At 48.4% G+C, this 71,279-nt stretch overlaps 1 protein-coding gene across 4 annotated transcripts; it reads right to left on the bottom strand.

The window, feature by feature from the left end:
- Nucleotides 1-31,245: 31,245 nt before the first annotated feature.
- Nucleotides 31,246-71,001, bottom strand: RPS6KA1 (ribosomal protein S6 kinase A1). 4 transcript variants are annotated; one of them, XM_008148038.3, is made up of 22 exons: nucleotides 70,770-71,001; nucleotides 62,811-62,855; nucleotides 54,498-54,614; nucleotides 54,160-54,241; nucleotides 52,049-52,129; nucleotides 51,789-51,868; nucleotides 49,831-49,937; nucleotides 49,067-49,104; nucleotides 48,457-48,599; nucleotides 47,982-48,052; nucleotides 47,581-47,669; nucleotides 46,568-46,632; nucleotides 46,224-46,326; nucleotides 44,665-44,795; nucleotides 43,443-43,568; nucleotides 43,169-43,258; nucleotides 42,646-42,804; nucleotides 34,212-34,373; nucleotides 33,954-34,030; nucleotides 33,577-33,694; nucleotides 32,539-32,676; nucleotides 31,246-32,197 (listed from the first exon to the last, which is right to left on the bottom strand). In XM_008148038.3, the coding sequence occupies exons 1-22, from the start codon at nucleotides 70,830-70,832 to the stop codon at nucleotides 32,075-32,077; spliced, it is 2,208 nt and encodes a 735-aa protein (XP_008146260.1). In that variant the 5' UTR covers nucleotides 70,833-71,001; the 3' UTR covers nucleotides 31,246-32,074. The 4 variants fall into 4 exon arrangements, with proteins under 4 accessions (XP_008146260.1, XP_054576690.1, XP_008146261.1 ...); XM_054720715.1 differs by lacking the exon at nucleotides 70,770-71,001 and adding an exon at nucleotides 65,801-65,868; XM_008148039.3 differs by lacking the exons at nucleotides 62,811-62,855; nucleotides 70,770-71,001 and adding an exon at nucleotides 57,338-57,412.
- Between the last annotated feature and the right edge of the window lie 278 nt (nucleotides 71,002-71,279).

The following is a 71,279-nucleotide window of genomic DNA, read 5'->3' as shown; positions in this document are numbered from 1 at the left end:
GAGGAAAATGAGGCATAGGAGTTAAGTAACTAGCACAAGATCACCCAGACTGGAACCCATAGAACTAGGATTTTGAACCTAGGCTGCTTCCATTTTGCTTCTTATCCAGGCTGGTTATCAGTGAAGAGTCACCATTAATTCACCACCTTTTACATTTAAGATGTCCCCTATATGAACAAGTCCTGGGCCATGTTTTTCCCTCTGGAACTTCAGTAAAGTGAAATTTGTTGAGATTTGCTTAGGAAAAGCATTCTCAAATTAGATTATTGGAAGCCAGCCTCAAACTGTCAGCATATGCATTGTAAATGCTAACCAGGACAGACAACATCCAACCTCACCAGATTCAGAATATGCCTACCTCAAATTATAAAGAAGATGATTAGAAAGAGATTTGGATTCTCTGACATTGAACTAGGTAGAAACCAGGAGTTGAAGTGGGAAGAAATAAGGTGGCGGAAGCCAAGAGAAAAATAAATGTAATATATGTGCCCATAGATCAGTACTACTCCACAAAAAATGGTGATCAAGGTCATGCAGAAGAGCATGTGGGTGTGTTATGACAGAACTAGAAAAGGAACTTAAACATGAAAACCATGGCAAGGGAAGGTGCTGGGGTACCAGGTTGGAACCCCACCACCACCACCTTAGTTTAATTAAATACAATTTTAGGCTGGATTAATAGAAATACAGCATCTGAAACAAGGAAAGAAAGAGTTCTACTTCATTCTGCTAGACCGCATCTAAGTAACATGTTCACTTTCATTTTATTTATTTTTAAGTATATTTTTATTGATTTCAGAGAGGAAGGAAGAGAGAGAAACATCAATGCACGGCCCACACTGGGGATTGAGCCCACAACCCGGGCATGTGCCCTGACCGGAAATCAAACCGGGACCTCCTGGTTCATAGGTCAACACTCAAGCACTGAGCCACACTGGCCAGGCCCATGTTCACTTTTAGAGGGATGTAATTAAGAGCAACCAACCAAGATAGTGAGGAGACTTGAAACCCTGGCTTATAAGAAAGAATTAAAGAAGTCATGAGTGATCTAAGGGCCATCTTGAAATACCTGAAAGGCTATTGTGTAAAAAATAATAATAATAATTAGATTTGTCCTGAGAGGCTCCCCAAAACTGAAGGTTAGGAGCTTCAGAGATACACATTTTAGCTTAGAACATGGAAGACATATAAATATGAAATACTGTCTTAAATGTAACATTCAAAATGAAGCATTCAAAATGCATATGGTGGACTATATAATGTTTAAGGTATTCATCCTTGTTCTGCCATTCATTCACTTGAACACTGTGAAAAGGGGGAAAACAATATAACCTTCTTCATTAGGTTGTTGAAAAGCAAGCACTCACTAAAAGTTAGCTGATAATAACATCCTGAAGTTCTAAGATTTGGTATTTCTACATCTAAGCCTTGTATTTATAGATAACGTTTTTTGTCATTGTCAATATTATCCTGAAATAGTGGCTTGGGTATCACTTGGCACCCTTAGGATATCCTAGTGTAACTAAAACTTTAGTGGCGTCCAGAGAGCAATATTGTGAATTATATACTACTAGGATCTTAAAAATTGAATTGTAGCACCATATTGCAATTCCAGCGGCAAACAACATGGTAAGATACTAGTAATGTGGGGTGATTATAGAAAGGGTAGAGAAAATAATAAAATCTGGCAGACTGAGAGAACTCAAGTAGCACAGCTTTGTGTTGAAATTTGAAAAGCAATAGCAGAGGGGGTCAGCCTTATATTTCACATGAAATATTCAGATGAGATGGCTCATCTTAATCAAAAGTTGTCATGAAGTCCATGGAACCAACTGGTTAAAGTTGGGTACAGAGACAAAGACAAACCAACCAGTGATCTAGCTAACTGCTCACCTGGGAAACTAGTTCTGCAAAGATGATGCTATTTTCTTGGAAATAAGGCTGACTGCAGCAGCATCTTTAAACAAAACAAAACAAAAAAGCATGCATGACTGTTAAAAGGGACAATGAAGTTGTCTTAACAATCTTGCTTGGTTCTTCCAACCCAAAAGGGAAAATAGAGAGGAGGCAGTCTGACTGTAGAATAGAACAAACCTGGGACTAGAATCACAACTCTGCCTCTACTAGCCAAAGTTTTCCCATCTGTGGGACGGAAATAACATCCACCTCGTTGCATTGTTGTGATGATTATATTATACTAGAGACCAGATGCACGGAATTCATGCAAGAGTAGGCCTTTCTTCCCCTGGTTGCTGGCACCGGCTTCCTTCTGACATCCGGGACCCTGGCTTCCCTCACAGCCCCAGCTTGGTTCGGAAGGTCGTCCAGAAGGACGTCTGGAAGGACATCTGGTCTAATTAGCATATTGTGCTTTTATTATTATAGATGTTATATGTAAAATATACTTAGGACAGTGCCTAATATCAGAATTACGTTTAATTGGGGAAGGGGGAAGAAAGTGTGGCCATATTAGTGTTTATGATATAGATTCTGCCATATAGACATAGTGACATTTATACAAAGAGAATGGAGAGCCCTGACCATCACACAACCCTCCCATCTTTGGTCACTAAAGGGCCTAAAGCTTAGAACTTCAGAAACTTATAGGAGAAAGCCAGCTGAAATGGAATTGCAAGTGTCCTTGCTCCAAATGCAAGGTAAATTATTTCCCTTCTCTCTCCTTTGGTCCTGTTTTTCTCTTCATGCTTTAATCATTTTGACACCAAGCTGTACAAAAGTAATTTAAAATTAACATGTCTGACACTTGGTAGCTAGCAGAACCTGATTCTGAACCCTGCCCCCTCTCCAGGGAAGCCAAAAGCCTTCTTTGATTGGCTACTGGTCCTGCAGCAGCTGATGAAGGGCCCAGGAAAATATATCCAACAATTAATTTGCTAATTTAGTTTTCTGTTTAATTCAAAACCAGAAAATCCTCAATCACCCAGGAACTTGGCTTTCTGGCTGGAGCATTGGCTTCTAAAACTTCCTGTTCAGTAGTAAGCAAAGAAACAGAAGAGAGGGAGAAAACTTACCTGCCTAGGTAAATACCATTCCTCTGTGCCCCTTTGTCCTCAGTATGGTTTTCTATAGGATCACAATTCACAAGTCTTTTTACCAGGAGAATTCAGAGCAACAAATTCATACCCAATGTAGGTAAACTGCTTCCTGAGTTATGGGGAATTTCCAATATATGTTTAGAATTTAGAAAACTACCTTGGGGTTATAGATCAAGCCAGATGGGTTTCTAGCATTAGAAGTAAGCATTGGCCTGGCTAAGTGGTTGAGCATCGACCTATGAACAAGGAGGTCAAAGTTCGATTCCTGGTCAGGGCACATGCCCAGGTTGTGGGCTTGATCCCCAGTCAGGGGGTGCAGGGGCAGCTGATCAATCATTCTCTCATCATTGATGTTTCTATCTCTCTCTTCCTCTCCCTTTCCCTTCCTCTCTGAAATCAATAAAAAAAATATATATTTTAAAAATATAAAGAAGTAAGCATTGCTCTAAATCAGTGATGGGCAACCTTTTGAGCTTGGTGTGTCAAACTTCGCAAAAAAACTGAGCATAACTCGGGTAGTGTGTCACTTTGAGGAAAAAACTAACTCCAAGACTCTAGTCGATCACCATTATTGCTTGTCTCATTTTCGGTTCTTATAAGTGTATTTCTAATAGCACATGATCTCACTCATCTAGGGGAAATAATGAACAATATAGACTGATGAACAAGAACAGACCCAGAAACAAGGAGGCATGGATCAGACTGTCGGGCCTCGGGGGGAGGGTAGGGGAAGGTGGGGGTAAAGGGGGAGATCAACCAAAGGACTTGTGTGCAAGCATATGAGCCTAACCAGCGGTTAAGGACAACAGGGGGGTGGGGGCATGTGTGGGGAGGGGTGTGGGATGGGAATGGGGGGATGAGGACAAATATGTGATACCTTAATCAATAAAGAAATTAAAAAAAAAAGACTCTAGTCGAGTCAGCAAATGTTTCATCCTCGGCATGCAGCCGCGTGTCATCAGAAATGGCTACGCGTGTCAGTGCTGACACGCGTGTCATAGGTTCGCCATCACTGCTCTAAATTGTAAAGCAAGTTTCAGGTTCCCTGGGAACTTTTCTGCTGATTTCAAAAGGAAGAGGCAAAGGGAATTTGTATCAGAGATGGAAAAGATTTGTATTAGAGAGCTGGGTGAGAAGAAAAACACAGGTATCTTTCCACAGGTCCATCAGCTAGCTTTCCCTTGCTGGAGAGTCTCAGAATTAAGAGGAAGGAGTAGGCTTAACATTCATGTGTGCACCAGAACCCTGGGCCCTGGCTCCCATTTTAGATCTAACAAAACAGAATCTTGGGTAGGGTACAACCTAATAATCCGTGTTTTTAAAAAGGGACCTGATGAAAAGGGCCCAATCATACACTTGTTGCCACTCACAGAGGATTTTACTCAGTTGATAGTTTAATTTTACTCCCTATTTTCCCACATCAGGCAAGTTAAACTCTTCTGCCTAACTTCTGAGATAGTCTATAATCTGGCCCAACCCTACCTATCAACCCTATTTCTTAATCTTCATCAAAGTGTACATTCTAGTTTGACCAGATTCAATATTCTGAGAACATGCTTCTATGTTCCTGCCTCTAAACTTTTGTTCATTTCCCTACTGATTCCTGCCCACCTCCCCCCCCCCCCCCGCCATGTGCTCCTCTCTTTAAATATTTTAAATATTTTTATTTAAGAGAGGAAGGGAGAGGGAGAGAGAGAGAGAAACATCAATGAATGAAGAGAATCACTGATTGGCTGCATCCTGCACACCCCACACTAGGGATCGAGTCCACAACCCGGACATGTGCCCTGACCGAAAATCAAACCGTGACCTCCTGGTTCATAGGTTGACACTCAACCACTGAGCACACCTGCAGGGGTCCTCTCTCCTTTATTCAAATCCTATTTGAACCTCAAGGCCCACCAAGATCTTATTTACTCCACTCAATCTTCTCCTCTTCTATCTTTGCATTGGTAACATTTGTATAGTGTACCACATGTTGACCACTGTGATGAAACTAACTATAAGGTTTCTAAAGTCAAGGTCTATATCATATACAATACTATGATGGTATCTCTCCCAGGCTTTCCCAACCTGGCCATTCATGATAATCATCAGGTCCCTTTTTAAAAACACGGATTATTAGGTTGTACCCTACCCGAGATTCTGTTTTGTTAGATCTAAAATGGGAGCCAGGGCCCAGTCGGGGTAGCTCAGTGGTTGAGCATGGACCTATAAACCAGGAAGTCAGAGTTCAATTCCCATCAGGGCACACACCCAGGTTGCAGGCTTGATCCCCAGTAGGGGGCAGGCAGGAAACAGCGGATCAATGATTCTCTCTCATCATTTATGTTTCTATCTCTCCCTCTCCCTTCCTCTCTGAAATAAGTAAAAAATATTAAAATAATAATAATAATAATAATAATAAGAAGAAGAAGAAGAAGGGAGCCAGGAATCTGTATTTTTTGCTCCAGGTGTAGCCAGTCCCTGATAGAAGTTGGAGAATCACTGCTCACAGCTCCTGGCATAAGAATCACTCAACTTGAGTAAAAATGTTTGGGTGTAAACTACAATATATATATGTACTTATTTATATCACATGATGACCTAGTCAATGGACACACACACACCCTGCCAAATCTATACCTCAGGGTACAAATTGGGAGGCTTACATTCTGTGATACCAGTTTGGTATGTTAGGAATCCAAATCTCTTCCTCCTCAAGAATTCTTTGAAATTACAATTGCAGAGAGATCAGTTTGGTAGAATTGATGGAATTGTAGCTGATTAGAAACACAGATCCTCCTTGATCAGTAGCAATCCATAGTATTTATATAGTGATATTTAAGGGCAGGGGGAATTTGGTGTGTGAAAAAAAAGGTCATATTCTGCCCCAGGCACAACTGTAAAATTAGTAAAATGAATCTTTCTGACCAGTCCTTAACCCTTATCCTAAATCCAACTCAAGTGTTAAATGTTGAAGGATTAAGCTGTGATCCCCTTATGGGGTATTTGTGTTTCAGAGGGAATCCTCTGTAAGTCAGAGGAGAGGATTATTTTAATGACTCCCAAACTTACTTGACAGAACCCAAGATTTGGGAGAGCATTCTCTTAAGAAGGTGACCCCCTTGATGTCATTCTGCTCTACCATCCTCAATAGAGTAAACAGTGACCATAACAGTTTCCAATCATTGCCCTAGCCGGTTTGGATTGGTGGTTACAGCATCAGCCCTTGAACTGAAGGGTCATGGGTTTGATTCCAGTCAAGGGCACATAACCTTGGTTGCAGGATCTATCCCTGCCACCCCTCACCCGCTTGGGGCACATGCAGGAGGCAACCAATCAATATGTCTCTTCACATCAATGTTTCTCTCTCTCTGTCTCTCCCCATCCCTTTCACTCTCAATAAAAAATTAATGGCAAAAATATCCTCAGGTGAGGATTAACAACAACAACAAAAAATTTCCAATCATTAATCTCAGAGTTGAGAGAACAGGACCTTTTCAATTTAAATGTGAACATATGGTATTGGTCTGCTGTGGCTGGTGTTAAAAGGCACATCTGTGTACCCAGAGTCCCATCACTGCTAGATTTTTCATATTCTTATACTATGAAGTTCAAAGAGAAAACTCTATGATGTGTTCTTTTATTCATTTCACACATATTTACTGAGTGCCTATTATGTCCCAAGTACTATCCTATTTCTAGAGATACAACAATCTATATGTATAAAAGCCTAAGTGACAGTTAGCTATGACATGCACTGACCACCAGGGGGCAGACGCTCAATGCACAGGCATAGAAACATGGAACAGACTGATGAATCTCAGAGAGAAAGGGGGAGGGGGAGGGTGGGAAGAGATTAACCAAAGATCTTATATGCATACTAGAGACCTGGTGCATGTATTTGTGCACTGGTGGGGTCCCTTGGCCTGGCCTGAGGGGATTGGGCCGAAACTGTCTCTCTGACATCCCCTAAGGGGTCCTGGATTGCGAGAGGGTGCAGGCCATGCCGAGGGACCCCACTGGTGCACGAATCTGTGCACTGGGCCTCTAGTGAACAGATAAAATTCATGGAAGTTACATTATAGTGGAGGACAGCAGTGGTGAAGGGGCAATATACAAACAAATAATTATATAATATATTAAATGATAAATGCTGTGGAGAAAAAATAAGCAGAGAATAGAAATGAATGGGAAGGTTTAAGTTTTATTTTATTATTTTTTTAAATACATATTTTTTAATTGATTTTAGAGAGGAAGGGAGAGCGAGAGAGATAGAAACATCAGCAATGAGAGAGAATCATTGATCAACTGTCTCCTGCACATCCCACACTGGGGATTGAGCCTGCAACCTGGGCATGTGCCCTGACCAGGAATCAAACCATGACCTCCTGGTTCATAGGTCACCACTCAACCACTGAGCCATGCTGGCTGGACATGGAAAGGTTTAAATTTGAGAATGTGTCATTAAAAACCTGAAGGAGTGAAGAAGCAAGCCATGTGGATAACTGGGAAAAGAGAATTCCTGATAATCTCTCAGATTAAGAGTAAAACAGTAGGGCGTTTCCTCAAAAATTTAAAAATGGAACTGCCATTTGACCCAGTAATACCACTTCTAGAAATATATCCCAAGAAAACAGAAACATCAATCAGAAAGGATATATGCACCCCTATGTTCATAGCAGCACAATTTACAATAGCTAAGATTTGGAAACAACCCAAGTGCCCATCAGCAAATGAGTGGATTAGAAAACTATGGTACATCTACACAATGGAATACTATCCTGCTACAAAAAAGAAGGAATTCTTACCATTTGCAACAGCATGGATGGAACTGGAGAGCATTACGCTAAGTGAAATAAGCCAGTCAATGAAAGAAAAATACCACATGATCTTACTCATTTATGGATAATAAAGAACATTATAACCTGATGAACAAAAAGATAGATACAGAGACAGAGAAGCATCGAACAGACTGTCAAATTACAGCGGGAAGGCTGGGGAGGGTTGCCGGCAGGGGAGGTAAGAGATCAACCGAAGGACTTGTATGCATGCAAATAAGCATAACCAATGGGCGCAAGACACTGGGGCGAGGGGGGGGGGGAGGGGGACGGGTGAGGGCAAGTGCGGGGGGGGGGGTTAAGGGGGTAGGGGTAGGGGAAACCGGGGGAAGGTCAATGGGGGAAAAAAGGAGACATATGTACTACTATTTGTAATACTTTAAACAATAAAATAAAATAAAAAAGAGTAAGGACTTGCAAATTCTAACCTAACTTGAATGCTTTTGCTAACTAATTTCCCCTTTACAAGTTACTCAATCCTCAAAACAATAAAGTCTTCTAAAGCTTAGTTGAAAATTTTATATTGAAAAGTATATTTTATTTTTTCCCCCCTAAAAGTCAAATAGTACTCATGGAAGTCTACCACAAAAACAAACAAAATTTCTTTCAATTTTCAGCTAAAAGATTCTCATTTATGTTAATTAATTACTTTAACTAGACATTGGATTTTATTTTATTTGGTTTTATTTTTTATTATTATTAACTATTTTCAATATGATAGTAATAATCATGATTCCTACTTTTTGAGCACTTACCAGGCTAGTCTCTACTAGAGAATTTATTTATTTATTTATTAAACAAGAGATATTTAGCCCAGCTGGCATGGCTCAGTGGTTAAGCATTGACCCATGAACCAGGAGGTTATGGTTCAATTCCCAGTCAGGGCAAATACCGGAATTGCAGGCTAAATCCCCAGTAGGGGGCCTGCAGGAGGCAGCCAGTTGATGATTCATTCTGTCTCATTATTGATGTTTCTACCTCTCTCCCTCTCCCTTTCCCTCTGTGAAATGAATAAAAATATATATTTTAAAAAATAAACAACAGATATTTATTTTCTCATAGTTCTAGAGGCTGTATTTTGTTTTTTAATTAAATTTATTAGCCCTGACGAGGTGGCTCTATTGGTTAGAGCATCATCCCGATATACCAAGGTGGTGTGTTCAATACCCAGTCAGGGCACATGTAAGAATCAACCAATGAATGCATAAATAAGTGATACAACAAATCTCTCTCTCTCACCCTTCCTTTCTATCTTGAAAATCAGTTTAGCCTGGCCAGTGTGGCTCAGTGGTTGAGCATTGACCCATGAACCAGCAGGTCAAAGTTCAATTCCCAATCAGGGCACATGCCTGCATTGCAGACTAAATCCCCAGTAGAAGGCCTGTAGGAGGTAGCTAATAGATGATTCTCTCTCATCATTGATGTTTCTACCCCTCTCTCCCTCTCCCTTCCTCTCTCTGAAATGAATAAAAACATATTTTAAAAAAATATTTTAAGAGTATTTGTGGGGTTTTTTTAAATGAAAAATAGTTTCTTTCACTTGGTTCTCAAAACAAACTGAAACCTGCAAGAGTAGTCTTTTGCTCAGTTTACACATGAGAATGGTAAGGCTCAGAGAGATTAAGTGCCTTGCTTTAGGTCACACAGCTATAAGTAGTTGAGCCAGGGTTAAAACTCAGGTCTTTATATATATAATTGATTTCAGAGAGGAAAGAAGAAGGAGAGATAGAAACATCAATGATGAGAGAGAATAATTGATCAGCTGCTCCTGCAAGCCCCCTCCCCCCGGGGATCAAGCCCACAACCCAGGCATGTGCCCTGACCAGGAATCGAACCAGGACCTCCTGGTTCATAAGTTGATGCTCAGCCACTGTGCCACACCAGCCGGGTTCTAAATCTTATTTCTTTCCTCTGTCAGAACTGCTATTTCAGTTCCCAAATTAGGGAAACCGCTCTACCACTGTATTTACTTACAGAATTTAAGCAGCCTCTAGTTGCCCTATGAAACCACATCTGTCATATAAAAGAGAAATATCAACAGTATATTGGAAAAGCTAGTTGTGAAGTTAAACTTAAAACTAAAAGGACAGACAGCTGGCACCAGTTCCTAAGGCCTGAGTCTTAAAGGCTGGAAGTCTAAATCACAGCAGAAATATTATACCTTCCCACCACTGGGCTCTGGTACAAGGAATGCTTTCCACCTTGGACAGAGTAAATGCTGAGAAGCAGCACAATGCTCCATTAAGTACTAAAATTTATCAATATCCTAGTTCAGGCAAAAGGAGATATAGATAAAGAAGTGGTTATATTTCTGGAATTTGGTTCTTCGCTATTTCCAATACCACTCTAGTCAAGGCCCTTGTCACTTTTTCCTCACATTTCTGTAAAAGCTTACTATCTGCCTCTCCCACCTCTGTTTCTCCCCTTTCCCTGACCTCTTTCCAAAACCCTTATTGTACATTCTTTAGATTAACCTTCCTGAAGTGCTGTTACTCTTTCACATAAAAATCTTTAATGACCGCTATAGTTCATTTCAAGAAACTAGGATTTCATTTCACATTCAAACTTTATTTAATACAACTTACTAAAACTGACACAAGATGCAATAGAAAATCTGAATTGTCCTGTATCTATTAAATAAATGTAATTTGTTATAAACAGTCTCCCCTAAAGAAAGCTCTAGGCCCAGATGGTTTCACTTGTAAATTCTTTTAAGGAAGAAGTAACACTGATCTTACAGGAATTCTTTTAAAAAATGAAGAGGAGGGAACATTTCAACTCATTAGACCTGATGTAGCCAACTTAATCTTTGCCACTTCTGCCCCAACCACCAGAAACTATGGGTGTTTCTTAATTATTCCACACACAGCATGCTGCATGCTGTTGCTGACACTTTTCCCTTTTTTGGAATGCACTCCCACCCACTCCCTTTGCCTCTACAAGTAATTTGGATGGATAATTCTTAGATGAATTGAAGCTTATGTCTTACTCTTTTGTTACCTGCCTCTAAAAACAAGTACAGCCTTGAGAAGTGAACACAAAAATGTAGAACAAACCAGTATTAGTACTATACATAGACATTAAGCCTAACAAATGTACACACAGCAGAGTAAGGGGTTTTTCTGATACAACAAAGAGGTGTTTCCACTCAGCAGTGAAATGTCATACAGAGCTGTGCAAAATCTAGACAAAAATAAGATTTAGTTTTTTTAAAAAGAGAGAGAATGGCATCAGAATACTAGTAAGAGCCTTATAGGTTACTCAACCTTCAACAAATATTTGCGAGCCGACTATGAGCCAAGCATTGTGCTAGGCATTTTATATACATGTTGGTGTGGTCTCTGCCTTACAGTGGAAGAGACAGAGAATAGAAATGAATGTTGGGGAAGGTTTAAATTTTATTATTTTAAATATATATATATATTTATTGATTTCAGAGAGGAAGAGAGATAGAAACATCAGTGATGAGAGAGAATCATTGATTGGCTGCCTCCTTCACACCCCCTCCTGGGGATCAAACCCGCAACCTGGAAATGTGCCCTTGATTGGAATTGAATCTGGGGCCTTTTAGTCTACAGGCGAACTCTCTAACCACTGAGACAAACCAGCTAGGGCAATAAAAATAAATTTAAAAAAGAAGGGCCATTCTGAGGAAATAAAGTTTCTTGCAGTATGAGCCACTGGTACCCAGATTCAACTGACATTTATTGAGTATCTCCGTGCCAGGTACTCTTCTAGGCATTTTCACATCCCATTCAATTCTTACTATAGACCTGTGAGAGGTATTAATATTATCATTATCACTTTTTTACTGATGAAAAAAATCGATGCTCAGAGAGCTTCAGTGACTTTCCCAAGATTACACAACCCAGAAGCCATGAATTTGAGATTTAATCTCACCTCTGATTCAAGGCCTCTGTTCATTTCACTAGATTATCTAATAGTTGCTCAGGCCCAAACATCCACAATATCCTTGACTTCTATTTCTTTCTCATATACCTCCCACGTCCAGCAGCGAATTCTGGGACCTTTACCTTCAATATCTCCCTAATCACTGTTGCCACCTCCACCATTGCCACCACCCCGACCATTGTTTCTTGCCTAGATTCCTGCAATTGCCTCCTAACTGTTCTCCTTGTGTTTGCCCTTGTACTCCTTTCTTCTGTTTTCTACACAGCAGCCAGAATAAACCTTTTAAAGCATAAATCATAACATAACACACAAGTCATTCCTCCAGTGGCTCCCCATCTTCCTCAGAATAAAAGCATACAGTGCCTTACAAGGTTTTCCAAAGTCTGCCCCTGCACTTCCACTGCCCTGACCTGTCTCTTACATCTCTCTCTCTTGGCTCAATCTATTCAGCTAAACTGGTCTCCTTCAACAAGGAAACTCCTGTCTTAGGGCCTTTGCATTTGCTATACCCTCTATCTGGAATGCTCCTCCCCCTCATAATTGTATGACTTGCTCCTTAGATTCTTCTGTGTCAGCTCAAGGAGTCCTTTGACCACCTTTTATAAACTAAAAAAACTCTGCCCAAACCATAATCTCTATCTCCCTTAACCTTGCTGTTTGATTCTCCATAACCCTTATTACCATTTGGTATACTATATGTTTACTTATATGTTTATTGTCTCCCCTCCCTTTTAGAATGTAAATTCCAAGAGGACAGGAACTTCATTTTCCGTTCTCAGAGCACAGTTCTCAGCTCCCAGAACATTGCCTGGCACATAGTAAGTGCTCAATGAATAGAGGCAGGTGACTAAAGAATAGACCCCATCTTTTTCAGTGACTGAATGAACAGAAAGACAGTCATTCTGAAGATGGGAAAGCACTTTGTAAACTAGGAAGTGGTATAGAGGTTTATTTCTTCTACTTGGTTCTTAGGTTTCTAAGCCTAAGAACCACTTCTGAAGAGCCTTAGCTAAGTGGAGTCAACTCAAATGATCTTGGTTTATGCAGTGCTGACCGTTGGTAGGCCAGCAAGTACGTAACTGGGAACTCAGTCTTGCCCTCCTTGTCTTCTCCAGTTCACTGGCAAAGCCAGCGAGGACCTCTTCTCTTTTCTAAGGCAACCTTGCCTGCATTTGGCTTTTTTAGAGTTTTTATTCTGGGCAATGGGAGAGATGGTCGGCGTCCTATTTGTGGATGGGATCTATATAGGGCAGTGATGGCGAACCTATGACACGCGTGTCAGCACTGACACGCGTAGCCATTTCTGATGACACGCGGCCACATGCTGAGGATGAAACATTTGCTGCTCCTGAGGATGAAACATTTGCGACTAGAGTCTTGGAGTCAGTTTTTTCCTCAAAGTGACACACTACCCGAGTTATGCTCAGTTTTTTGGCGAAGTTTGACACACCAAGCTCAAAAGGTTGCCCATCACTGATATAGGGAAAGTCATTCAATTAAATCAAGCAGTATTGAATTCTTAATTGACACAAATGAGACAGACAGACAGCTGGAGGAGAGGGGGAAGGACAGGGAGCAGGTGCTCTGCATAATGGAGAAAGAAGGGAGCAGAATATAAATTCAAACAGGTTGTAGAGGCTCCCTTGTGAGTCCAGATTTTGTACCACATAAGAGGTAAGTTTTGTGTTTTTTTTAAATATATTTTATTGATTTTTTACAGAGAGGAAGGGAAAGGGATAGAGAGCTAGAAACATCGATGAGAGAGAAACATCGATCAGCTGCCTCCTGCACACCCCCCACCAGGGATGTGCCCACAACCAAGATACATGCCCTTGACCAGAATCAAACCTGGGACCCTTCAGTCCACAGGCCGACGTTCCATCCACTGAGCCAAACCGGCTTCGGCATAAGAGGTAAGTTTTGCCACAGCTTACTTTACATACAACAGGAAGGATTCAATGGTGTCTTTGCCAAGAATAAAGCAACAGGTTCCAAATGTTTGTGCCATTTTGGCTGGCCTGATGGCCAAGTCGGCTTGTTTTCAGGTACTATCATTTCTGAGAATCACTCTTGGTAAAGCCGGATTTTTTTTTTTTTTAAAGATAACCCTTATGAGATAATGTTTGACTAAAAGAAAGTACTTTTAAAATTTCATTTCTAAACAAATAGGGGGGCGGATAACACATGAGTTAGGAAGGTAAAGGAAAGAATGTTTCCAGATCTTCAAAGGCCAGTTATAGTGGTATTCCCCCAGAAAAGGCAGGACCCTGGGCAATTCTGGAATTTTCTCTGAGAATGTTGGGGGCATTTTTCTTCTCAGCTCCCTCTTGGTCAGAGCTTTGACTCCCCAGCTCAGACAATTCTTTTCTGTATCCATGGGAATTGCTCCCATAATTAGCAGTGTCTCCTGCCTGGAACACAGACAAGTAAATGTTCAAACCTGGCAGCTGATCCTGGGAAGGAGAGCTGATTAAATCTTTCCTGTTGAGAGGCACCTCTTTGATTTGAATGTGACACCTACATCCTCTACCTCAGGTTTGTCTGATGGAAGCAGTTCCACCCGTACCTTCACAACCGGAGATCCTAATATTTAAAGACACAGTTAATCTTAAAAGGAGCCCACTGGTTTTCTAAGACTTAGGGAAGAGCATAGGTTTTTTTCCCCCCTCCCTTCTGGACCCTTCTCCACTAAACATCACCCTGTATTTGGTGTGATGAAAGCTCCTGCTGCCCAGGTATCATCAAATGCCAGGAGCATTGAGATATAAAAGGAGTTCAAAACACCACTAAGTACACACAAGTATTAACTACAAATGGAAGAGTGAAAGAACAGGCAAACTACTTCTTTAGAAGTGTTTAGTAAGACAGCCTGGAACCATCAAGCCCCAAAGTGAATACTCCTGGTGATATTACGATCCAGGAAAGCTTTCTATGGGAGGAGGTGTAGTCTTATCTGGATGTAGCTAGGATTATGTACGACCACTCAGACATGTTCAGGAGAGACAATATCCATTTTCTTCTGACATCAAGGCAGCCTTTTAAGTTTGCCCGGATTTATTTTGGTTAGTGCAATAAAAAAAGCCAGGTTGGAGAATTATGTCTAACAAAAATAAAGCCATTGTATGCTTAGAGTTTCCCACTGAAAGCCTGCTTTTAAAGCAGTTTGCTGCTCCACAGCTCCGGTCACCTTGCAATACTTGCATTTAGGCAGGTTGGCTATGAACAAAGCAAATTGGCTTCACATGCAACAGCCCTAAACCTACACTCTCAGGACAAAAGTTTTTTCTTAGCAATGTTTTCTACATGGGTCTGGTTAAGGGCCATTCACTTACCTCCACCCTCTTTCTCTTGGGAGACAAAGGCACCTTTGGGCTGCAGTGACACGGGAGAGTTAGAATCAGATTTGTTATCGAAATTGCAGCCTTCAATTTCAGTAAGAGGCTAAATCTGTCTATTTCAACTACAGGAAGGCAGTCTTTATAACCCCTGGAGCACTTGGCTAATTATGCACCTGCAAATATACCATACAGGACATTTCAGGTTCCTAAGCACTTTGAAAACCGATACTCAAACAGTCTCAAGGGATCCTATCACCCATCTCGAATAATAGCGGCTTTGGAATCTGTTGTTGGCACCAGAAAGAGTCCTCTGAAGTCATTCTAAAGCCATTTTTATTGTGCATTTTCAAACAAAGGACCTCACCAAAAGAACTTCTGTTACAAAATCAGGGTAGAAAGTCAAACTCATCTCATCTAAGAGTCAATTACCCTGGCAATTTTGTGAAGGGATGGGAAATGAGTGCTAGGGGAGAGGTTTGTGGGGAGGGGGTGGGATTAGCTTTTTAAATCCCCTGGGTGAGAAGGGTGTTTCCACTGACTCTAAACTCTAACAATTACAACAGAAGGGCCTCTGTGACTTTCTGGCTATAAAGTTTTTATGATTATTAACTGGGGAAATCTAGAATATGTGGAATTTTAACAATCGACTTTCAACCTCCATTTGCTTCTTTCTGAGAAATTTGTTTGTGCACGGACTCTAATAACCTAAAGCTCAGGATTTATGTGGGTACCTTTATATTCCTTGCTGAAAATCCACTTCCTTACATATCTGACTTTCAATAAAGTGGCAGATGCCTTGTATGCTGTTTATTTCAGGAAAGAAATATATGTGGGAAAAGAAGCAATTTTTCCTCATTGCAATTAAATTGTCATGACCACCTGTTGTGGAATTATCCTGCCATCTGCTGTTCAAAAGAGAAACAACAGCAGAGAAACAGGATGGCCGAAGTAAGAGTTTGGTACTGGTAAAATATTCCTTCTTATTAATAATAAAAATATATATATATATATTTAAAAATCTTCCTTCTTTTAAGGTTATCACTTTCCATTTTTATTATTGTGAGGGAGAGAAAATGTGATTAATAGCAAGAGCCCTGATGGAGGGTCCAAAAAAATGTGGGTACAATCCTGTTTGAAAACAATTGACAATCTTGTATCAAGAGTGGTAGAGTGGCTCAGTGGTTGAGTGTCCACCTATAAACCAGGAGTCACAGGTTTGATTCCCGGTCAGGGCACCCAGTGAGGGGTGTGCAGGAGGCAGCCCATCAATGATTCTCTCTCATCATTGATGTTGATGTTTCTGTCTCTCCCTTCCACTCTGAAATCAATAAAAAATATTTTTTTAAAAAGAGTGGTAGAGCCCTAGCCAATTTGGCTCAGTGGATAGAGTGTTGACCTGTGGACTAAAGGGCCCCAGGTTCGATCCCAGTCAAGGGCACATGCCCAGGTTTCGGGCTCCATCCCCAGTGGGGAGTGTGCAGGAGGCAGCCAATCAGTGATTCTCTCGCATCATTGATGTTTCTATCTCTCTCTCCCTCTTCCTTCCTCTCTGAAATTAATAAAAATATATTTTTAAAAAAGAGTGGTAGAATGTTCTTTACCTTGAAAAAAAAAAAAGAAAACAGATTAAATGAGCAGATTAAAACCTAGTCATTCTACTCTGGAAACCTGTTCTAAAGGATGAATCCAAAATTAAGAGAAAGCCATGTGTGTAAAAGATGTTCATTACAATTATTGTATATTGAGAAAAAAATTTTTCCCATTTTTTTGTTTTTTGTTAATCCTCACTTGAGAATATTTTTCCATTGATTTTTAGAGAGCATGGAAGAGAGAAGGAAAGACAGAGAGAAATATCGATTGCTTGCCTCCTGCACGAGCCCCTACCAGGGCCCACGCCGGGGAGGAGCCTGCAGCCAAGGTACGGGCCCTTGACCAGAATCGAATCCAGGACCCTTTGGTCCGCAGGCCAATGTTCTATCCACTGAGCCAAACCGGCTAGGGTGAGAAAAAAAATTTTTTTAAAGAAGCAACCCAAATGTCTACCAACTAGCAAATGGTTAAAACTTGATGAAATAGTCTGAAGCTGTTAAACAAATTATCTTAAAAATGTGAGACTACGTGACAAAGTGTTTATTTTATAATGCGACATGAAAAATAACACAGATTAGCCCTAGCTGGTTTAGATCAGTGGATAGAGCGTCGGCCTGCTGACTGAAGGGGTCTAGGGTTCGATTCTGGTCAAGGGCCACATACCGTATTTTCCGGCGTATAAGACGACTTTTTAACTCAGGAAAATCTTCTATACGCCGGAAAATACGGTACCTCGGTTGCAGACTCAATCCCTAGCCCTGGTTGGGGCCCATATGGGAGGCAGCCAATGGATGTGTCTTTCTCACATTGATGTTTCTCTCTCTCTCTCTCCTCTCTCTCTGCCTCTCCTCTCCCCCTCCCTCCACTCTCTAAAAATCAATGGGGGAAAATATCCTTGGTTGAGGATTAACAAAAAAATAAAAATAGAGACAGACTAATAGATAGAGAGCAGGCAGACCGCTCTGGTGTGTGTGGGGAGGGGCGGGGGAAGGGGACTGGGATGGGATTGAGCAAAAAGTGGGGGGAAAGAAAACAGATTAAAAGAGAAAATTAAAACCTAAGCATAGAAAATAAATTTAAAAAAAAAAGCCACATCAAAATACTATTTTAGGGGGGGAAAGCCACCCCAAAATACTACCAGTAGTTCTTTGTGAGGCCATGAGGGACTAAACATTTTTTCCTACTTTTTAGTGTTTTCCAAATTATCTCTAATGAGCACATATTAATTTGGGTAATGAAGGAAAAACTTATTTTTCCTAAAAGATGCCTGGGTTCTAATTCCATATTTTACTAAACTACATCAAATAAGCAAATCCTGCATGACTATAGGCAACAAACCTTGCCTCTCTGGGGCTCAAGCCTTTCATCTGTCAGTTGTTTCCCTCCTCTCCAGGGTTGTTCCAGGATCAATCTTCTAACAGCTGTGAAAGCACTATACTTTGAAGAGTCTGATATCCATATGATTTAGGATCAATAATTTATTTTGTCTACAGGTTTCCCCCAATCTTATCCATATTCCTAATTTTCTGCCTGGGATCAATCCCTCGCCCTTGGCAAAATAATAATTTCTAATCTTGGTTCAAGGGCATCGTTTTCCACTCAGTAATCCAAGTGGTGTGGGTGCTTCCCTTGAGCTCTTGATTTGGCCTGATCGTCTCCCATCTGATCTCCCTGTCGGGTTTCTCTTCCTTCACCCCTTTGCTTATACTACTGCCTGCCAGAGTGGTCATTCTAAAATGCAAAGTTGGTCAAGCCCTTTGGTCACCCGGCTCAGAGTCCTGCAATGGTTCCCAATGCCATATGGGATTAAGTTCAAACTCCTTGGCTTGTTGAACTTTCAAGTCTTCCTATAGGTCAGGCCTTTTCATACTTCTTTGATTTTGTTTTGTTTTTTTTAAATATATATTTTATTGATTTTTTACAGAGAGGAAGGGAGAGGAATAGAGAGTTAGAAACATCGATGAAAGAGAAACATCGATCAGCTGCCTCCTGCACACCTCCTACTGGGGATGTGCCCACAACCAAGGTACATGCCCTTGACCGGAATCGAACCTGGGACCCTTCAGTCCGCAGGCCAACGCTCTATCCACTGAGCCAAACCGGTTAGGGCTGTTTCATACTTCTTTGATTTTGTTTGTACCATTGCCTCTGCCAGGAATACCCTTGCTGGCTGTCTGCCTGACAAACCCCTCCCATCTTTTGGGACTTAGTTTAGGCATCAGCTCCATTTGAAACCTTTCCTGACACCCTGCCCTGTACCACTGGTTCCCCTTCCCATGGAAACTATGCTTCAAAAACATCACTTATCACACAGTCAGGTAATACTCTATTTCCTTATGACTTCCTCACTAGATTAAAAGATCCTTAACAGTTTATGAATCTCATATTAAAGTATATATCCTAATACCTATTACGGTGCCTGGTTTATAGTAAAAGTTCAGTACATGCTTATTGAATAAAAAAAAAAAAAAAAAAAAAAAAAAGAAAAGAATTCATCTAACATTTTAACTTCCAAAAGGCTTTCATTATATTGTTCCATTTGATCCTGATAACTAGCAAAGCAAGGACTTAAGCCCAGCTTTCCTAAAAGAAGGAAAACCCAAACCCTGAAGTAGATACTATTCTTGCTCATCCCAGATCTTCTCAGATCTCTTACCAGTTCCTCCTACCCTTCCCTTGGCTGATGTTTGCTTTTGCTTCCAATAACCAGTACCTGAGGCTTTTCTGAGGAGGATGGTCCTCAGGCTACCAGAACAGCTTTGATCCTTCCTTCCCTCTTCCCTGGTCTCCAGCAAGTGACTAATTGGATATGGGAGTTTGAAAGTCCAGTTTACTTGTCTCCAGTGGAATTTATACTCCTGAGTTCCCTGAGGAATTAAGCTACCTTCTCTGGGACTGCCTGAAGTCTCATATTTGCTTGACTTCTTCCCCCTCCCTGACTGGCTTTCCCTATGCCCTTACTGATGTCTTGGAGCACTTCCTTAAAAAATCTCTTACCCAGGAATCCTTGTTTTGGGGTCTGTTTCTGAGGTTCCCCAGGCATTCACTAAGCATGTCCTTAATTGCTTTTTTTTTTTTTTAATGAATCTTTATTGTTCAGATTACAATTGTTTCTCCTTTTTCCCCACATATCTCCCCACCACCCAGTTCCTACCCCCCCCCTCTTCCCTTACCTCCCCCCCCCCGCTGTCCTTATCCATAGGTGTATGATTTTTGTCCAGTCTCTTCCCATACTCCCCACACAGACACCCCTTTCCCCCTGAGAATTATCAATCCACTCCCATTCTATGCCTGATTCTATTAAGTTCACCAGTTTATTCTGTTCCTCAGATTTTTAATTCACTTGACTTTTAGATTCACTTGTTGATAGATATGTATTTGTTGTTCATAATTTTTATCTTTCTTCTTCTTTTTCCTCTTTTTAAAGAATACCTTTCAGCATTTCATATAATGCTGGTTTGGTGGTGATGAACTCCTTTAGCTTTTTCTTATCTGTGAAGCTCTTTATCTGCCCTTCAATTCTGAATGATAACTTTGCTGGGTAGAGTAGTCTTGGTTGTAGGTTCCTGCTATTCATCACTTTGAATATTTCTTGCCACTCCCGTCTGGCCTGCATGGTTTCTGTTGAGAAATTAGCTGATAATCGTATGGGAGCTCCCTTGTAGGTAACTAACTGTTTTTCTCTTGCTGCTTGTAAGATTCTCTCTTTGTCTTTTGCTCTTGGCATTTTAATTATGATGTGTCTTGGTGTGGTCCTCTTTGGATTCCTTTTGTTTGGGGTTCTGTGCGCTTCCTGGACTTGTAAGTCTATTTCTTTCATCAGGTGGGGGAAGTTTTCCTTCATTATTTCTTCAAATAGGTTTTCAGCATCTTGCTCTCTCTCTTCTTCTGGTACCCCCATAATTCTGATGTTGGTTCGCTTGAAGTTGTCCCAGAGGCTTCTTACACTATCTTCAACTTTCTGAATTCTCTTCTCTTCATGCTTCTCTGGAGGAGTGTCCTTGGCCTCTTTGTATTCCAAATCTTTGAGTTGATTCTTGCAATCCTCTAGTCTGCTTTTGGGTCTCTGTATAATATTTTTTATCTCAGTCAGTGTATGTTTAATTTCTAGTTGGTCCTCATGGAATTTATCGGCCTTTTCCATGAAATTCTTGAAAAACCTTATAACCGTGGTTTTGAACTCTATGTCCAGTCGCTTGTTCTCCTCCATTTCTTTGGTTTGTGATCTGTTTCCTTGCCTTCTCATATTCTCTGCTTCCCTAAGTTGGTAGGGTAGTTTTGTGTACTAGGTGTCCTATTGGTTCAACGGGTCAGCCTCCCAGTTACTTGAGGTGGACACTCTTGGTGTACCCTTGTGTACTGTGTGTCCCCCAGCAGGAGCTACAGCAAGGGCTAGTTTTCTCCTCCTTTGCTTGGGCGGTTTTGGAGCAGTCTGACTGGAGCTGCAGTTGGTTAAGCTGCTCCAGAACAGGCCATTTATATGCAAAAGCCGCTGTGTGGAGCCGGGGCGGGTTTGTAGAATGTGTGGGGCGGGGCCTCTGGGCTGGGCGGGGCCTCAGGGCGTCACTAGGCTGGGGCGTGGCCAACGGCAATGGCTGCCATCAGCCGTCTCTGCCTTTCCACGTTTCCAAGTCCCTGCGCCCCGCGCTCCAGCGCAGTAAACAATGATTGCTGGGCGCACCACTGCAAAAAAGTCACTCTCACTTTCCGACCCGATGGCCGAGAGTCCAGCTCCTCCCCGTAGGTGCCTGGGTCCCCCGAGTGTCCCCAGAAACTGGATTTCAGAGTGATTGGGAGCTTGTCTCCCTGCGGGTTGAAGAAAAGCCTCGCACCCAGCCGCCCGCCGCCGGCCCGATTCGCGTGCCTCCGTACCTCAGCTTTTCAGCGATTGTGCTTCTTTCTCTTCTTAGTTGTAAATCTTCCACTCAGCCAGCTTTCCCGTGGTTCTGGGTGGTAGACGTTTTTGTCTTTTAGTTGTATTTTTGAAATTGTTGTGTGAGGCAGCAGATTAGTTGTTTAACTATGCCGCCATCTTGGTTCCTCCCTCCGCATGTCCTTAATTTCTACTATATGTTAGGTGCTTTACAAAAGCTAGTCTATTTACCTCTCACAAACTCTCTATAAATAAAGTATTTATTTTTAACTTTTATTACACCTGAATAAACAGGCTCAGAGAGGCTGGATAATTTATCCAAGGTCACACAGCAGTTGCAAGAGTCAATAATTTGAAACTAGTCATTTTTCTCCAAAGGAGTGTCCTTTCCACTATGACTTGATGACTAAAAATTCAATGTTTTTCTCATTGTGAAAATTGAGCAAGGTAAAATCATTTGGTAGGAACTCTTTTTTTTTTTTATGTTTATCCACATATCTGGTTGACTTATTTGCCAATTTGCAAACTTTTAGTAATGTCAGATTGAGTGGCAAAAGTAGGTAAGAGACAAAAAATACCTTTTTTTTTTTTCCTCCTACTACAGGATTCCCCTAGTTTACTCCATGGGTAAGTAAGTAAGTAAAGGCAATCCTATATAATAAAAGGCTATGCAAATCTACCGAATGGAGGAACGACTGGTTGCTATGATGCACACTGACCACAAGGGGACAGATGCTCAACGCAGGAGCTGCCCCCTGGTGGTCAGTGCCGCTCAGCCAGAAACTGGGCTGATGTCTGATGAGCACAGCAGCGCTAAGGATGTCTGATGGCCTAATCAGTCAGACATCCCCTGAGGGCTCCCGTACTGCAAGAGGGCACAGGCCGGGCTTGAGGGGACACCTCCCCGCCCCCCCCCCCCCCCCCCCGAGTGCACAAATTTTGTGCACTGGGCCTCTAGTAATACTAGAACCTATAAAGTGCTTGTTATAGTGGTTGGTACCAGATAAACACTCAAAAAACATGATCTATTGATTAAGGGATTTAAGTTACTTAATATTCCATTTGATTTAAGTTTTCTGATGTTCCATTATTTTCATGTGTAAATGGACATATTAATATCTTCTGTGCTGGGATTTTGATAATTAAATTAACTAAAGCAGTTAAGGCCCCAGTAAAGTGCCAAGTGTGTGGTAAATGGGAGGAAGGAACAAAGCTTGCCGTTTAACAAACATCAAACCAAAGTCATGCTTTTTTTCCTCCAAAAAATCAGATGCTGGGTAGGTGGGTGCCCAGGAAATGGTTTTTAACTGACAAATGAGTAGATGCCAATATCACTGCAATGTATAGTGTAATAAATGTCATCTTTCTAAAACATTGCTTTTTAAGCAATCAAAATACTCACCTGTCCCTACTCAGGCTTTCTAGCTTCTAGTATCCCTGCAAAGTTTCTGGGGATTTGTTAAGGCTTTCCTTTGAGATCCTGAAGGCAGGAAGGTGGCTGTATAAGGCTATGGTCAAGGGTACAGCCAGCTATTTCTGAATTTTCCCACCTCTTCAATTCTTAGGACACATGCTTGGGGCAGGACTGGGCTGTGGAAACACACACACACACACACACACACACACACACACACACACACACAATTTTTAAAAATGTATGAGTTTGTGGCTTTTTTTCCCCTAAATTGATAGCTTCACTTTAGAAAGTTTGTCACATATTGAAAAAGCACAAAGAAAAGACGCATTGTCCATATTTTGTTTCTATCATTTTAGGTGTTTCTTTATACATATAACATTGAAAAATAAATTGATCTTATATTCTACTTATCACTTGATTTTTAAAAGACATATTATGAATACTTCCCCATGTTCTTAATAATTTTCCCAAATGAAATTGTAGTCACATATTCTAGTATAAAACATACCATTGTATATTGTACTATATGCATTTGCTACCTCATTGGTGTAATTTAAGTTGGACCAATTTCCCACCAATAAAAAGGCACTGTGGGATGACCTGGCCAGTGGTGGCTCAGTTCATTGGAGCGTCGTCCTGTACACTAAGGGGTGACAGGTTCGATTCCTGGTCAGGGCACATATCCGGGTTGCAGGTTTGATCTCCAGCCAGGGTGCATATGGGAGGCACATTGCTCATACCTCTTTCTCTCCTTCCTTCCCTCTCTCCTCCTCTCTCTAAAATCAATAAAAAAAATATTTTTTAAAAACTAAAACTTCTGTTCTTCAAATAAAATGACAAGTCACAAGTTGGAAGAAAATACTCACAATACATATATCTGACAAAGATCTTGTATCCAGAATATATAAATAATTCTTTACAATCTATAAGATGAATAACCCAATTTTTAAGTGGGGCAAAAGGTTTGAACAGACAGAAGAATATATAGGAATAGCCAATAAGCACATGAAAATATATTCAGTATTATTAGTTACTAAAGAAATGCAAATTAAAACCATGAAAGGAAACCACTTCCCACCCACTAGAATGACTAGTTAAAAAGACTAATACCAGAGATTGGCAAGGATACAAAGCAACTGGAACTCTCATGTACCGTGGGAAACAGTTTAGTCATTTTTATATAGTTAAACATACACCCATCCTGTGTGCAGAAATGCCATTTCCATGTATTTACCCAAGAGAAATAAAAACATATGTCCACACAAAGATCCTACATGAATGTTTATATTAGCCAAAACTGGAAAAAATGTCCATGAACAGATAAATAGATTAAACAAATTGTGGCATATTTGCCCAATAAATACTACTCAGCAACAAAAAGGGATGAACATGCAATAGCATGGATGAAGCTTTACAGAGATTATGTTGAACAAAAAAAGTCAGACAGGAAAGAGAACACACTGTATGATTTCATTTATACCAGTTCTAAAACAGGCAACACTAATTTATGGTGACAAAAATCAGGATAGTGAATAGTGGCTACCTCTGACATTGGGGGAGATTGAGAAAGGGACATGAGGGAATTCCCTAGGTAATGAAAATATATATCTTGAGAGTGGTATGGGTTTCACAGGTATGTGAGTTTGTCAAAACTCATCCAATTGTATTTAAAAATCTATGCATTTTATTGTATGTAAATGAAACCTCAATATAGTTGCTATAAATATATATGTGGAATTCCCTCATGGTCTGTGGCCTGTGTAAAAGTTTAGGAAGAGGAACCCCCTCCCTGAGTAAACTCAGAATAGGACCAGCCATAGATTATGACCTGCCACACCCAGGTGGTGTCCTGATGGCTCCAATCTGGCTCCCTCGGTGTGACCTCAGGGCCTTGCTTATGGAATGCTCATCCTGTTAGTCTTCATCGACCAGAGGGAGCTTGGACCTTAGAGGGCCCCTCTGAGATATAAAGTGGCCAACTTTGCAGTTAGAGATCTGGGGTTCCAAGCCCAACAGCCAGCTTCCTTCAGAAGTATGTGACTTTGGTGAAATCACTTCGTCTCTCTGAAGCTCAGTGCTACGGAGGGGCAAGGAGCATTCGTCTTTGCACCTCCAGTGCCTGGAACATACATGTCTACTGAATGAGCAGCACAGTGCTGGGACAGGAAGGCTAGTGTACATACTTGTAAAGTAAAAGTTTTAGCCCTAGCTGGTTTGGCTCAGTGGATAGAGCATTGGCCTGCAGACTGAGAGGTCCCAGGTTCCATTCTGGTCAAGGGCATATGCCCCGGGGTTGTGGGGTCGATCCCCAGTAGGAGACATGCAGGAGGCAGATGATCAATGATTCTCTCTCATCATTGATGTTTCTATCTCTCTCCCTCTCCCTTCCTCTCTGAAGTCAATAAAAATATATTTTAAAAATAAATAAAAATAGCCCAGCCAGCATGACTCAGTGGTTGAGCGTCAACCTATGAACCAGGAGGTCAAGGTTCAATTCGCTGTCAGGGCACATGCCTGGGTTGCAGGCTTGATCCCCAGTAGGGGGCGTGCAGGAGGCAGCTGATCAATGATTCTCTCACATCATTGATGTTTCTATCTCTCTCTTCCTCTTTGAAATCAATAAAAATGTATTTTTTAAAAAGATAATGATGAAAATTTTATATCCTCTATTCCCAGAAAAATACTCATACTAGTATATACACCATTTTACATCCCTAAGGCCAGAGGGATCCCATGTTAAGATCCCCTGGCTCTGGAGGCCTTACTCAGCTCTGAAAGTTCTGTCAAGCATTCTTGCAACTCAGCTATCATTTGTTCTGCACCTAATCTCTGCTAGAGCCTTTGCTCTCATAATCCTCTGAGGATGGTTTGCAGATGAGGAAAATGAAGCTCAGAGAGGACAAGTGACTTGCCCAAGATGACACAGCTAGTCATGGCTAGTATTGAGATTTGACTTCAATCTCATGCCTCTGATTCCAACCCTCTACTCATTCTTTCAGGTGAGAATTTAGTTCCCTTCAGGTACTTTTGGAATTCTATGCAAAGGGGCTGGTAACAATAAAGCTCTATAGTGACAGCAGGATTGACTGCCCAAATCCAGCCTGGTAAGAACATTCTGCAATGGGTGAGTGACTCCAGGCTCATCCCAGGAACAGGTCTCATGCCCAGCTCACACATGTGTCATCTGCCCCTCGATTTCTCAATTCAGCCCACAGCTTGGGGGGTGGGGTGGAGCAGAAGAGGGAAGAGAAACGGAGGAAATTACTTATAAAAAAAGAAGTTTCAGATTGAGTCATAAACATGACTTAAAACTCAGAAAAAGGCTCTGGAGTAGGAGGGGGGAAAAAGAAGGTCCTTATGAAAGTGCTCCCTCCTTTCTCCATGGGGTAAAGATGCTCAGATGAATTGACCTCTCTTCAGGCTGTGGGCGTGGCTCCCTCTATTAAACAAGAGAGAGAGAGAGAGAGAGAGAGAGAGAGAGAGAGAGAGAGTCTGTGCTCTGATGCATTACCTTGTTTCACCTTCACCAAAGAGTAGATAATACTACTAAGCCCATTTTAAAGATGGGGAAATTGAGGCAGAGAGGTTAAATGGTTTGCCCAAGGTCACATAGGCAAATGGTCAAAATTGGATTCTAACCCAGGACTGCTTATACTTCAAGAAAAAAGTTAAACAATAAAACCAGGACAGCCTAACCCGAGTCTGCAGTTAACCACAACTCTAAATAGCTTCCTACATCCTGGTTGCTGTTTGCTTATAACTGAGCAGCTCTGTAGAAGCTTCACACACACTCTCCTTTAATGCTCACAGTAGCCCTGTTTGACAGTTGAGAAAACCTCAAAGCATGAAATGACTTGACTTGCCCAAGGTCACCCAGAAGGTCAGCATTGGGGTTGGAATGTCTGACTCCACATCCAGCACTGTTCCCACTACCCACTCACTGCTGCCTTCCCAGGCAAGCTGGGCAGGAGTTGAGGCCGGAAGAAATAGTGGGGGCTACCTGAAGGTTTCTGGGGAATGGGGATGGCCCAGGAGGCCCTGCTGCTCCCTTGTCAGCATAGCCTTAGCACCTCTGCCTGCCTGCAAGTACCTCCACAGGGGCGGGGGGCGGGGTTGGAGTGCTGGTGGGAGTGCTCATTTACGTTTCCCTCCTGTTACTGTTGAGTCATTTCTCTATTGAGTTCTTTGGAGTTAGTGGGAACCCCCCAAGAAATGGAAGCTACTCAGAAGACCTCAGTTCAAAGCAGAGGAACTTTCCAACCGTGTGGGGACTGCTTTGTGATGTGGTGGAGTCTCCGTTGCAGGCAGTACTTGAGCAGAAACCGGATAACCATCTATGGGAGATTCCTGTACTGGGCGGAGATCAGCCTTTAGGGCTGATCTTCTGACTGTGAGATTTTATGAGTCACTGTGGGATAACGGTGGTATAGTATGAGCTTTGGGGCCAGATAGATTCGGGTTCAAAACAGCTCAGCCACGTCCTTGCTGGGAGACTGTGGGCAAGATTCTTCTCTTAGCCTCAAGTTCCTTGTATAAGATGGAAATTGTAGGATCTACCTCATGAGATTGCTTTGATCATTGGGGATGATGTATATATTGTGCCCAATGTAAAGCAGGAACTCAATAAATCATGCCTGCTATTATAGGCATTAAATGAATGGTGACCTTTTATTACAGGTCTGGGTGAATTAAATCCATGTGCTAACCAAAAAACAAATGTTTACATACTTAACATATGTAGGAAACCCGCTTTTCTCTGAGAGTGCCTGTCTCAGAAATAATCTTGGAAAACACAATACATAAATGGGTAAAATGCAAGATACGCTGAGGGACTTTAATGCCTGTGCTGACAACTGAGAATCTGAGTCTTTGACAAGGTCATCTAAACAATCCCAGACTGGGAACAGGAATCTCCAAGACCTGACAAATCTCATTAGTTCTCTGTGTGTGCAGCCCAGGTGATGGGGAATTCTCTACCTTCTGAGACTGTCCATAGGAAACTTCCCAATTTCCCAGCTTATTCTCTACTGTTTGCCATCCGGGAAATGTAACTTTTCTAACAATTTAAGCCCTAAATGAGACCAGAGCCCAATGTTATAGGAACATTTATGACCACATGGCTGGCTGAGGGAAAGAGTGATAGCCAGCCAGGTCTGCGGAACATTGAAGTAGACCTTGGGCATTCTCAGAAGCAGAGAAGTGGGACAGCACCCTGGTGAAGAGTGAGTTTCAGAATCACACAGGTGTCGTTCTGAGTTCTGTTCTGCCATTTAGCAGTGACCTTGGGCAAATCACTTCATCTCCAAGCCTCACATAAGGACCAAATGAAATAAGCACAGAAAACACTTGGTGTCTAGCATCTCCACATCGTATTTGTGTAACAGACTGGAGTCAATATTCCTTGGGAAGGGGCATCCTCGGGGGGTGGTGGTGGTGGTGGGGAGGTCAGGGATTATTATTTGAGCATTAAAGGGAACAGTGACCCTGGAACTTGGGGCTATCTGGACTGGCAATGTTTCCCTAAGCTGGGTTACTTCTATTAGTGGGTTTTGCTCAGGGAGTTGGTCCACAGAGAGGGAAGTTCCTGTCTGACAGGCTGGCAGCTGGGGACTGTTTCTGGAGTCTATTGAGTTCTTGAGGGACTGTCCTGACCTTGTGAAAATTAGAACAAGCTTAACTGTACAAGCAGCACTTAGTTTCCTAAACTTTTTTTTTTAAAAAAAGGACTTTAAAAATATATATTTTTTATTGATTTTTTACAGAGAGGAAAAGAGAGGGATAGAGAGTTAGAAACATCGATGAGAGAGAAACCTCGATCAGCTGCCTCCTGCACACCTCCTATTGGGGATGTGCCCGCAACCAAGGTACATGCCCTTGACCGGAATAGAACCTGGGACCTTTCAGTCCACAGGCCGATGCTCTATCCACTGAGCCAAACCAGTTAGGGCGAGTTTCCTAAACTTGTTCATTTGATTTTCACTGGGAGATGACACTGGGAGATGGGTGTGGATTATGATCCCATTTAGCAAATGGGAAAACTGAGGCTTAGAGAAGGTAAGTATTTGGGTTTTGAGGTTGAGTTGCTAAGAAAGCACCTGTAGCCGAAACCGGTTTGGCTCAGTGGATAGAGCATCAGCCTGCGGACTGAAAGGTCCCAGGTTCGATTCTGGTCAAGGGCATGTACGTTGGTTGCGGGCACATCCCCAGTAGGGGGTGTGCAGGAGGCAGCTGATCGATGTTTCTAATTCTCTATCTCTCTCCCTTCTTCTCTGTAAAAAATCAATAAAATATATTAAAAAAAAAAAAAAAAAGAAAGCACCTGTGGACTCCCACTCCACCCATCACCGTTTCCTGGTTCTTGAGTCCTCCCTCTGGTGCTTGGGCCAAGACACTAACTGCTCTGCGCCTCAGAGCGCCAGCTTCCCTTCCTAACTCCCCAGATGCCTCCCCAGGCGCCTGCCACTCTGCGGTGTAGTGTCTATGCTTCCCACAGCACCATCAAGTCCATGGGTCCTGCATTCTCTCTTACCCATTCAACAAGCACTAGCTGAGGATCAAAATATTGTGTGCCAGGCCTGGTGCTAGGTGCTGGGGTTCCAGAAATGAACAAAACACAGCCTCAGCTGTTCCTAAAACAGTGTGATGTACAAAGAGATGGAGAATGAGAGTGCCTGGGGACTCGAAAGGAGGGCTGCCCAGCCCTGTCAGGGGTGTCCTGGTTGGCTTCCTGAAGTTGTCATTTGAACTTTTCTAAAGGACGAGTAGAAGTTAGCCAGGACATGCAGCAGCAGAATCCAGTGGAGGGAGGAGCATGGCAACTTCAGGTCTGTGAGCAGTTTGGGGACAAGCTATGAGAGCTGATACTGGGGCTCATCCCCATCAATTCTCTACACATGAGAGCGATCTTTTAAAAATGTAAATCAAATCATGTCACTCTCCTGCTTACTTTTCTTTTAGGCCTTGCATCTCAATTAGGATTAAACCCTAATTCCTTACCCTGGTCTGAAAAACCTAGAACGACTGCCCTCCTTCCTAACTTCGTCTTGTGCAATCTCCTGAACCTGACATCACAGCCACATCAGCTTCTGTTTCCTGAGCAAGCCCAGCCTGTTTCCCCTGGGGCCTTTGTCCTGACTCGGCCCTCTGCCTCCCGGTCTTGGCTGGCCTCTTCTCATCACTCAGATCTTAGCTTCTGGGTCATGTCCTCAGAGAGGCCTTCCCTGATCACCCCAATTTTTTTTTAATTGATTTTTTACAGAGAGGAAGGAAGAGGGATAGAGAGCTAGAAGCATCGATGAGAGAGAAACATCGACCAGCTGCCTCCTGCACACCCCCTACCGGGGATGTGCCCGCAACCAATGTACATGCCCTGACCGGAATCAAACCTGGGACCTTTCAGTCCGCAGACCGACGCTCTATCCACTGAGCCAAACCGGTTTTGGCTGATCACCCCAATTTAACTCTGCATACTGTAGGTCTTAACAGTAGTTGACCTTGGTTTATTAATTGTCCATTTTTTCACTAGGAGGTTTCCTCACCAGAGGTAAGACCCATGAAAACAATGACCTTGTTTTCTACTTGGTTCACCAGCACCTGAAGCAGGGCAGACAGGTACTCAGAAGTTTATCACGTAAAGCAATGTCATTCTCTCTCTGAGCCTCAGATTTTCCATCTATAAAACAGGGATAAAAATAACATCTACCTCACAGGGTTAAGATTAAATGAGATATAGCCCTAGCTGGTTTGACTCAGCAGATGGCGTGTCAGCCTGCAGACTGAAGGGTCCCGAGTTCAATTCCAGTTAAGGGCACATGCCCGGGTTGTGGGCTCGGTCCCCGGTGCAGGGCGTGCAGAAGGCAGCTGATCAATGATTCTCATCATTGATGTTTCTATCTCTCTCTCCCTCTCTCTTCTTCTCTGAAATCAATAAAAATATATTTAATCTTAAAAAAAGATTAAATGAGATATACAGTTAAGGCCCAGGCACAGTGCCTGGCACTTGGTCACCAACCGATGGCTAATAATTCCATTACTGTTATCAATAGCATAACGGAACCCCCTGGCAGGAATGTGAGGGCAGGGCCAGCGGGACTCCACATGCTCTCCAAATGACCTGAGCTCCAAGTAGCTGGGCTAATCAGCCCTAGTCCATTACTCGTCCATCACTGCCAAAGTCCTCACCCCCTGATAGCAGAGAGGGGGCAAATTCAGGGATGAAAAGTGGAGGCAAGCGTGCTTCAACTCAACTGTAAGTTTATTAGAAAGGCCATGGACAGATGAACCCTGAGTTACCAGCTGAGGAAGAAATGAAAAAAAGCCCCTGCCCGCCTGGCCCACCCAACAGGCCTCCTGTGTGCTCTGTCCTGTGGCAGACTCCAACAGAAGTCAGTCAAAAAGTGCATTCCGGATCCTCCTCTGAGAGCGGCCCATCCTAACTGCAGGGGACCCATTGCTGGGGCTGATGTGGATGCTGGTGCCTGGAACTGGGCGCCACGGGGCCTTGGACCTCTCCTCTAGCAAGAAGTGGTTCCAGACTCCCCAGCAGAACAGTATGGAAAAAGAGCTGACTGGGGATAGAGCAAGTCCTGCTAAACAGCCAAAGGCTCTGGAAGTTGCTGCCTCGGAGGTGGGTGCAGATGGCTACAGAAGGCCAACCGTAGGGTCCCCAGGGTAGGACTGCAAAACTGCTCTAAGGAGTCTCAGCCACAGAGAGCCCTAGTGTGACTCAGTGCCCCTCCTGGGGCTGCACAGGGCTATTTCTGCTCCCAGAAAGGCAAATGGATCTTGTAAAAATCCATGGTGGCTGATGTCATTTTTCCTTAAAAAAAAAGATAAGAGTTTGTACAGTGAATCGATTTCAACCAGCAGAGCCGGAGCCGAGAAGAGTCCGTCCTCGGGAAGGAGAAGGCACTTCTCACACCCTCACTGGGGTGATCTGGGCTGGCTGCTTCCGGGGCCCCTCGGGGCTCTGCTCCCTCTGGTCCTGTGGCTCAGGCCTGCTCTCTCCGGGAAAGATGCGCCTCCATCGAGCTAGCACTGCCCTGCAGCCTGGATGCCCTGGCCCCTCACAGGGTGGTGGACGGCAGCTTCCTCACCCGCCGCTGCGCCAGGATAGATGACTCGATGGGCTTCAACTGAGGGGTGGGCTTGGAGCTGTTGAGTGCAGAGTATGTAGCTGCCATGGCTCCCTGGGAGAGAAGGTAGGAGGTTAGTTCACGATGATGGAGAGGTACAGGCGGGAGGAGGGACACGTGCTCCAAGGCCAGGCCTGCTCCTCCCAGTGTTCCACAGCCCGCCCAGCCTCCTGTTAATCCAGCCTTGGGCAGTAGTCCTGCCTCCTACATCAGATGTGAGGGGCTGTGACCCCCCGGAGGCCTGGAGGCCTGGGAGTGTACTGCTGACACCTCTGCATGTTAGACCTGGGCTCCAGGACAGACAGACGTGGCATCTCCTGACCCTGCCACCCCAAGTCCTTGCCCAGGAAAACTTGCCTTGGGCCCTGGATGCCCAGTAGCTGGGATGACCATACCTTCACAAGTTGTAAGTCCTGATGGGATAGCTGGCTCTGAGGAAGTTTGTCCTTCTGGGTGATCCACGGGTGCTGCAGGACCTGCTTAGCTGTGAGGCGCTGGTGGGGGTCTACGTGTAGCATTTTGGACACCAAGTCCTGGGGACACAGTGGGCAAGGGGGTTGGTGGGAGGGGCCAGCAGGGGAGCATACAGCTGTGTCCCACTGATGGGGAATGGGCAAGGCAACCATTTCCCACCCTCTCCTGTCTACACCCTGCAGTAGCCCCTCCCTGCGACCCATTCCCCACTGCTCCAGGGCCTCCCTGAGAACAGGCCATTCTTTGGGACTTCTTCCCTTTCTTTTCTCTTGCATCTTCTAGAAGCCACGCAGGAAGGTGGGAAGAACCTAAGGTTGGGGTTGAGCAGACTCAGGTTCAAAATGTGACTCTTCTGCTCAACTGAGTATCCTGGGCAATTTACTTCAACTCTCTGAGCCTCAGTGTCCCCTCTGAGAAACAGGAACAACAATACCTGCCTCATCAGGCTGATGTGAGGTGTAACGCTCATTAAGGGCTCAACCTGGGGTCCAGCACAGAGGTGCCGTAACTGCAAACTTGCTCACATTGAAAGCGCAAACGTTCCCTCTTCTGAGAAGGCCTTGGTCAGTAGCTCTGCTCCGTGCCTCCACGGCCTGTACCCCTGACCAGGAAGACCCACTTCTCTCCACTGCCCGGCATCTCTGTTCCTTATATGCAAGCCTGTATCTCCCCCCACAGCAAGTTCCCATAAGGCATAATCACAGCTCTGTGTCCCCTGCGGGCCCAGAACACCAGAAGAGCCACTGAATGATTACCCTGTTGACCAAACAAGGTGTGTGTGTGTGTGTGTGTGTGTGTGTGTGTGTGTGTGTGTGTGTGTATGTGTGTAGGCAGGCTGCTTGGGAATCTTCCACTTGGAAAAACGAGGCTTCAGGTCACCTGTTCAAGACCTGCTAAAAAGCCCTCGAATGGTCCCTGCCTCCCCACCCCAAATGAGCTGGGTCCAGCCTCAGACTCACCTTGGCTGTCTCTGAAACTGTGTCCCAATTTCCCCCGCTGAGGGTAAACTTCCCACTGCCGATCCGGGTCAGGATTTCCTCGGGTGTGTCACTGGGTCCATTGGCGAATGGAGTGTATCTGGAGAAAAGTCCACCCAGTCTGGGTATTGCCTCTGGACTCCATCCTGGGGTTAGGGGTGGAGGGCTGTCTCCCCCTTCAGGCTGGGTGCTCCCAAGGGCAGCATCTTTCTCCTCAAGGTGTAGCATCCAAAGCTAGGGCCACGTCCCTATCTTCAGACCTTCCTGAGGCAGGGCTGTTTCTCCCATGAGACAAGCACCACCCCAGCCTGTACATTAGGGCTGGTAGTGGGAGGGGGCCCAGACCAATGGGCACTCACCCCGCCAGCATGGTGTACAGCAGAATGCCCAGGCTCCAGATGTCACAGCCTTCATCGTAGCCCTGGCGCTTCAGCACCTGGCAGGAAGGAGGGCAGGGGAGTGTGGTCAGTCTGAGAGGCAGTGACAAGTGCTTGCCTGCTACTCCCCAAAGGGGAGGACAGGGGCTCCAGCCATGGGCTGGACCCTCCCTTGGCCTTGGGCCAAGGCCACAGAGACTGCGCGTCCTCACTCGCAGCTGAGGAGGTCAGGCCACTCACCTCAGGCGCCACGAAGTTGGCAGTGTAGCAAGGTGTCATGAGGAGCCCGTTCTCAGCCCGCAGCTGCTTGGCGAAGCCAAAGTCACAGATGCGCAGGCACTCGGGGTTCCCAGACTCGTCTACGTAGAGGATGTTGCTGGGCTTGAGGTCCCTATGCACAACCTGGGGGCAGAGGGCGGTCAGTTCTCAGTGTGGGCAGGCGGCTGTGGCTCAGATCCACTGCCGGGGAGGGAGACTTCGGTAGATGGGCCCAGAGAGAGGGACCTAGGGATGCAGAATCTGAAAGGAGGGGAAGGGGCTGAAATGAGGCCTTTCATGCTGCTGGTACTGCCCACCTGAAATCTCTATGTCCGTGATTACAGGGCAGCTCTGACGTCACCTGTCCACACTCAACTCCCTTTTTCTCCCCTCAGTCCTGCCCTTCACACAATCTTACCTAATGGCAACTCCATCTTTCCAACTGCTTGGGCCAAAATCTTAAGAGGCATTCTCGTTTTCTCATACACCTCAATCGATCCATCGCAAGCTCCATTGGCTCTACCATTAAAACATTCCCAGAGCCCAACCACTTCTCAGCCCCTCTACCGGGAGCGCTGATTCCAGCCACCGTCATGCTACCGCTGGATTACAGCGACCACCTTGTAACTGGCCTTCCTGCGTCACCCTCCCCTCCTACAGTCTGTTCTAAGCACAGCAGCCAGCGGAGTACCCTTAAATGTACATCAGATCATGTCATCCCAGCCGGAAACCTTTGAAGGCTTCCCCTCTCAAGAGGAAAGTCCTTACAACAGCCTACGTGGCCCCACCTGATCTCTTAGGCTCTACAGCAGCGGTTCTCAACCTGTGGGTCATGACCCACAGGTTGAGAACTGCTAGCAGGGTCGCCTAAGACCATTGGAAAACACAGATATTTACATTACGATTCATAACAGTAGCAAAATTACAGTTATGAAGTAGCAATGAAAATAATTTTATGGTTGGGGGTCACCACAACATGAGGAACTGTATTAAAGGGTCGCAGCATTAGAAAGGTTGAGAACCACTGTTCTAGCACATAGTAGGTATTCAATAAATATCTGTTGAATGAATGGATGAATAACACTTACTATGAGTCCTTATGCAAATGATTTTCCTTTGGCCCCCATTTGCTCATTTGTAACCCGAGGGGACTGAACCACTCACTTTTCATCTTCCCCAATCCCTCTACATGGTTCTACTCAGTCACTCCTCTAACTATCACCTAATTACTGACAACTCAGATTTCTGATCCTAGCCCGGAACTTTCCTGAGTGCAAGTTCTTTTTTTTAAAAAAAAAGTATTTTATTGATTTTTTACAGAGAGGAAGAGAGAGGGATAGAGAGTTAGAATCATGGATGAGAGAAAAACATCGATCAGCTGCCTCCTGCACACCTCCCTACTGGGGATGTGCCCGCAACCAAGGTACATGCCCTTGACCAGAATCGAACCTGGGACCCTTCAGTCCACAGGCCAACGCCCTATCCACTGAGCCAAACCGGTTAGGGCCTAAGTGTAAGCTCTTAGAGCTGTTTACCAGGTGGTAACCACTGCACACTCCACAGACCCTCACACCCAAGACAATCCAGATTAAGCTCACTCTCACCCTCCTGCTCCTCCTCCCATGAGCCAATGGTACCTCCCTAGGCATTGTCAAACAACTTCGATGGCTCTTTGCTACTTACAAGATAAAGCCCAAAGTCCTTATCCCGTTCCAGGCTCATCATCCACTGCATCCCTCAAGTGCCCTGAGCTCGGGCCAGTGGGGCTCCTTCGGCCACAAACAGTCCTGTCTGTCTGTGGAACACCTGCTCACCTCAAGCACCCAGCACGGGGCCTAGCACAGAGCAAATGCTAAATGAACTCAGTTCAGTGAATGAACAAATCATACCTCTGAAACACGTAAGACCTTGCGGGTTAGATTCACTGCATCTCATTGATGACTTGCCTTTATGAGATGGTCCTTTTATAGTCCCAGTTGAGCCCTGAACCCTCTAGCAGGTGCCACGAGGTGGGCAGGTTGGAGGATCGCCATGACCCAGGCTAGTCCAGCTCCACAGAGGGAAGTGTCAGGTAGATGAGGAGGAAAGGGCTACACTGGCAGAGTGGTCCCAGCTGCACTATGAACTGTATCCAGGCCATGGGGAAGCCCCTTCCTGCGGCCCTCTCCTCCCTAACACTATCATGTGATAAGACCAGGCCCTCAGAATGTAGGCTCTTCTCTTCTCCCAGCAGAGGGCCCAGCCAAGCTTCCCAGATGACAGGGATGCCCAGCTTGGTTGCGGACATCGACTCTGCCAGACAAGTAATCTTCCTGGTTTACCAGTCCTTTCCCGCCATGCTCTCCGTGGGGCCCACTGTACTTGGTAAGTGTGCAGCGCAGGGACTGTGGGCTCGTTTTACAGAGAAGGAAACCAAGGCAATGAGAGGAGAATCGACTTGCTCGTCTAAGTAAGAAGCAGAGATAAGACTTGATCCCAGTTCTGACCTTAATTCCAGTCTTTCTAGTTTAGTGTAGCACAGATGACACTTTTGGGAAACAGGGATATGAAAGTTTTTCATCTTTATTCCCTAGCACAACATAGAGAAACAACCAATCCTACAGGGAACTGTGGCTCACCATGGCAGGTAGCCCCATCAGTAATTATGATACCTGTCCCCAGGTCATATGTGGGGAGAGGGGGGAGCATATTCTCACACCTCACTATACTGAAAAGCATAACAGGCTGGACAAGCAATGAGCGAAGCCAGGCTGAGTGGGAGCCATGTCAACCAGTCTAAAGGGGCATCTGCTACTTACTCCAGCTGACAGTCACCATGTAACAACTCGGACCCTGGCTCCGAAAGCAGCCAAATTACCAAACCAAAGCAAACCCCAAACAAAAAACACCCCACATCTTGTAGGCCAAACTAAATGTCTGTAAGCCAAATGCAGCCACTGAGTCAATAGGCAGAGTTGTGGTTTCAGTCAAGAGTCAGGCAGGCCATGGTGAGAATCCTGGCTTGACCAGAGGTGATCTTGGCCATGTCACTTAACCGCTCTAGCCCTCGGTTTTCTCACTTGTAAAATGGGGCTGGAAATAATGCCGAGCCCCCAGGGCTGCAAGAAGGAGCACTTGAGTTGTTTACCAGGAATACTTAGCACAGAGCTTGAGAAATGGCAGCTGCTGCCACAGTCACCCCAGCACTCCCTAGGGCTGAGCCCCGCCATCATGCTTGATGTTAAGATACAGTGACTGCTTGCCAAGTGCACTTAAAAATTAGAGGACAGCCCAGCCGGCGTGGCTCAGTGGTTGAGTGTCGACCTATGAACCAGGTCACAGTTCGATTCCCAATCAGGGCACATGCCCGGGTTGCGGGCTCGGTCCCCAGTGTGGGGCATGTATGGAATGCAGCTGATCAATGATTCTCTCTCATCATTGATGTTTCTATCCCTCTCTCCCTCTCCCTTCCTCTCTGAAAGCAATAAAAATTTAAAATAAAATAAAAAATAGAGGACAATCCTGGCCAGAGTGGCTCAGTTGCTTGAGTGTTGTCCTGGGCACCGGAAGGTTGCTGGTTTGATTCCCACTCAGGGCACACACCTGGGTTGTGGGTTCGATCCCTGGTTGGGGTGTGTATGGAAAGCAGCTGATCGATGTTTCTCACATCAATGTTTCTCTCTCTCCTTCTCCCTTCCTCTCTCTCTCTCTCTCCAACCAATAAAAATATATTTATTTTGAAAATTAGAGGACAAGGACAGGACAATTAAAGACAGGTGCCACCCTGGTCGGCTTAGCTCAGTGGATAGAGCATCAGCCTGCGGACTGAAGGATCCCAGGTTTGATTCGGGTCAAGGGCACATGCCTGGGTTGCGGGCTTGATCCCCAGTAGGGGGCGTGCAGGAGGCAGCCGATCAATGATTCTCTCTCATCATTGATGTTTCTGTCTCTCTCTCCTTCTCCCTTCCTCTCTGAAATCAATAAAGAAATATAATAAAAAAAAATAAAATAAAATAAAAGACAGGTGCCATTCACAGCAGCATTTGATCCACGCAGTCAGGAGCAGAGACTCTGGAGCCAGATTAGCTATGTGACTTTTACTTAAGCTCCTAGAGCCTCAGGACCCTCGCTTATCAAATGGATGTAATGATAATACCTGCTTCATAGGTCCATGGGAACACTTAAATGAGTTTGTATGTAAGTGCTTAGAACTCTGTCTGGCCTGTGGAAAGTGCTATGTAGTGCCAGCTGTCATTAGTAGCAATAGCATCTCTGTTATCATCAGCATCACTGGAGGATGTTCATTTAGGTGCCCGTGAGCAGCCAGAAAATAAAAAGTGGCTTTCTTTCATGTAAATTATCTGTTACACAGAGAAGCCAAAGCGTGACTTTCTACTAAGTTCTCACACAGGCTGTCCCTGGCACGCTGGGCCCTTACAGAAACAATATGAGGGAAGCTAGAGACTTAAAAGGGATTCATGTATTAAACAAAGAACTCTTGCAAAAGAGGATAAAAACGGCAGACTACCCAATTTTTAAAGATGAACAAAAGACTTGAACAGGCATCTCATAAAACGCAATAAACACATGAAGAGGCGCTCAACTTCACTAGTCATCAGAGAAATGTGAATTAAAACCACTGAGATACCACCCCACACCTGGAATGGCTATGATTAAAAAGATGGTCACCAAAAGACAAGTACTAGACTGTCACAGCAACATTATCTGTCACAGTCAAAAACTGGCAAGAGAACAACCCCATGTCCACTGACAGTAGATTGCACAATTAAATCGTGGTCTGTTCACACAGTAGAAACTACACAACAGGAGTAAACTGCAGCCACACGACAACGTGGATGAATCTCAGAGAGGATGTTGAGTGGCAGAAGCCAGAAAGATATAAAAGAGCATGTTTGTCTAAAATTCAAAGACGGGCAAAACTAATCTAAGCTCCGAGAAGTTAGCTTAGAATGCTTATCTTTGGAGAGGGGGCAGGGACTGGAAGGGGAACTGGTTACAAGGAGGTATTCACTTTTTGAAGAAAATGTACCGACTCGTACATAATGTGTGTTTATGTGATATTTCACTGGAGATGTAAGAGACCCCAGTGGACCCTGCTCCCAGTTACGCCCTTCCCATCCTTCGGTTCGTATGGGATTCCCAGCTTCTAGACCACAGATGCTGTCAATACAATCAGCCAAGAGAATCTCCCTCCATATTTAGACTCAACAAGAACTTCCCATTTCCTGAGCATCTGTGCCTGGTTTTTGGAAAGGGCCAGAAGCTTTGGAGACACACCGAGCCGAGTGGTGGTCTGTACTTGGAGCCAGCGGAGAGGCTCACTACTTGGGAAACAGCTCTCACTCTAGAAAGACCTTCCGTATTCTGACCCCACTGGAAACTCACTGCTTCGGCCCTGTCTTCTAAATCTTCTTGAGGGTAACTTTGACAAAGTAGGAAAAGGAAACACGTTTACTGTCTGACCTGACATATTTAAATATTAGTCTGTGGAAACTGGCCATTTCAAAAACCAAAACCACCTCGAACATGACCATAACAGTACATGTGGTAACCAAACTAAGCTCTGGTTACGAGGTAAAGTTCTTTTTTTACAAAATAACCCGCCCTAATACATTAGACAGAACCAGACATTGCCATTTTTGCAAACCTTAATAATTGATTCAGGCAGAGATCCTGAAAGGACGGAAGCATTCTGGGAGAGGTTGCTGAGGATCTTTATCGTCAGTCCCACCCACTGCTGCCACCTGTCCACCATTCCTAGGCTGTTACCACCTGACATGATTGATGACTAATGGGGCAACGTGACATGCTGCTCAGGAAGTGATGCCACACTACACCTCCCATGAAGTGTTCTTTAGCTCCTTGCTCCCAAAAAGAAGCCGGAGCTGAATCTAAGTAAGATATCTGAGCACTTGAAATCTATAGAAAATGCAGACAACAGAGAAACAGTTAAAATGATGCCATGAGGAAGCAAACAGGCACATTCCACATAAGAATGACCTCTTCAACAAGACAGTGGCATAAGAAAGGGGGCTTTTATTGTGGAGGTTATATGGATGCCCACATTTAACGAAACTCATCAAATTGCAGACTTAAGATCTACTGTGTGCAGGCCCTGGCCGGGTAGCTCAGTTGGCTGAGTGTCATCCCAATACACCAAGTTGTGGATTCAATCTCCAGTCAGGGCACATATAAGATCAACCAATGATTGCATAAATAAGTGGAACAACAAATTGGTATTTCTCTCTCTCTCTCTCTCTCAATAAATAAAAAATAAAAGATCTACTGTGTGCAAATTTTATTGTAGTTTTAGAAAAGAGACTTAAGGGATATAATAAGTGAATAAAAAGTGTGGACCTTGCAGAGACTGATTCCAATAAACCAATCACAAGAAGATATATTTAGAAGGACAATCAATAGGGAACACATATCTATTGAAGGGGTACTATGTGAGAACAAGTAACCATCCATTTTGTTAGCTGCTGTGAAAGAAAATATTTGCCTTTTTTAGAGTTATAGATACATAACAAAGATGATGTGATATGCTTTATTTTAATTTTATTTTTTAAAATCCTCAACCGAAGATATGTGTGTGTTATTTCATTGATTCTAGAGAGAGACAAGGGAGAGGGGGAGAAAGAGAGAGAGAGAAAGAGTGAGCAACATCAATCAGGTGCCTCCCGTACACACCCCTATCTATCAGGGATCAAATCTTCGACCCTTTTGTGTATGGGACAACACTCATGCACAGAATACTTTAATTACAGGTATTGATGGGTTAAGGGTCATGAAGTTGGCAACTTCCTTTCAAATGCACTCTTTAAAAAAAATGTATTTATATAGAGACAGAGACAGAGAGAGAGAGAAAGAAAATGTAGCAAACTGTTAAGATCTGGTAAAACTAGAAAGGAAATGGTTTTCATTATACTATTTTTTAAATTTTTCTACAGGTTTGAGCTTTTCCCTCAATAAATAGTTGGAAAAATACATCAGCAACAACAAAAAAGAAAGGAAGAACAAAAGAAAGAAAAGGGAGAAAAGGAGGGGAGGAAAGGAGATAGAAAGGAAGGAAGGGAAGGAGGCGAGAAAAATCTCGATAATTCTTGAATCTGGGTGATGGGTATCTGGGGGTTCATTATCTATTCTTCTAGTTTTGTATAGCCTTGGTATAGCCTTGAAATTTTCTATAACAAAAAGTTAATTTTAAAAAGGCACAGCAACGATCTGGTCCTATTTCCCCCTAATGTTTACGTGGCCTCTTCCACTGGCCTGCACTGGACCATGGTACTTTCCAAGTGCAGTGCACTTCATGCCACCTCCACCCTGTGTGGTGGATGTCTTGTTATTGGAAGTCTGCAGCTGAGAGGTGAGAGAGGATCAGAGAGGTGAGACTTTCCCAACCTCACACACAGGACTTAAACACAGCCAGCTGGATTCCAGAGCCTGCATTCTTTTTTTGTTGTTGTTAATCCTTACCCCGGGACATTTTTCCATTGATTTTTAGAGAGAGTGGAAGAGAGAGGTTAAGACACAGCGAGAGAAACATCGATGTGAGAGACCACATCAGTTGGTTGCCTCCTGCAGGAGCCCTGACATGTTTAGGGCCCAGGCCGGGGAGGAGCCTGCAACCAAGGTGCATGCCTTTGACCAGAATCGAACCAGGGACCCTTCGGTCTGCAGGCCAACGCTCTATCCACTGAGCCAAACCGGCTAGGGCCAGAGCCTGCATTCTTAACCCCACACTGTGTGTCTGGAAGCACCTAAAACATCACCTCCTCCAGAAACTCATGCTAACTCTATTTTGACTTCAATATACTACAAGGAACTTTTCTATCTTTGCCTTGTGCAGTGATAAAGGCCAAGTTCTACCATTTGGACATCCACCTCTTCGATAGCTCCTGCTGTGTTTCCAGTAGCATTTCCTCCTGCATCCACTTCCTCTGTCCTAGCAGCCGAAAGCACAGCCAGATACACCTCCCTGAAGCCTTGAGCGCCCCCACCGTGACCCTGCTGCTTCCTAACTCAAAAAACCATTCCCTGTCTGCAACTCCCCATCCAAACTCTTCAGCCAGACATACTAGCTCCATTCTTCCCTGGCTATATGACCTTGAGCAAGTAAGTCCATATCTCTGAGCCTCAGTCTTCTTACCTGTAAAGTGGGCCAATAACAGCACCATAGGGTTTTGTGAAAATCAATGGAGATAATGTAAGGAAAGAGCGCAGGAGGTATTGATAAATGTTCCTTTGCACAATTTGGCCTTGTCCCTCCCTCCCTCCCTCCCTCCCTCCCTCACCCACCACATCTGTCTAGCTGTTGAAGACTGCCACTGCCTGGGCCAAGTGCATAGGTCTTGTACTCTGCTGATGGTATGCCCCCCCCCCCCCCCCCACTCAGTGCTCCCTACCGCAGACTTACCCCCTGGGAGTGCAGATACTCCACGGTTTTGCTAATGGTGTGCAGGACGAAGCTGGCCTCCCGCTCTGAGAAGAATTTCTGCCGTAGGATCTTGTCCAGCAGCTCCCCACCCCGCATCAGCTCTGTCACCAGGTACACATGTTTGCCATCATCGTACACCTGCCAAAAACCGTGCCATCAGGCCCCTCCCCTCAATGCCAGGACTGGACCCCTTGGTCACTGTTCACCAGGCCAGGAAAGAATGACATGAGCGGGGGCATGTGTTCTGCTCAGGGCCTTCGGATATTTGGGCCTCTCTGTTCTCCCTGGACAAGAAGATGCTGGTACTTGTCTCCTGATGAGCAGGAAACTCTCAAACAATGCCCAAGTCTGAAGTGAAGGGTTCCTGGGGTGCAGGCAGGTACCAAGGGTCCCCCCTCCCCCATGAGCAGAGGAGGATCAGAAATCAAAGGAATGGCAGACCCGAGACAAATCCTAGAGTTGAGTGCGTCAGTCCTCACCCATTTCAAGGACCCCCACTCACATCTTTTAGAGTGATGATATTGGGGTGCTGCCCATACCGCAGAAGAATCTCAATCTCTTCCGAGGGATCCCGCTTGCTCTTGTCGATGACCTGAGGGAAAAGGGTGCATGTAGCAGCATTTCCTCCTGCATCCACACTGCAGGGCCTAGTGTCCAGCCACACACCTTTCCCCCACCCAGAGCCTCAGGCACCAACCCTCCTTGCCAAAGGGCAAAGGCTACATTGGCCTCTGTGCCACCCGCCCCCCTGCCCAGATACATGGTTGGAGGCCCACCTTGACAGCATACTCCATGTTGGTGGCCTTGTGGACACAGCGCTTGCACACGGAGTAGGAGCCCACACCAATCGTCTCCTTTACCATGTAGCCGTCGCTGAAAACCAGGTTCTTCCCATGCAGCTGCTGCAGGAGATCAAGAGGTGGGCTGGCCTTCTGCTTTAGAATGCAGGGGAGATTCCCCAGCACCCGAGGCCCGGGCTCCGTGGAGATGGCACCAGGCAGCAGCCAGGCCTGGGGTAGAAGGCTGGATGTGTGACCCTGGGCAAGAATCTGCCCCTCTCTGGACCTATACGGTATGATGGGCACACTCGCTGGCTCCCACGCTGCAGTCAGAGGGTAGTGAAGTGGGTAGGCTTGAGAGGCACGCAGGAGCCCTGAGCTGGGTCCCAGCTCTGCCACTTCCTGTGGCCTTGGGCGAGTTGCCTTCCCTTTCTGGGGTGTCACAGCCCACCTCATAAGGTATCCCAAAGTTCCAAGACATTAATAATAGCAAATGCTTTGATAATGCTTAGCGTGTGGCAGATACTATTCTACGCACTTTCTACAGGTGACCACACGGCCCATGACAGCCCTGGTTTATGCCTGCTGTTCTCACATCCAGTCTGGTTTAACATTCGTCTTGGGCAAAGATGTCCAGTTGGATAATAAATCACATAGTCATGTTAACTTTATACTTATCAACACATAATCCTCACAACCCTATGGAAAGTTCTTATCATCACCCTCATTTACAGATGAGGAAACTGAGGCATCAGGAGGGTAAGTGTCTCAATCAAGTCCCTCACTTGGAAGTTCTGAACCCAGGCAATGAGTCCTACAATGGGTCTACATTCTTGCCTCTCAATTCTAAATTTCCCACGGAGCCGGGAAAGTGTGCAAATGGGGAACAAGTGAGAGGAGACAGGAGCCCCCTGCTACCCATCCCTGTTGGGGGCTTCACAGCCACCTCCCAGCACCACCAGCCTGGGCACCCCCTTGCACTTATTCAGGCCCTACAATGTCCCTGGCTGTGCCAGAAAATTCATATCCATGTTGTCATCCTTGTTTTTACAAATGGGGAAACTGAGGCCCAAGGAGGTTTGGAAGCTCAGTGACCACACAGTGGCAATCAGGGTGGGAACCCAGGCCTGTCCAACTCCAGAGCCTGTGTTCTCAGTCATTTTGCCTGTGGCTTTGAGGTGGAAAAGGACAACTGGGCACCAGCCTCCCGGTCTCTCACCTGTACCACCGAGTGCAGTGGTGCCTGTGTGGCCCAAGTCTTGCCGTCATCCTCCATCAGGCCGGTGGCCACGAAGCTGAAGCCACGGAACAGCTGATGGGCGCCGGCACTGGGGGGGATGCCAGGGGAGTCTAAGGGGTAGGAAGGGGATGTGAGCCTGAGGAGGTGCCCTTGATCCCGAGGCAGCCCAGCAAAGGGTGACTACGGGGCTCTCCGGCTTGCCTCAGCAGCTGGCCATGGATGGTGGGAGCTTGGGCAGGACAGAACTTACCCAAGCCCCTAGCCAGCCCATCTGTTCATGTGTGTTTAGACCAGCCCAGCCCTGACACACAAGGATGAAAGACCCCCCCACATCCAGTGCAGGCCAAGACCTTCATCCCTTCCTGGATGCCTCCTCCTGGCCTCCCAGCCTCAGGTCTGCTTCTTTAGGTCCATCTTCTGTGCAGCAGCCAGAAAGATGGTTCCGACCACAAATCTATCCCTGTACCCTTCCCTTCAAACGTCCCCCTCTGCCCACAAGAAAAAGTCCAACTCCTCAGGTTCTTGTGCTCTTAGCTTCCTCTCCCTCACTCTACAGCTCAGCAGGTCAGACTTCTCAGATCCTTAAAGGAGACTCTCAGCCACTGTGCATGCTGTTCCCTCTCCCTACATAATCACTCTTTGTCTATCCTTCGAGGCTCAGCTCATCCACTCTCTCCTCGGAGAAGCCTTGCTTGAGGTTGATCCTCTAGCCCTTCGCCCCTATTAAGCTGCACTTGTCACACTGCCCAGTAGCTGTTTTCACGTCTTTCCCCCCACTAGAGCCTGGGCCATATAAAGGCAGGGCCTGAAGCTGTCTTGTTCACCATCAATCCCCCCATGGCTGGCACACGGTAGAGACCAGGAACATATTTGTCACATAAATGAAGAAGGAGGGACAAAATGCTCAGAGAAATGCTAAGCTCCTATCATCAGAGATGTACAAGCACAGTGAGAAAAGCTCCCCTACTGCTAAAACCTCCTTCCAGAACTAACATTCCCCCGCCCCAGTAACTGGACAAAATGTTAGGGTTTACCAAACTTCCTCCCAGAAGCCCTTGGCTCCTTACAAGGAAAGAAGGGACTGAGTGGACCTATGGCTAAACCCACGTTCCAGATGAATACACTGAGGCCTGGCAGTCAGAGTAGCCAAAGCAGATTCCCACATTTGCCCCTGACCTGTGGGCGCTGTCACCTCTGCTCTGCCAGACCATCTCCACCTTGTTTTTATTGGGTCAGATTCTTTACCCCTGACGTGAATGTGAGCCTGATGTGTCTGGTCTTCCCAGTGGGCTGGCAGATGCCCGGGGCAGGGGTCCTGACTTTTCTATTGTGACCTTAACCACCCACTCTCTCCCACCCCCTCACCCAGACACAAAGAGCCCACAGAGCCCTGGAGTGGGAGAGTCAGACAGAACAAGACGGGGACAGAGAGTCAGAGACCCACCCGCCCGTCCACCCACACACCTGCGCCTGCCAGAGTCCTTCCACCCCTGCATCCCTCCTGTACCAGCCCAAGACAAATCAGGCCAGGGACGCACCCTTGGGTGTACGGGATGTGAACTCGGTGTCAAAGTAAAAGGTGTCATCGGGTTGGGCCACGGCCGGCTTGAAGGGTGGCTTGATCTCACGACGGTACAGCTTCTGAAAAGTGGGGTGGGCATTCCGGTCACCACAGCACCCCCACAGCCTGCTGGGAGCCCCATGCAGAGGTGACAGGCCTAGAGCACCGGCTATGCAGACAGGGGCACAACTGCTTGCCCTTGGAAGGCCAGCCCTTGCTGCCCAGGCCATGCTGTCACCCCTGCTCCCCATTTAAGGCCTTTGTCAGTAGAAGCCCCTCTCCCAACAGTTAAAACCCTGATGGGGTGACAGACACACTCACATTCCAGTCAATGGTGGAGTAGAAGACATGTCGCTTGATTTCCTCTGCCCCATCAGGGCCGGAGCCTGAAAGAGCCCAGATGAGGGGTCTGCAGATGGTTCAACTTCCAGACACCACCGAGCAGCCTCACTGGTCTGGAACCAGCAGCTGGAGCAGTCCACTGGGAGCACTGGGGAGGATGGGCTCACCCTGCCCCAAATCTACCCAGCCATCACAAGGCCTACTGCCCGCTCAGCATTTTCCACTTTCTGGGGCCCCTTATGATCAAGCTCTAATGTGACTGATAAAAGAAGGAAGGCCCAGAGAAGTTAAGCAACTTGCCCAAGGCCACACAGGACAGAGGCTGGACTTATTCCAAGATCTGCAGAGGGCCTCTACCTCCTTCCCTGACAGGCATCATCTCTGTGGTTCTAATCCCATTGCCCTTTTCAGTCACCAGACAGGCTCTCATTCCATTCAATCCCAAGGACCTGGTTCATGATTCAGGTGAACCCAGGAGCCAAGATATATTGAGCAACTAGTACACACCAGACACATTCATCAACAGAGCTTGAGGTCATCCTCAATCTGAAGACAAGGACCCGGGGCACTGGGAGGTGAAGTCAACTACCTTGGTCACATAGCTCATAAATGGCACTCATTTGTTCAACAAATATTTATGGAGGGACCACTGCAAACCAGGAAGTGGGGACCTGGCACGGGGCTGGGATTGGGACCTGAGCCTTCTGATGCCTGAGCTCATGCTCTTCCTCTTGTGCCAGCAGCCTTGGCGAGGAGCTGTGTGGGGGCCTCTGTCCTTGTCCCAGGGGGAGTGGGGATGACTCAGTTCCTGCCTTCCCCTACACACAGGTCACCCCGCTGCCCCGAATACCACACATGGAGCCAAAGAGGAGGGTGGCCAGCAGCATTGTCTGCCTACACAAAGGACAACGGTCCCTTTCAGCCCCAGATATGGCCCCGTGGCCTAGGCCGCAGCTGTACCCGCTCCCCTCCCCTGAGCTGGGGCGGCTTACCGAGCCGGTTGGCAGGATTCCGCTTGAACAGCGCCCGCAGGAGGCTCTGGGCTTCCGTGCTCAGAAACTGGGGCATGCCTAGCTTCGCCCTGAAACAGCCCCCGGGTCTCATCAGGGCTGAGCCCCACCCCAGAGGCCCCATCTCCCCTCCCACTTTTGTCCAGGTCTAGTTTCCAGCTCATGCCAGACAAGCCATCCACTAGCTCACCTCCCAGAGAATTCTGGGATTCGCCTCCCACAGGCCTCAGTGGACAAACAAGGGGCCCTGGAAAGCACAATGCTTCACCCAGGAGTGTCTGTTTAATGGGGAATCTGAGGCAGGTTTAGGGTATTATTGTGGCCTCCAAACTGGGGCCAGACGTGAGGAGACCCTGAGGGGTCAGGAAGGAGCTGGTGCTTACTTCAGAATCAGTGTCATGGTCTCCTTCCGGTCCTTCCCCTGGAAGGGCAGGGAGCCCGTCAGCATCTCAAACTGCAGAAGACAAGGATCCATTCAGGCTCTGGTCCCCATCTCCCATGCCCCCCACCTCCTTCCACGCAAGCCACTCAGCTCCATTCCCAGGATTCTTGCTGGCTTGCTGGAGGTTCACCTGGATCAAAACTGTGTCTGTCCCCCTCCCGTCTGTCAGTCAGAACACCAGGAGCAGTATTAAGGACCCAAAGTTGGGGAGAGGCCCAGTCCTGGGCTGGGGCACCCAGGTGAGGACAAGCCTGGAATCCTTCCAAGGAAGGGAACTGCGGCTGGGTGAAGGGCAAGGCCAGTTTGGCTATGAGAGGACAGAAGAGCCTTAAAGACCACCAATCCCCTGACTGTAGAGATGAGGAAACTGAGGCCTGAGGCCTGGGTCGGATACTTTACCATGGCCTGGTACTCACCATCAACACCCCATAGGACCACCAATCTGCACTGTGGGTGTGACCCTGGCGGTTGACGACCTCAGGGGCCATGTATTCCACTGTCCCACAGAAGGAATAGGCCTTCTTCTCATGGTCAATGGCTTCTTTGCTCAGGCCAAAGTCTGTGGTAAGGAGGGTAAGAGGACACATCTTCAGACCACCCCTGCCTTCTTTGCCATCACCCCCTGCACCCCCAACTTCCCTGCCCAGAGGCCTTAGGACATCACCCCCAGGAAATTCAAGAATAAGCTGAGGGCCCTGGTCGGGTGGGTATGGGAGGCAACTGATTGATGTTTCTCTCTCTCTCTCTCTCTCCCCCTCTCCCTTCTTCTCTAAAATAAATAAAAATTTATTTTTAAAAAAGAGTTAGCTAAGTCCCAGAGAGGATGGGAGACTTGCACAATGTTGCACAATGGGGAGCTAAGGTTCAAACTCAGGCCATTTGAAGTCTGGGACCTGGCTTCTGACCACATCTCAGTGCCTGGCATAGCCTCTCAGGAAGAACAGATCCTTAGCACTCAGCCCAAGCCCAGTAAGAGCCCATCCTGCCCTCCCCTGGGACCTGAGGGGGCAGGTGCCCTCCACTCACCGGTGAGTTTGATGTGGCCCTCCTCATCCAGAAGGATGCTGTAATGAAGAGAGAAGAGTCAGGGCCCCTCAGCTGTGGCTCCTTATGGGTTCTGATGACACCACGGGGGCTGCCGGGTTGGCCCAGAGGTGATCCACCCAGAGGCATCTGATGAATGGGTGGGTGGGGTGGGTGCTGGCAGTGCTATGCAGGTGTATTGCCTGCCTACCTTCTTTGCTAACCCTTGGAACACTGTGTGAGGTAGGTACCATTACTGCCCCATTTTAACAAAAGGGCAACTAAGGCCTAAGGAGGCTAAGGAACTCCCCATGGTCATAGAACTAGTACGTGGTGGAGACAAGGTTTGAATTTGGAGGTTCACTCTAAAGCCAGAGCTCATTCCTCCTTAGCATCTGCCCCTGACTCCCAAGTTACTGTTTGAGGATATTTAGATATAAAGGAAAATTCTAGAGAAGCCATATCGAGGAATGACCTTTAATGGTAGCATCTTAGATGTCATACTGGATTAGGAAAAAGATAGGCAATGTACTTTCATGGAGGTGCCTGGCCCTTGGTAATGGCAACACTAGTGATTAGACAGCCCCCAAGGTAAGCCTGCTGCCGCCACCACTCCACGGTACCCACCCATTCCCGGGGCAGCTCATGGGACAGGAACTTTCTTGGGGAGAGTCATACCCATGCCCATTGCCCTGTCCTAGGAGAGGCCCCAGGGCCTGCCTCTGCACTCCCCTGGGGGGCCGGGGTGAGGCTGGAGCTGCACTCACTTCTCAGGCTTGAGGTCTCTGTAAATGATGCCCAGGCTATGCAGGTGGTCCAGGCCCAAAGCCAGCTCAGCCAGATAAAACTTCACGTCCTCCTCCGTGAACATAACCTGCAACAGGAGGGAGGGGATTTCAGCTGGGATCGCCTCTTCTTCAGGAGCTGGGGCGCTGGGCAGTCAGCAGCTTCCTGGTCCTGAGGGTCCACCTTGAGGAGGACCCTTAAGAGACCCCAGTACCATCCACCCTGCTCTTTATAAAGGGGTTCGAGGTGTGAAATGACTAATATACATGTCACTCATTGTGGCATTGCTTGGAAATAGCAAAAGGTTGGAAACAGCCTAAGGGTCAAGCAATAGACGGGAGTGATGCCTCTCCCTGCAGATCCAGTGCTGTGCAGCATAAACTACAAAAAGAAGTTTCCCACAGGAAAAGGATTGGGTAACACTTGACTTCAAGTCTTGTACTGTAAGGTTATACTGAAATGATTGGTATACATCCTTTTCTTTTTTTAAACAATAAAATCTTGCTTTAAAAAGCAAAAAAAAAAAGAAGTTTCCCCATGTTCTGATACAGATCGATCTCTCAGATATACTATCCTCTCTAATAAAAGCGTAGTATGCAAATTGTCCCCTCGACCAGGGGTTATTCCAGGAGTTCAACCAGGGGGTGGCAGGCAGCCAGGGGAAGGGAGGGAGGCCCTGGCTGGTGGCAGGCGGCTGGGGGAAGGGAAGGAGTACCCAGCCGGCTGCCACCAGCCGTTAAAGACCCTACCAATGCACGAATTTCGTGCACTGGGTCTCTAGTTTTGAATAAAAGCAAGGTACAGAACAGTATCACAGAATAGTTCCTTTTTCTTAAAATCCTGTTGAGGATATGTTTATTGATTTCAGAGAGAAGGGAAAGGGAGAGAGAGAAAACATCAATTGGTTGCCTCTCGTATGCACCCTAACCGGGGACCAAACCCACAACCTAGGTATGTAGCCTGACTGGGAATCGAACCTGCAGTGCACTTTTGGTGTACTGGATGACACTCCAACCAACTGAGCCACACCAGCCAGGGCTAGAATAGTACTTTTTATGTAAAAATGTGGGGGTTGGGGTTCAGAACATACATCAGAATGGTGTGTATTTCCAAAGAGACATGGAAAGCTTAAATAAGAAACCAATAAAAATGTTTACCTATTGCCCTAGCTGATTTGGCTCAGTGGATAGAGAGTCGGCCTGGGACTGAAGGGTCCCAGGTTTGATTCCGGCCAAGGGCACATGCCTGGGTTGTGGGCTTGATCCCCAGTAGGGGGCGTGCAGGAGGCAGCAGATCAATGATTCTCTCTCATCATTGATGTTCCTATCTCTCTCTTCCTCTCCCTTCCTCTCTAAAATCAATAAAAATATATATATTTTTTAAATGTTCACCTATGTGGGACAAAGGGGGGGGGAGGCTGAAGACTTCTCAATGAATATTTTTCTTTTCAATCATATAAATGTATCACCTATTCAAACATTAAAATAACATTTTAAAAATTAAAGTCTGGTTCTCTTCTACAGTTTGAATTGTACTAATGGCCATTTTTATACCTGGCTACAGTTGTTTTAGGTCAGTTAAAAATCCTTTTGATGGACACATAGTATGTAACATTATTTCTGGGTGAATTTGGGCTTCTCCCGTTCTCAATGCCCAGCCCAAGGCAGCCCTGGAAGAATGGAGGGGGACAGGTGATAGCCACACTGAGCTCCCCAGCATCGCGGTGGCATCAGATCCAAGGCCTGATCCTCCTCAACCCATCAAAACTCTCAGAGGCTTTGAGAGTGTGAGCTCTGTCCCAGGGTAGGTTCCTGGGTCGGAGACTGCTACACAGGCCTGGGTGGTCCCAGGTCCAGGCCACACAGAGCCCTGGGATGGGAGGCCTTGTTGTCCCTCCAGCTCCATCCTGGGGCCCTCTAGTAGTGGGGTGCAAGCTCACCTCTTTGGAGAGCCGTGTGAAGAGGTCCCCGCCACGCAGGAAATCCAGAATAAGATAGAGCTTGCCCTCGGTCTGGAAGGCTGGGGAGAGGGGAAAAGCAATGGTGGAGCCAGCTGGGCCCGGCTGCTCTGCCCCGCCCCCCACCCCTGCTCCCTTGGCCTGCCAGGTGGCAGGTTGGCAATGTACAGGGAAGACAGCAGCCCAGAGGCAAGGGCAAAGGCTGGAGGTCGGGTGGGACTCAGGAAGGTCTGCAGTCTCACCATAGTGCAGCTTCACCACAAATGGGTGGTTCACATCGGCCAGGATGTCTCTCTCCATCTTGGTGCGAACGCGGTCACGCACTGGCAGGAGGAGAAAGGAGGTCATCAAGTCTAGCCACTCCCAGCCCCTGGCTAAGAAGGGCTCTCTTTTCCTCCTGTTCCTCACATTTCATGGCAGTGCCCAGGGCTGGGCCCTCGGTGCCCTGCCCAACACCCATCTCCAACCATGCTCCATCAGGGCGATTCAAGCACAGTCTGAGCAACCGTTCCTCTGTGTGTCCTCTGCCTTTGCCCCGAGGGCCCCCCCAGGGTATCTTCACTAGCCCCCTTTCCATCTGGCGTAAAAATCCCCAATGCCAGTCTGGGGCTGGTGAGAATAGTCACTTAGGGAGCTACTTATAAAGGCAGATTCCTGGGGCCTCAAATTCAGCCTCATGGGTCTGAGCAGGCAGCCCCCACATACTTTTTTTTTTAAAGACTAAATGCCCCACCCGGCTGGTGTGGTTCAGTGGTTGAGCGTTGACCTATGAACCAGGAGGTCACAGTTCAATTCCTGGTCAGGGCACATGCCCAGGTTGCGGGCTCGATCCCTAGTGTGGGGTGTGCAGAAGGTAGCCAATCAATGATTCTCTCTCATCATTGATGTTTCTCTCTCTCTCCCTCTCTCTTCCTCTCTGAAAGCAATAAAAATATACTTAAAAAAAAAAAAAAACCAGTCCCTAGGCAATTCTGATCAACAGTTTCTTCTTTGACTCAGTTTAGGCCTCACCTCCTCCAGGAAGTCTTCCTGAACTTGCCTAGCTGAGTTAGCAGTGCTCTGCTTCCCCCTCAGAGCACCTCTCACCCTGTTTTAATGTTTTTGTTTCCCTCACCAGACATGACAGGTACCATGCTGGAGTAAACTAGTCCAGTCACTGTTTCCCAAATACACCTTACATTTTCAAACCGCCCCTACAATATAGCTCTGGCAAACAGTTCCTCCTTCCTGGGGTCCCATTCCTTTCCCATTTTCAGTCTGGAGAACTCCCAACTCATCCTGCAAGGCACAGTTCAAATGGCTACTCTTTATGTGAGCCTACCCCCCGCCCCAGGACACTGCACCCCCTCTTCGCTGAGATGCCCCGTCTCAGCAACGATTGCATCGCACTGCAGGGGCTGCTCAGCCTCTCCAGCCCCTTCAAAGCAGGAACCACGTCTTATCATCTTTCTCTTCTCATGTGGCCCCACCATCCCTCCTGGGGAATGACTCCCACCCTAGCAGGCTGGCCTTGGGGCACCAAAGCTACATCATCCCACAGACAGCCCTTCATGGGCTGCAAGACTAACACTGTAATGTCCCCAAGGCTAACACTTCCAAACCCCCTCTCCCCCCGTACCCCAGGCCCACTGCATCTGATCGGTGGCTACACTGGCTCCCAGGCTGGTCGAAGAGTCACTGCCCAGCCCAAAGCCCATACCAACTATCCTCATGCCCTTCCTAAGTCCTGGAATTCTAGCCCTGCCTCGGGCTCCCTTCTGAACCTCTCTGCCATCCATCTCTGTGCCCCTGCCTTGACCCAACCTATCCTACCCACTCAGCGGCCTCACACTCTTCTCCACCCGAGAGGTCTCCCTCAGACTCTCCTAACACCGCGAAGTAACTATGCTGGCAGAAGGGCTCTGCCCAAGCAACCTGACGCTGATATCTGAAGGCCCCACCACAGACGCACTGCACGCCCACCTGCCTCCTTCCAGACATTCGCCTGCAGTTAGGGTCACTGGCACTTGGTGTGGGGCATGGGAGTGGGGATGCAGCTAACCCCGGAAGTCTTTTCTTTTGAACGGACCCTGTCTTTTCTATAAGGTGGGGTGTGGGGTAAGGGGTGGCTGACCTCCTCCATCGGACGCAAGGCCCTGGAGAGCTGGTCTGTCTCCCTTGATCCTGTGTCCAGCCTGGATAAATAATTCTTATTTATTAATTTGAGAGAGAGAGGAAGGGAGCGGGGAGAAACATCGATCAGCTGCTCCACCATTCACGCACCCACTGACTCCTACATGCGCCTTGACCAGGGATGGAACCCGCAACCCTGGCATATCAGGATGATGCTCCCCGGCCAGGGCCCTCCACGCACCTTTCAGTGTTGCCTTCTTTAGTACCTTCATGGCATACAGGTGTCCACTGTCGGGCCGGGTGATCTTCCGCACCAGGAAGACCTGAGAAGGCAGTTGTGGGAAAAGCAGAGGAGAAGCTGGGGATGGCCCAGCCCCCATCCTCCAGGTCCCAGGCTGATTTCTCATTTCCCTGAGCCCCATGTTGACCTTTTGCCCTCCCTGCGTCTTAAGGTGACCTCTCGTCTTCCCTCAGACCCATCCACCCTTGCCCTCTGGTCCTCAGAGCCCCAAGGTGAGCTCTCCTGCCCACCCCGGACATGACCAGTGCTGCCCTCCCAGGTGTGGGCTCAGGACTCACTTTGCCAAAGGATCCCTGGCCCAGAACCTTGAGCAGCTCAAAATGGGACGGGTCAGCCTTCTCAGAGCCAGCCTTGACATGGTGCGTGATGGAGATCTCCTTGAGGACGCCCTCATCCTGATGGAGGGATAGAGTGGGTGGGCACGGTGAGCCCCATCTTGGCAAGCACAGGGCATGACCCCCTTCCAAGTCCACTCCCAGCACACCTCAGCAGACAGGGCCCTGCAGGCCCTAACAGACAACTGCCCCGACGAGACCAGCCTCCAGAGTCATCAATACTCAAGGGCTTCAAAGGCCAGGGAGGGTCACTCTCAAGGTGCAGGTCAGATGAGGCACTGCTCTACTGCTCCTGATGCCCCCGCCTGCTCGGGTCCAAACGGATGCCCAGGCATGGCCACGCTGAGCCAACCCCAGGTTCTGGCTGAGGCCCAGAGACCTGCCTCAGGTCCTCCCCTCCCCCTGCCGTAAAGGTTTTGGTTTTGCCACAATAGGAAGTAGAGTTTGTTCTCATATTGGGTTGGCAGGACTGGGTTTTTGTTCCTAGACAGGATGGATGACAGGATTCCACTGGCCAGAAGGACAAGGCTGAGATACATAGGGACCCACAAGTCACCAGGGACGAACCCAGTAAATGCCAATTTGGGTGGGCAGGAGCTAAGGCCAGAGACTCCGTGCCCCACCCTCCCAAAGTTCCTGCATACAAATCTACCAGAAACCCCTCGCCAGGCGGCAGTTGTTCTAGGACCCTCTGCCGTCCCTCCAATCTTCCGGTGTCGCCCTGGAGCCCTGAAGTGCCTCCTCACTTCCCCAGGAAGCAAGTCTGGGCAGAGTCCAGTCACCCAGCAGGGCCAGGCCTGGGCTAGGAGAGCCCAGCTGAGGCCAAACTGGCTGCCTGGGCACCTGCTCCAAGGGCCTCAGTCAGGACAACTCATCCGGCCACACTCACCGAGTCCCGCCTGGGGCCAGAGCCAGGGCCAGGGGCAGGCAGAGAGGTCTGGCTGATCCTGGGCCGCTGCTTCCTGGGCATCCAGGGGAGCAGGGCCCAGAGCCGCAGACGGGGCGGCTTGGGATCCTGCTCCATCCGCCCAGCAGGGCCAAGGCACCATGGCAGGAGCAGGCAGCCTCCGGGGCTGCCTCGGAGGTGGCCGGGCCCAAGGCGGATGTGCTGGGTGAGGGCGGGGGCTGGGCCTAGGCCTGGGCCGCCAATCACTCAGGGCCTGTGGTTTCCTAGTTCCAGGCCTACACCCTCTACCGCGTTCCCTTCCTCTCTCTCCCCCACTGCCTGAGGGCTGCCCTCTGGCCCTCCACCCTATTCTCCCTGTGGGCCTGCAAAGGGAAAGCCCCATGCCAACCCAATTGCTGAGGAGCAGAGAGGTACCCAACAGGCAGAGACAGGCATCTAACATGTAGAAGCAGATAAAGAAGGACGCCCAACCAGCAGAGGCAGGCACCCAACATGCAGAGGCAGATAAAGAAGGACGCCCAACCAGCAGAGGCAGGCACCCAACATGCAGAGGCAGATAAAGAGGGGCACCCAGCAGGCAGAGACCGGCACCCAACAGGTGAAGATTAATGAATGTGGCACCAACAGGCAGAGGCCAGAGGGCACACATGTCCAGCAGGCAGGGATGGACAGGCAGAGGTAGGAAGAACACACATCCAACAGGCAGAGGCAGGAGGGGACTCACACCTAAGAGGCAGAGGTGGACAGAGACTCCTACCTAGCAGGCGGAGGTGGTCAGAGATTCACACCTAACAGGTGGAGGCAGGTGGGGACCCACCCAAGAGGCAAAGATAGATGGGGACATGAACCCAACAGGCAGAGACAGATGGGGACCCAACAGGCAGAGACAGATGGGGACTTACAGCCAACAGGTGGAGACAGATGGGGACACGTACTCAACAGGCAGAAACAGAAGAGGACATGATCCCACAGACATCTTACACGTGACATGTACCCAACAGGTAAAGCCAGGCCCTCACCAAGCAGTGACAGAGACAGGTGGGCAGCAGACAGAGACAGCCGGTCAGTGAGGCCCAAGTACCCAGGGCAGACACCCAAGAAGGAAAGACACCCAGACACTCAGGAAGTCAGACCCTGGACTCAGAGGCAGAGCTCTGGCTCGTGCTGGTCTGCCTGGGGGAGAGGATGTCACCTGCAAACCCCTAGCACTTGGGAGGACAGTCCAGTGTTTGTGGCAGACCCATCTCTGAGGTCCTCCATGTCTGAGGGGGGACCAGGACTAAGACAGTGGGCCGAGAGGAACATCTGAGTGCAGTCTGAGGACTCTGTCTCTGATCCAAATATCCCAAAAGCTGTTATGCCCATTTAGGAACAGGAAACTGAGGCCTAGAGGACAGTGACTCACCCAGGCTCAAAGCGAAGTGGTGGCAGAACCCAAGTCCTTCCCCTGGTTATTGCTGTGCCTGCGGTTGGCAGGCCTCAAGTGCCAGGAAAGGGTGGGTAGGTAAGTCACCCAGAGCCATGTCCTCTCATCCAAGCCCGCCCCTCCCTCCGTACCAGGGTCAGTCCGGGAACTTCCCATTCCTGGTCTTGACCCTCAGAGGCCAACCCCATCGTCATGGTGCACTGAACAGTCACAAAAAGCTGCAAGCTAATCAGCTCCGCGTAAAACCCTGGGTGGGACAGGCAGAGCCACACAGCAACCCCTGCCCACCCCACCCTGAGCCTCCACGTCTGCCTGTCTGTGACTGAGAACACTCCCTGAAGGCAGAGGCAGTCACCCGGAAACCCCAGGGGACAGAGCTACCCCAAACCCATTCCTTGCCCGGAGCTACGGTGACAGACACTGCTGGAGGCAGGCCAACCCTCCGCTCACCTTTCTGGGACAGGAGAGTGAGTCTCTCTCAACTCTGGAGGAAGCTGCCGGGGTCTGCATGGTGGGGCTCACGCTGGTGGCCAGAGGGCCCCATTACTCCCCTTACTTCTGCTTTTTCAGCCTTCCTAGCCCAGAAGGCAGGGTCCCTGACCCCCTCCTTCTCACTTCCCTCTCTGCAGGGAGGAGGGACAGAAGATGGGTCAGGCTCCCTTGCTGAGGAGGGAACACTGTAGACCCCAAGCCCATGCCTATGGGGGGAGGGGGCAGACACACACCCCCTACTTGTCTCCTCTCATCCTAAGGAGGGGAGACTGGGACACAGACAGAGTCAGAGGTGATAAGGCACCGACACAGTGGGGCACCTGGGACCCACAAACATTTCTTGAGAGAATGAGGGGCAGAGGTCAGCAAGCCATGGGCTCTAACTGTCCCAGCCTACAGCACAGACACCCCTTCCCCCATAGTGACCAATCCATGGCTAGGCCCACCCAAAATGACAGCCCACAGAGCAGGCACCGCCACACCCAGCCCAGCCCTGAAGAGCCTGACAGTCCAGGGCCCTGGGATGGGCAAGGCGGCCGAAGGCCCTGGCAAGGACCCACAGAGGCCTGAGATGAGGAGCAGGTAGCCTGGGGCAGGGGTTGACCAGGCCCAGCCCCCTTGCACGTGACCCTGCCACATCACTCACCCCAGTACACCCACAGGAACTGACACACACACAAACACACACAGGCCGATGATCGGAAACCCTTTCCCCAGACATCCCCGATGTGGAAACACACCCCCATGTGCACACGGACTTCCCCTTCCAGTCCTCGCAGGCCTCCAATAAAATAGTCTGATGATGCCTGCTGGCCTTGTGAAAGGCCTCCCAGACTGAGGCTTCCCATTGCACCCCAGCTTCTTCAGGCAGGAGTTGAGAGGTTGGGACAGCCCTCAGGCTCCCCAACCCTCGTGTCCCTGAGAAGCAAAGGAAGATGATCTGTGGCGAGCAGGGCACAAGAAGGGGCAACAGGAAGGAAGTGGTCTCAGAAGTGCCTTTGCTGAAGGCTATGTGCAGGGCCCGTGAGGCCTCTGGATGGCAGAAGGGGTAGGACAGGCACCAGACCACATCCCTTGGTCCCTGCCCCGTACCCCCCATAGATACTTCCTCTATTTACTTCCTCCCACAAGGCAGCTGGGTGAGAAGACCAGAGACCCCCCCTGATCGCTGGTCCCTAGGATCCTCACCCTGGGCCTCCCTCCACCAGCTACAGCCCAAGCCTACCTGCCAAGCCCTGGCCCTAACACATATCAACAGCCCCTTCCCCAGTGGGCAGCATGGGCAGGGCCTCCCAGGCACTGCCCCTCTGGTAGGACAGATGTCCCCCGACTTGTCTCCCAGTATGCCTCTGGGCAGGTGAGGAGGGTTCCATAGTTTCCAGGCATTCTTGATGGGGGAGCTGGCCTCAGGAACTAGGCCAGGACTGGCATGGAGTGACAATGAGAACTGTGCCTCCAATAAATTGAGCATTTATTGGGTAAGACTGTTCTTTCCTTCAATCATTGCTGGTGAGGATTGTGCCACGCCCTGTGTCTTAGTCTCATTTCAGAGATGAGGAAACTGAACTCAGAAAGTGACTTGGCCAAGGCCACATGGTTAGAAAGGGAGAGAACTAACAGCAACATCAAAGCCTGTTTGCTTCCAAAGCCTACATTCCTCAGCATTTCATCATTGCCCTCCCTGCCAGGCCAGCCAGCCGGCCTCCCATGTGGACATCACCCACAGCTCCTGGCCCCCTGCTCTATCCCCAGGTCAGGAACCACACACTAGGAAGCACTCAGATTGAGGCAGATGCTGGCCTGGATCTCAGGTAGCTCCAAAAAATAAATACATGATAACAAAACACAACTGCCGGCGACAGAGCGACAGTTAGGTGCTGTGGATGCCCAGAGGCGGCGACTATCTGCCAGGGTGAGGTCTGAAAACCTTCCAGAGAGGGGGCAGCCCAGCAGGACCCTGAGGAGGAACAGGAGTCGGCCAGGCAGGAAGGAGGGGGGAAAAGGCACATCATGTAGACAGACTGGGGTGAAAAGAGGCTTGAGGCCAGGAGTGCAGGGAGGGAAGTTAAGAACTGCTCACTCACTAGCTGAGCGCTCCCAGGCAAACTCTCTCTCTAGCTGAGCCTCAGTTTCCTCCTCTAAAACGGAGGTTAAAACGAGATGTTGTTTCTAGAAGCAAAATGGGCCACAGAGGCAGAGGAACCTAGTCAACAGAACTCCCTGGAGTAGTGGGCAGTCTTACTGCTGCCGCGTCTCCTCTGGGCAGGTAGGAGGGACAGAGCCCCGCCACAGGGTCCCAGGTGCTGGGAGGGTGGGCTAGTCTGCCCTAGCCAATCTAAGGGAAGTTCCCCCCAACACCTGAGGCTCCCCGAAGTCCACAGTCACATCCTGCCTGAGCTCCAGCCAGGGGAGCCAGAGGGATCCGGAGGGATCAGGGTTTCATAAACAGGAAGAGAGGAGGGGAGGGGGGAGATGCTCAGCTCTCAAAATAGACCCACAGGCACTTCAAAGGGGTCCAGCTCCGGAGATAGCCAGGGGAGGGGGCCTGGGGGCCCAGTCTACCCCCAGGAAGGAAGGGAGGATGAATGGAACCCCAGTGTGCCTGAGGACACCAGGTGCACCCTGGGTACTGAAAACATCCAGGGAGCTCTCACCCTAGACTTTGTCCACACTATGGCTGCTAAACCCCAAATCTCCCTTTCTGCTCGAAACTAATAAAATAAAATAAGTATTGAACACCAACATTGTGCCTCACACTGTTAGGTTTTTTTTAACATATACACATCCCATGCCTTCCTCTGGATAGCCTCGTACAGGAAAAACATCTCCGCCTCAGAGCAAACCCCTCACCCAAGGTTATGAGGCAAACAGGAAAGAGGGGCAGGATTCTGAACTCAGAATGCCTGACTCCCAAGTCCCCCTCCCACCTCTTCTCCAGCTGGAAGACCCACTTTTCTCTCCAAGTGCCCAAATCCTGCCTTTTGAGGCCCAGCCAAATGCCAGCTCTATAGGGAAGATGGCCTGGTACCCTACAGCCCACCCAATGTTTCTTCCTCTGCCATCCCTGGCAGTGACTGTCCATCTGGTCCACGCTCAGTCCTAAGCTCAGAGGCCACTGACATGCTCACATCACCCTGCTACTGAGAGAAATGTGGGCACTGGAAGGTGGTCCTTTCTCTGCCCATTATGGGGCCTGGCACAGAATGGAAGTTCTGCATGCCTACAGTCATGTTCTTCCCCATCACAGTGCCCATCACATAGCTTTCCTGTCTCCACCTGCCCCCCTGAGAGCTCCCTGAGGGGGGGGGATGTTGATTTCATTTTGGGTTTCCCCAGGGGCACAGCAGGGTGCCCTGAAAGTTTGATGAAGCAAATGATACACCAGCTCTTTGCCAGCTCATTCCACTACACAAAGTGATGAGGTCCTGAACACAGACTGAGCGCCCCCTGGTGTTTGAGCCCAGAAGTGGGCACTGGGGATACTGTGACATTCTGGGGCAATAGAGAAGATGAGGAGGAGGTTCCTAGGAATAATGGAACTTGGGGGTCATGGGGACACAGTGTTCTTCCTCTTCAGCACTAAGTGTTCCCTGGGCTGGGAGGAGTGTGGTCAAGCAAGATCTGACTGCATTGCCCACCACCTATGTGACCGTGGGCCTCAATTTTCTCATCTGTAAAATGGGAATAGTAACAATTTTTACCTCCAGGGCTGTTGTGAAATCTAAAGGGAAAGTTCCTAGTGTGATGCCAGGTGTGTGTTAAGCTCTTTCTCTTCCTTAAAGTGGCATTCGAGGCTCTTCCCACACTCTCCATCCCCAGCCTCATCACCCCACCCCAGAATTTTCTGCTCTAGAGCTGGAGTCACAGGCTTGGGATTAAATGTAGGTTACCTGACTGGGTAAGCTCCTGTCCTCTCCCTACCAGCCACTCTAGCTCTTGGGATGAGAAGCTGTACTTACCACCAACATCCCCAAAGCTGCAACCCCAGAATCTTAGCTCCAAGGTATGTACATCCTGGTTCTTCATTGGGCAGCTACTTTGTGGGAGGAGATGGTGCAGACATGGGGCTGAGCAAACCAAGGGGCCCAGTTCACACCACCTGCCTGGCTTCTGGTGGCCCACGGTTGCCATAGTAACCACCAGAAGAGGAGGTAAGAGCCTATTTCTCTCACCCAGCCCCACCTCAAGCAGCTCAGCAACCTTATCTCAGGAGGCTGAGTCAAGACAAACATGGACATCAGCCCTGGGTAGATCTCAAAGGTCAAGCTTATGCCGGTCTGGTGCCCAAGCAGACCCAGGCTGGAGCGTGTGGCCACCAGTAAGAAGTGGAGCTGAGCAAGGCATTGGTGCATTCACACTGCTGTGTACCAGGCAGTGACTATCTCATGTTCTTCACATCACACCTATGGGTAGGCACTGTTATCCCCAATTACAGATGAGGAAACTAAGACTCAAAAGGGAGAAGAAGAGCCCTGGCCAGGGTGGCTCGGTTCACTGAGCGCTATCTCATGCACCAAAGGGTCGCCAGTTCGATTCCTGGTCAGAGCACATGCCCAGGTTGAGGGATCGATCCTCAGGCAGCCGATCAATATTTCTCTCTCTCCCTTTTCCTTCCTCTCTCTCTAAAACAAGTAAAAACATTAAGGAAAAATAGGGGGGACTCGGCTGGCATGGCTCAGTGTTTGAGCATTGTCCTATGAACCAGGAGGTTATGGTTTGATTCCCAGTCAGGATACTTGCCTGGGTTTTGGACTCAATCCCCAGTGTGGGCGTGCAGGAGGCAGCCAACCAGTGATTCTCTCTGATCATTGTTGTTTCTATCTCTCTCTCTCTCTCCCTTCCTCTTTGAAATCAATAAAACACATATATAAAGGGGGAGAACAGCTCTGTGACCCCGCACAATTGGGTATGGGAGGAACCCAGGGGAAGTAGAGACAGCAGGGGTGAGGGATCAGCCTCATGCTGGGAGTTGGGAGCCCTGAGAAATGGTGTGTGTGCCCATTTCTCTAGCATCACATGCCCAGATGATTCCAGGCCCTTGTCAGGCCCACCTGACCTGAGCCTCTCCCCACACCCCTTCAGCCCTCTCCTCACAGTCAGCCCAGATGCCAAGAGTAAATAAAGTAAGGAAGTGTCCTAGCCTGGGTGATGGGTAACCAGAGTTCTAGCATGGATTCTGCTCTGACCCTGCTTGGGCCACTGTCCTCTCACCTAAGAAACAGGAAGGTTGGAGCAACTGATCTCCATGCACAGGGTTGCCTCGAGGATGAACTGGGACCAGAGAAGAAAGGCTGAGCTGGGAAAGAAGGGAGAGGCCAGGACTCTCACACCCAGGTGGGATGAGGGCAGGCCTCCCACCGCCTCCTCCATGGCCAGGCAAACAGTGCTCCCCTCACAGAACTTGGCCCAGGATGCCAGCCCTGGCCCTCACCTTGGATGACTGAAGGCCAGCTTCTTCCCCAGGTGCCTGTCCATTCTGGAAGAGAGAAGAGAGATTACGGAACATTGTCAGAGTTGATCAGCGTGGGACAGAGCAGAGACAGACCCGTGGGTCCCCCCATCCTTGGCTGTTTCGAATAGCTAGGGAGGACATGGAGGTGGGGCAGGAGCTCTGAATGGGTCTCCCAACTCCCGTTGCACAGTGAGAGCACAGGTGCCAAGCCCTCCTGCAACAGCCTCTCACCATCCAGGCAGTGCATTTCTCGAAACTCTCTCCCTCAACTCTCTGCCGGCAAACATCTATCTCTGAAGGCCCAGATTAGATGTCATCTCCTCCCAACGCCAGTTCTGCCAGAGACAAACTGTATAACTTTGTACCAACTGCAAGCAGCCTCCGTTTCCTGATTTGTAACATGAGGGTAGTTACAGCCACTTCCCAGAGGTGCTGCAAGGGTAGAAAGAGACAAAGTCTGGGAAAGTATCCAGCCCAGAGACGGTGGCTACTCTGGCCTTGCCCCCTCTGAGACCCCTATCCTGCCAGGCAGAATCACTGCTGGCCCACTCTGCCCCCGCATTCCTTCATTGTACCACTTGTCACATTGCAGGGTCTATCTTTTTAAAATATTGTTATTGATTCCTAAGAGGAAGGGAGCGGGAGAAAGAGATAGACACATCAATGATGATAGAGAATCATCAATCGCCTGCCTTCTGCACGTCCCCCACTGGAGATGGGACTCACAACCCAGGCATGTGCCCTAACGGGGAATCGAAGCATGGCCTCATGGTTCAAAGGTTGATGCTCAACCACTGAGCCACACCAGCTGGGCTGCAGAGACTATTTACACACACGCCTGCCCTTACGAATAAATGGGAGTGCCAGGAGGGCAGAGATTAGGGCTCCGTGCTAACAGCTGCTCTCTTCCGAGCCCCTCCCGCATGTCAGGCACTGGGCTCAGTGCCTCACACCTGTGGCATCATTAAATCTTCAGCCCTAACCCCATTTGGCAGAGGAAAAACTGAGGCCAAGGGGCCTAGTAATGACACCTAAGGTCACAGAACTGGTAAGTGGGGATTCAAATTTTGGTCTCTGACACCCAGGAGACGCTCAAAAGAGGTTTATTAAAGAGCAGCTCAGCCGAAACCGGTTTGGCTCAGTGGATAGAGCGTCGGCCTTCGGACTCAAGGGTCCCAGGTTCGATTCCGGTCAAGGGCATGTACCTTGGTTGCGGGCACATCCCCAGTAGGGGGTGTGCAAGAGGCAGCTTATCGATGTTTCTAACTCTCTATCCCTCTCTCTTCTTCTCTGTAAAAACTCAATAAAAATATATTTTAAAAAAAAAAGAGCAGCTCACATCCCAGGCAGGGAACTTCCTGCAGAGGGTGGACACTGGAGCCAATCTCTGGGCAGTCCTGCTTTTTCCAGTCCCCAGACTTCACACTTAGGTGGGCACATTTACCCTAGGGCAAGCATGTCGAACTCGCAGCCAACGGGCCGCATGCCTCGTTTTATTTAAATAAATGAGTTTGACATGCTTGCCCTAGAGCAGTGGTCGGCAAACTCATTAGTCAACAGAGCCAAATATCAACAGTACAATGATTGAGCCGAAACCGGTTTGGCTCGGTGGATGGAGCGTTGGCCTGTGGACTGAAGGGTCCCGGGTTCGATTCCGGTCAAGGGCATGTACCTTGGTTGCGGGCACATCCCCAGTGGGGATTGTGCAGGAGGCAGCTGATCGATGTCTCTCTCTCATCGATGTTTCTGACTCTCTATCCCTCTCCCTTCCTCTCTGTAAAAATCAATAAAATATATTAAAACAAAACAGTACAACGATTAAAATTTCTTTTGAGAGCCAAAATTTTTAAACTTAAACTTCTTCTAACGCCACTTCTTTAAAATAGACTCGCCCAGGCCGTGGTATTTTGTGGAAGAGCCACACTCAAGGGGCCAAAGAGCCGCATGTGGCTCGCGAACCGCAGTTTGCCGACCATGGCCCTAGAGTACACCAAACCCAGCCCAGCCTATGATACGAGGTGATTGATTTTATCTGGAACTTGGGGAGCTGAATGGAGCTGTCCCCACTCTTCCTTGCACAGCAAGAGTGTGGTGAGGTAGACAGAGGCTCCTAACAGCTAGGAAGACCCAGCCTAGGGCACGGCAGGACTTTGGAGCCAGAGGCTGGGTCCACAGGGCAGCTGTGGCTTTGCTTGGCAGCAGCAGGCACAGCTGTGTTCTGCCCATTACATAATCTCCCTGCCCCTGGAACAGCTTCCCTCCGCTGCTTCCAGGACATCCTGCCCCGAGCCCCTTTAATGCCCCTAATCCTCCCCAGGGCCAGTGTTCTGCAGGCCCCTCCACACACACACACACACACACACACACACACACACACACACACACATGCTGTCATCTCTCAGCAGCCTGGGGAGAAGGGCCAGGTTGATCAGGGCCTAGGGGGAGGCAGGATGCATCTGTAGCTTGAGCTCCACTTCACCCAGCAGTCTAGACTCTTTTTTTTTTTTAATTCATTTATTTATTTATTTAATTGAGGTATTATATGTGTACATATCTTACCATTTCCCCCCAACACACACCCCAAGTCTAGACTCTTGATAGAATTCCCACAGATGGTCTCAACAGCCTACACACCAGCCCCTTGCCCCAGCCTTCCCCCATTCAAACCTTCATCCTTCCTAAAACTCAACTGTGATCATTGCACTTGAGCCATTAATTTCCTCGGCCACTCACTCACTACTTATTGAGAACCTGCTATGTATCAGGCCCCAAACCCTTCCATGTCTTCCCACTGCCTGCACAATACAGTCCCAGCTCCCTGGCATGGCATTCAAGGCTATCATTTTCAACAACCCAACACAAGTGATTAAGAACATGGGTTTAGGCCTGGCCAGCATGGCTCAGTGGTTGGTTGAGTGTCGACCTATGAACCAGGAGGTCACGGTTCGATTCCCGATCAGGGCACATGCCTGGGTCGTGGGCTCGATCCCCAGTGTGGGGCATGCAGGATTCTCTGTCATCATTGATGTTTCTCCCTCTCTCTCTTCCTCTATGAAATCAATAAAAATATATTTAGGGAAAAAAAAAAAAAAAGAACATGGGCTCTGGAACCTAACCTTGTGGGTTCAAATTCTGTATTCCGTACCACCTACATCACCCTGAGGTTACTTCATTTCATAGGGCTTCAATCCTCATCTGTGAAATGGGGATAAGAGTAATATACCACATCAGGTGGCTGTAAGAAGCAAGCAAAATAGTCTATAAATATCTATACCTGGCAGGCATGTACTGGGTCCATAAACAATAGTCATGATTATTCTGAAGCTAAACGGAGTGACCTGAGACCCGAACAGGCCAGCTTACTTCATATTGCTAAGCATTTGCATGATGGCTCACTTCTTGTACAAAGGAAACCTTTCCTGCCTTGTCACTTTGGCAAAGTCCTGGTCTTCTTCCAGGACTCACTTCAAATACCATCTCTTCTGTCCACACAGCCTTGAGTGCTTTCCTTTCTCCTCCACATCCCGCAGCACTGAGGAAGCTGCAGGTTAACTCAGGAAGGAGCCCTGGATTGTCTGTCATCATATCCCTGACACCCAGCTCAAGGTGCAACATGTAGTATGTCAGATAAAAGCTCAACCCAGCAAAGAGAGCAGGGAGGCCAGAGTAGGCTCTGCTACTCCCATTTTCCAGACAAGGCTCAGAGAGTGAAGGGACCCACCTGAGGTCCCTCAGTTAGCAGGCAACAGACATGGGGCCATAACCCTAAGTCCCCTCCCAAATGAGGGAAGGGAGGAGGCAGTGGGTGTGCCTAGAGGTGTGGGCTTACTGAGCAGTGACCTGGGTGCTTCAGGGGACCCACAGGCCCTGTGTGGCTGCCTCCAGTCCCAGGGTCTCTGGCCTGGGTGCATCCTCATGGAACCCCACATCTGTAAGAGCTGATACATAAAGTCTCTAGAAGGGAATGGCAGCCCTGGAGAAAAGACTAGGAATACAAAAAAGACCACAGGTGATCTTCCCCCTCAGAGCCAGGGTCCACACAGGGAAGACAGGGTTCATTTGTCCGGACCTGACTGCTGCATGGATGGCAGGAAGAACACAGCTCTGCAGCCACAAAGATACAGCTGCTAATCCTAGCTCTGCCAGCCACGCACTCCAACCTTGGGTCTGTCACATCATTTCTCTGGGCCTCAGTTCCTTCATCTATACCAGGGGTCCTCAAGCTACGGCCCGCGGGCCACATGCAGCTGCCTGTCCTGCTTAGCAGCCGACTTAGCAGTGCGCATAGGAATTTGTTCATAGTTTTTTTTTAAAACTATAGTCCGGCCCTCCAACGGTCTGAGGGACAGTGAACTGGCCCCCTGTTTAAAAAGTTTGAGGACCCCTGATCTATACCATGAAAGCAGGTCTGTCTTATACACAGCTGTATCCTGTTGCTTGGAATAGTACTTGTCACATGGTAAGTGCTCAATAAATATTTTCTGAATGAATGAATGAATGAATGAATGGAAGGGGACAATGATGCTGATCTTGCAGAATACTGAATGAAGGACCTTGTATAAAAAGTCTGGTACAGCCCTAGCCGGTGTGGCTCAGTGGATAGAGCGTCGGCCTGCGGACCGAAGGGTCCCAGGTTCAATTCCGGTCAAGGGCATGTACCTTGGTTGCGGACACATCCCCAGTAGGGGGTGTGCAGGAGGCAGCTGATGGATGTTTCTCTCTCACCAATGTTTCTAACTCTCTATCCCTCTCCCTTCCTCTCTGTAAAAAAATCAATAAAATATATATTAAAAAAATAAAATAAATAAATAAATAAATAAAATCTGGTACAGCTGCCCCGGCCAGGTGGCTCAGTTGGTTCAGGAGCATCGTCCTGTATAACAAAAGGTTGTGGGTTTCATTCCTGGTCATACCTAGGTTGCGGGTTCAGTCCCTGGTTGGGATACATATGGGGTGGGGAAGGGGGCGAGGGCAGCCAATCGATGTTTCTCTCTCTCAATGTTTCTCTCTCTTTCTCTCTCTCTCTCTCTCTCTCTCTCTCTCTCTCTTCTCTCTCTCTCAAATCAATATAAACATATACTGGGATGAAGATTAAAAAAAAAAAGAAAGTCCGATATAGGAAGGGCCCTCTTAAGAGGATGGAGATCCACCCTCCTCCCTCTTTCTCAAAGAGCACTGTTCATGGGGACAGTTGCCCAGGGCCCCCAACCATTGTACCCCTTCCCAAGAAGTCAGAGGTAGGCTCTAACAGGCATTCTTCCTTCCCGCTCAAGCAGCTCTGTTTTGGGAAGAAGGGCCCAGGGCAGCGTCTGGAGAAGCCAGGCAGCAGATGGACAAAGACAGCACGTGTCCCGCAGGCAGGAAGCAGCCCCAGGAGCTGGGTTCAGAGCCCGGCATTGGCAGCCCTGCACGATGCTGGAGGCTGGGGGCCAGGTGCCAGGGCTGGCTGGCACAGTCTCTCCTCGGCAAAGGCTGGACAGGGGCTTTTCAGGATGAGGAGAGCCTGCCAACATCCGGAGCCTCTCTCGGAGTACCATCCACCTGGGCCAGTTTGATCCCAACCGTTCCCCATCCTTGAGCCTTCCCCACACTTGAGAGACCTGGGTTCTAATACTAACTCTGACATTAATTCATAGGCCCGATCTTTCTGAGTTCAGTTGTCTCATATGAAAATGGGGGTTATATTCCCGACCTTGAGAAGTTGTTCTGAGAATTATTTAAACATGAGAATTAATTATGAAGCAGGGTGGGCGGCACACAGTAAAGCTCTGTAGCCGGCAGGGCTGGGCCCGGGGACAAGGTTACTTCCTTCAGCAAAGTCAAGGAAGGCCCAGGAAGAACCCTCACCCACACTTCCAATGAGTGTGCTCCACCTGGGCCACACCCTGAGCCAGGCCCTGCCTCCCAGCAGCCCATTTTCAGCGGCGTCATGGGGAGGGCAGGGCAGTCCAGATCCCAGGCCGCTACCAAATCCCGCCAGCCCCTTGTCTATCTCCTTCCCGTCCAGGAGCCAGAGGCAGTGCCTATACCTGCAGGTCAGGCTGCTGTATCGCTTACATGTCACCTGGGCTAAGAACAGCGAGGCCCTGTTCTCCAGTGAGAACAGCCCAACCCATGCCCTGGCTGCCCCATGGCTCCTGTTACCCAAACAATAACATCCAGTTGCCTGGCACCTCCATGGAGTGGGGGAGGGGGAGAATGGGCAGCAGTACCCAGGGCTCTGCACCCAGGAAGCAGAAGCAAAAACCCAGCCCTGGCCACTGAAGAAACAGAGGCCCAGAGAGGCTAAGGACTGACTAAGGGTCACACAGCATTTCCAAGGTAAAGCTCCTGGAGAAATCATTTCCCCACCCCCCACCCCTCACCCCCACCCACCTCCTGCCTCAATCCTAGGAACTAAGCCAGTCTTCTCCTTTCACAGAGTTCAAATGCAGTAGTATTCAAAACGGAGTTGTTTCCTATTAAAAACCTGGCCCCCTGATGAAGCTGGCCCCCTGCCCCAGGATTCCCTAAGGGAAGCAGGAAGTTGTGCCCTGGACTGGGAATCAGGCTCCTAGGTGTCTGCCCTCCCTATCTCCAAGGTAAGTCCTTGGGTTAAGTTCCTCCCTGGCCTCTCCCCATCTACCTACCTCTAGAGAGGCCTCGGTTACAGGGGTATGCCAAGGCAAAGGAATCCACCTCAGAGCGCCCTCCCCAGACCCTAGTGACCCAGGCCTGGGGATAGTGAGGCAGGAGTAATAGGGGATGCAGAGGGCAGTGTAAGGTGAGTCAGCAAGAGAGAACTTCCAAGAGCATGCAGGGCCTGTAAAAACCCTGTGGCAGGGATCCCAGAGCAATTTACTTCAAATTGCGCCTTCAGGTTGCTTACCTAATCCTGCCTCACCCACCCTCCAACAGCCAGTGTCAGCCATGACCATCCCTTTAAAGGGGCAGCACACCTTGAATGAGAGACAGGGCCCTTGGTGGTTGCCCCAGGTTAGAGAGGGCAGAGAAGGGAACCGAGGCAGGGGAAAATCGCCTTGGCTCCCAGGCTCAGTGGGGTCTTCTCACCCTCCCTACACATCTCCCCCATCTCCTTCGGAAAGGGAGTATCACCTGCCTCCATCCCAACTTGAGGCTGCAGAGAAAATTTTCTTGACCTGTTGGTTCGGGGGCTTGACCTTGACCCTGGGGTCAAAGGGCACAGGAAGAGCTGGCCTCCTGCATGCTTAGGGCAGGGCAGGAGCTGCTTCTGGGAGAGGCGAGGCTGGCAGAGGCCAAACTATCCAGGGGCCCAGGGGCCCTGCCCATGGGAGGGGGCACCAGAGGGTAGCAGGCACCAAGGTCCTCTCCCTCTCCAGGAATAATCTTCACAAGGTCGAAGAGCTTTTTCCACTCGCTTCTCCACAATCTGGGGCAGGGGACACAGCTGGCCTCTGGCCCTAGCCTGGGGGCAAAGAAAACCAGGAGTTTCAGTCCCAGACCAGCGGTGTCACCTCACCTCCCAGAACTGCCAAGAGACAAGAGGGACAATCCTAGGGTCCGCAGCGGAGAAGCGGGGAGGGGTAGGGCTCTGGGAGACGTCAAGGAGAAGCGGGGGGTGGCGGGGGGCATGATCCTTGTCTCACAGAATCCCGGACATCGGGCACCCCGGCCCTGCCCGTCTGCGCTAATGGAGGAAGCCCCGACAGCTCCCGGCACGGGTCCTAGGTGTGCGGCGTGAGGGAGGCCAGGGCTCGGCGCCCACCGGATCCCCTCTCCGGCGCTCGGCGGAACTGTCCTTCCCTTACACACACCCGAGGCAGAGGGGGGTGGAGCCGAAGAAGGGGCAAGAGATCGGAGGGCACTCGCGCCCTCGCGGGCACCCGCCACACTGCAGAAGCGCCGCGAGCTGCCCCGCCTCTGCGGGGACCCGGGATCGTCGGCCGCCGGCGCCGGTTCCCCACCCGGCGCACTCACCTCCGGGTCCAGCGGCACCAGCTCCATGAGCGGCCAGGGCTCCTTGAGCTGAGCGAGCGGCATCGCGCCGCCGCCGGGCCGTTCGCGCTCCTCCGGCGGCCCTGGCCGCGCCGCCTCCGGGGTCCGGGGTCCCCGACTCTGAGCCCCCGCGCCCCCGCGCCCCTGCTCCGAGACCCTCGCGCTCCGGCAGGGCCGCCCGCGCCGCCGCCGCCGCGGCTCTCGCACTTCGGCTCCCTCCGTCACCCGGCGCCGCCGCGTCCATTGGCTACCTGCGCGAGGGGCGGGGCCGAAGAAGCCCCGCCCCTGCGGGCGGCATTCCCGGCGCGGACCCCCGCCCCGGCCGTGCGGGCGCGCTGGCCCCGCCTCCACCGCGAGCCCCTGCCCGGCGGTCCGCTCCGCCTAGAAAAAGCCTTCCTGGCTCCTCCCTCCCGAACCTTGTCCCACCTCCCTAACCCCCCTCAAGCCTCCCTCCCGCACCCCGCCCTGGCCCCGCCAGGTCCACGGCTATCT

The sequence above is a fragment of the Eptesicus fuscus genome, chromosome 9 (assembly GCF_027574615.1).
Source record: "Eptesicus fuscus isolate TK198812 chromosome 9, DD_ASM_mEF_20220401, whole genome shotgun sequence".
NCBI classification, from domain to species: Eukaryota; Metazoa; Chordata; class Mammalia; order Chiroptera; family Vespertilionidae; genus Eptesicus; species Eptesicus fuscus.
This window is presented reverse-complemented; position numbering and strand designations above follow the sequence as displayed.

Coding starts and splice junctions, on each gene's coding strand:
- RPS6KA1 (XM_008148037.3), bottom strand. CDS start 55,578: ATGGAGCAGGATCCCAAGCCGCCCCGTCTGCGGCTCTGGGCCCTGCTC. Junction 54,242..54,497: donor GCCAGGGATCCTTTGGCAAA/GTGAGTCCTGAG, acceptor CTGCCTTCTCAG/GTCTTCCTGGTGCGGAAGAT. Junction 49,105..49,830: donor AGAGACCTCAAGCCTGAGAA/GTGAGTGCAGCT, acceptor TCTTCATTACAG/CATCCTTCTGGATGAGGAGG.